Raw genomic sequence first — 72,089 nt, 5'->3', positions numbered from 1 at the left:
TTCCTGGTCAGTGTCTTCGATTCCAAACAACCTCTGCATACATGTCAAAACGACCCATGTGTTGCACACTGATCAGAAAACATCAGTGGTTGCTCCTATCCCCGCAACAGGAAATGTTACACTGAGCACCACACTCAGATCTGCCAAATGTAGAAACTTCGATATCAAACAGGCATAGAAACAGTCATACAATCTGCTCCTGTAACCTCAGTGAGGTCCTGTTCTCTGTCCTTTGTGGCTCCCTGCAAGCATCCTGCATGAAAGATCCACTCTAAAGCAGATGCTATAGGAGTTCTGTCAGCAAGCTGTCTACGGGGGTCGCTGAGTCCTCTGTGAAGGATGGAGTAGGGTGGGGCAGAGGACCAAGCAGAGTTCTCCACTGACAGCTGCACTCCAGGGGTGGGCAACTGAGCATGCTGTGTCTTTACAACACTGTGCAATGGGGCAAGCACTTATACAACCCACATGTCTTGAATCCCACTATATCACCAATGAAAAACTGACATTGGAAGTACTTGCTAGAGCCTCCTGTGAGTGTTAATTCTTGAATGCTTGCTAACTGATCCTAAGCTGTGAAGCTAACTTCACACATAAACATATCACAGGGTTCACAGTGGTCTATTCTGAAATATATGGCAAGCAATGCCATGCAATGATCTGGCCCTAGCCAACTTCTTCCAATTTATCTCCAATTACTTCTTATATATACACCACCAAACTCAAGTGAAACTGTCCATGGTAGTCTCCAAAGAATCCAGAACTATTGAGGAGGAGAAGGCACTAACACATACAGAAAGTTTAATAATGAAACAAATACAGGTGAATCATACAAATAGGGGTCAGATGATGGTGGAAGCGGTATCAGTGCCCCATACAAGTAACTTGAGTCTATCCTAGTTGTCAGGCTGTCTGGGATCATCCTTTCCTTTCTATTAAAAAAAAATTTAAATCACCCCCACCCACATCCCCCACAGGACTGTGGGACATTCCGTGCCTTCCCCAGGACTTCCTGGTAATACCAAGTGACCCCCTCCCAACTCTTACTCCGAATTCCTGCTCTTATCACAACTCTCATCATCTGGAGCTTCTCTCTCTCCCTCTCTCTCTCTGTCTTTCTCCCTCTCATTTGCTTGCTCGCTTTTTCTTTCTTCTTTCTGCAGGGTGGACACAGCCTTCTCCCCTCTGTTCTCTAAGTACAACAAGAAGTGTGCTATTGGGCCCAAAGTCTGTCACTGACGGTTTAGGATTACGAAGATCTGAGACTGAACATTGGATTCAGTATTCCTGTGGTTCACAGGTTATGTCTGCTGCCAGGGACTCACACACTGGCCTCCTCTGTGTGGTGCCAGCCGGCCACCATATTGCTGGGACTCCTTATCTCCACAGGGAGCCTGCTGCCCTTCCACCTCACCAGGTCCCAAGGCCAGACCTTTGGTCTCTCCTGCCACCACAGAGAAAACAGAACATTATGCAAACAACTGTCTGTCTCAACCTCTCCTATACAGACAAGGCCCAGGTTAACCTTTGAATAACCAAAAAGCCATTAAGGGCTGGGCACAGTGCCTCCTGCCTGTAATCCCAGCACTTTGGGAATACGAGGCAGGAGGATTGCTTGAGCCCAGGAGTTTGAGACCAGCCAGGGCAACATAGTGAGACTTCATCTCTACTAGAAATTAAAAAAAAGTTAGCTGGGCATGGTGACATGCATCAGTAGTCCCAGCTGCTCAAGAGACTGGGGTGGGAGGATCACCACTTGAGACCAGGAGATTGAGGCTTCAGTGAGCAATGATGGTACCACTGCACTCCAGCCTGGTTGACAGAGCGAGACACTGTCTCAAAAAAAAAATGCCATTAAGATGTTTCACGAACCCAAGAAAACTTTCCTCCCTAAAAGGAACTTTGCAACTCTCCCAGACCAGAATTTCTTCATTTCCCAAAGTGGGTCCGGGGCCCTGCATATTCCTAAAAGTGTGCTAGCTAATCATAATTTTAAAATTATTTTGTTTTCATTGCAATACTCTAAAAATTCAAAATAAACTTATCCTGATCATCTGGGTGATCCAGGACACTTTAGTAGCCATGTTAATGTTTCTACTTATGACCAGGTTGGCACAAGTGCCTGCCTGAAGCCCTTAACTAATAATGCAGGGTGGCCTCCCTTGATCTGAAGAGCCCTGAAGGTCTGAAAGACTCGTCCCAGGATCTGAAATAATTCATTTTCTTTTCTTTTTTTTTCTTTTTCTTTTTTTATTTTTTTTGAGACAGAATTTCACTCTGTCACCCAGGCTGGAATGCAGAGGCGCAATGTCAGCTCACTGCAACCTCTGCTTCCTGGGTTCAAGCAATTCTCCTGCCTCAGCCTCCCGAGTAGCTGGGATTACAGGCGTGTGCCACCACAACTGGCTAATTTTTTGTATTTTTAGTAGATATGGGGTTTCACTGTGTTAGCCAGGATGGTCTCCATCTCCTGACCTCGTGATCCGCCCACCTTGGCCTCCCAAAGTGCTGAGATTACAGGCGTGGGCCACCGTGCTGGGCCAGAATTCATTTTCTTTACAAGAACTGTACAGAACTTTCAGCAGAGCATTCACTAGAGTGAATATATATAGAAAGTGACTAAATATATATGCTGTATATATATATATATTTTATCTATATATACACAGACACACATAGTGTAGATACTATAGTAATTATATTCCCAGATCCTAAAATGTGTGTGTGGATATATGTACACACACTGTATATATGCTACAGTGAATATATATAGTGACTATATGACTCACACACACACACACACACAGACTATAGCTTTTTTTTTTTTTTTTTTTTTGAGACAGTCTCGCTCTATCACCGAGGCTAGAGTGAGTGCAGTGGCATAATCTCGGCTCACTGCAACCTCCGCCTGCTGGATTCAAGCAATTCTCTGCCTCAGCCTTCCCATAGCTGGGATTACAGGCACCCACTACCACGCCCAGCTAATTTTTGTATTTTTTTTTTTTTTTTCAGTAAGACAGGGTTTCACCATGTTGGCCAGGCTGGTCTTGAACTCCTGACCTCATGATCCACTGCCTCAGCCTCCCAAAGTGCTGGGATTACAGGCGTGAGCCACTGTACCCAGCCAAATACAGCTATTATAGTGAGTATATTCCCAGATTCAGAAGCGGGGCACTATGATGTGTTTGTGTGTGCTTATAGATATATAATATATCCAATATAGCACATATATTGTCACCATATATAAGTGGGCACCTTCAGGATGCAGGAATAGCCCCCTGCCAGATTCACTTTCCTCCCTCTACACCATTGCTATTGCCTTTCTCCCAAGTTATCCCTCTCCATTTTCATCTATCTGCTTATCTACAACTCAACTCATCTTCTACAAGCCACCTCAGCAAGCTTTTCCAGTGTGAAATCTCCCCCTCAGGCTGGGGTGGCCTGTTCATCTTCTGATCATAGGTTACTGTCATTCCCCAAGGCAAGGAAAGGCAATTATACTGCATGGAACACACCTGGGAAGAGAGAGCAAGCTCAGCTCTGGATGCCTTAAATTGCCCCAAATACTTTGGCCTCATTTTTTCCTAGAACTTCTTTTTCTGTATTATTTGCATGTCATTTGGCTTATGCATTCATTAAAGAAACCTTGGATTCCTCTTGCATTTCACAAAAAGCCCATAAAAGGCATATATTTGATTCTTTCTGGGCAGATTTTTTTTTAAATTCCATTTCTACTTACACATTGGGTATTTTTGCACACCCCCAAAGCACTGATGCTTATGCTGGTTTGTAAAGGATGAGTGGAAGTTAGATAGGTGGACAGCAGGCAGAAAGGGTTGGCACTCCAGGCGAAAGGAACCACATGTGGAGAGGCACAGAGGTGTGGAACAGTGCATCTTCATTAGCTCCACGTGACTGGGCAAGAGGCAGCAAGCTGGATGGTCTGAAGAAACGAAGCTGGCGAGGAAAGCAGGGTGTAAATTACAAAAGGCATGTTCCCATGCAAAGGAGCAATTTTGTTATTGATGATGGGACCATCGGAAATATCTAAGCAAGGTAGTGACATGTTCATTATTTCCTTGGTATTAGTAAGAAAGAGGGCTTGGAATTGCACAAGAGTTATGGTATGGGGACATGGTCCAGAGACTCCCGTATTTCAATTTTTATATCACCCCAGAATGCCTGCTCTATTCCACCTTGGACTGGAGCTGGCTGGTTTAACACCTGTGTTGGGGGCTGCCTTTCACCTGGGTTTCTGGCTCATGTCCTCGAGGACAAGGATTGTTCCTCAGGCTTTTATGGATCTCCTCCCCTGCACCAGCTCAGCGCATCTCTGTGTCTCATTTTTTGGTTGGTTGGTTGGTTGGTTTTGTTTTTAATGAATCACTCAGTCTGCTGAAAGTACCTTTGATGACAGGTTTGGATGATTATATTAGATTTCTATTCTCACCCTGGTTATTTGTACCCAAACAGAGCCAAAGGTTAAAATCCCAGTACTACTATGGGTCTCTTAAGAGAGACCTTGGAAAATCATTGATTTCTCTAGACCATCATTTCCCCCCTAAAAGATAAGATGGTGTCCCCATCCCTTCAACGCTATTATGGAATCAGATAGACGGAGTACTGATTAGAAGGACATTACAGTCCAGTGTTGGAAATGGACCATTGATTTCTCACCCAAGAGATACTTTCTCTTCCCCTACTGCCACCCCAATTCCCCCAGGAAAATGCCAGTCTTTCCCCCAGAGCATTGCCTCTCTCCACCCCATCCCAAGCTTCATGATCTCCTTGACAGCCCAAAGAGACAGGTCAGAGGCTGCCATTTATCACCCAGGAATGTATGTCTGTGGTGTATCATATAGGGCCTTCTCCCCGCCCCGCTCACCTTCCTCCAACCCCAGTGCCCTGTATCATCCACCTGGGTCAGCAGCATCTTCGAATACCTGCTGTGTGATGTCAGTTCTTGCAAATTGACCTGAAGTGAGGCTGCAAGTCTTCTTTTCTGGGGTGTTGCCCGTCACAGTTCTCTTCTTACTGTGGGGACCCAGCTCAGGGGCTGACCTGGACTTTCAGAGACCCTCCAGGGACAAGTGCTGAGGGAGAGAGCACAGCACCACCTACAGGATCAGCTCTGGTCCAGCTGCATGTCCACATGAAGCCATAATTTGCACCCACTGCCCATGACCCCTGGATAAAATGGGGCTGGGGGGCGGGGCATTGTATATTCCTACCACACCACCTCCCAGCACCCAGCACACTGCCTGCTACCCAAAAACTGCTCAATTAATGTTTCTTAAACAAATAACTGCTGAACTATTTTTGACCTTGCCAATTTTTTGTGTTGTAATCACCCATTAGACTTGGCTTTGAAAAAAAATGAGTAATTAATAACAAATGTACTCCATGTAAGCAAAGGTACCAAACATGAGTTTCCATTAAAAAAGCTTACTTTCCATAACCACATTAGCATTTTATTAGCAAGAGAGTGTTTCACTTAAAACTGGAATAACTTTGAGATCATTTGTTGTCCAAGGATTTCTCAATTCCAGCTAGCAGGCCTCCTCTGTAAACCTCGGAATTGCTATCTAAGCCTACAGAACTTTATGTCCTGATATTCTTAAGTGAAGAGTCCTTTTAAATGGCCAACTGCTATTTAGAAAACTGTCTAAGCTGATTGGAGAGATAATTATCTATTTTCCCTCAGTTTCACTGGAAGAAATGTGAATTTGTTGACCAATTATTGTTTACTATGGTAATAGGTAGGTATTTTCTGTTATCTTCACTTGTTAAATATCACGTAAAACTTATAGTAAAGCATGGGCTTATGCCTTGAAAATGGAACAGAGAAAGACATTTAGATGGGTTTGTGGTCTAAATATAGTTAATTTGGGAGATCAGTTAATCAGCAAATACCTGTTAAGCATTTGTGCAGAATACAAAAAAGTACAAGGTGAGGGTCCTGCCCTCAAATTTCTTATGGTCTTAGAGATGACACAGGACAATGACACACTTTGCCATGAGCATGATTTCAAGAATCAAGACTAGGTCTTCTGATTCTCAAGCTTCATACACCAGGAGACACTTTTGTTTATTGTTTGTTTGTTTGTTTGTTTTTAAGATGGAGCCTCACCCTGTTGCCCAGGCTGGAGTGTAGTGGTGCGATCTCAGCTCACTGCAACCTCTGCCTCCTGGGTTCAAGTGATTCTCCTGCCTCAGCCTCCTGAATAGCTGGGATTACAGGCACCCACCACCACACCCAGCTAATATTTGTATTTTTAGTAGAGACGGGGTTTCACCATGTTGGCCAGGTTGGTCTTGAACTCCTGACCTCAAGTGATCCACTCGCCTAGGCCTCCCAAAGTGCTGGGATTACAGGTGTGAGCCACCACATCCAGGCCCCAGAAGACACTTTTGGATGATGCTGGTGCAGTGATCAGAGATCTAGTCAAGTAAATGGATAGATATCAATACTACAATAGTTGATGTCATGGACTGAATGTTTGTGTCCCTCTAAAATTCAAACCTTGAAATCTAAACCCCAATGTGATGGTACTAGGAAATGGGGCCTTGGGGAGATGATTAGGTCATGAGGGTGGAGCCTCATGATGGGATTTGTGCCCTTTTAAGAAAAGACATGAGGCTGGGCACAGTGGCTCACTCCTGCAATCCCAACACTTTGGGACACCAAGGCAGGCAGACAGCTTGAGCTCAGGAGTTCAAGATCAGCCTGGGCAACGTGGTGAAACCTCGCCACTACAAAAAGCAAAAATTAGCCAGTGTGGTGGCCCATGACTGTAGTCCCAGCCACTTAGGAGGCTGAGATGGGAAGATGACTTGAGCCAGGGAGGTTGAGACTGCAGTGAGCTGTGATCATGCCATTGTATTCCAGCATGGGTCACAGAGCTGGTATGCCCATGCCAGAGCAAGACCCTATCTCAAAAAAACAAATGAAAAGGCATGAGAGACATGACTTTCTCTTCACCATGTGAGGACACAGCAAGAAGGTGCTGTCTGTGAACTAGGAGGCCAGCCCTCACCAGACACCGGATTTGCCAGTGCCTTGATCTTGGATTTTGCAGCCTCCAGAACGGTGAGAGTAAACATTTGTTATTTAAGCCACCCAGTCTATGGTGTCTGCAGTCAGTTTCCTGACAATGAACACCTCTGCTGGAGAATATATGTAGAAAGAAAAGAGTGAAACTCAAATTCATCAGCTGAGCTGATGTTTTTATTTTTGGTTTTTCCAGTTTTCTTGCCACCATTAGCATCTCATCAGCTTGGAGTTGATCTCAAGGTTTTTTCCAGATGGCTGGGTCTACCTCAATTTATTAATGCAAGTGGAAATGTGGCTGTTGATCGTCAACCCAAACCCACAGAAACAGAAATGTGCAGCCAAATTGAGAGACTCCTGGCCAATCACCATTCAAGGAAAACAAGGCTGACTGTTCGGCAGGACAAAAAAGCCTTGGCCTCACTTGCTAAGACTAAGGCTGTTAGGAGGGCCAAGTTCAACAGCCCAGCTGCAGCCTCCTTTGCTCTGCCTCCTCCCCACCCTCTGGCACAGCAAGAAACCTGGCCAACGGAGGGCGAGGGTCAGGGAGCTGTGAGCCATGTTTAATTTGGCTTTTTGAACACATAGCACCCTAGCATCCTGCCATCTCTGGCCAGATTTAATTTAAAGCAAATCATCTTTTCCATTTCTCCCATCATCTCTGCATATGTCTTCTTTCTAAACATGTGGATTGATTGATTATTTATAATAATGATCATAGTCAACATTTATGGAGCACTTAGCATACAACGGGCCCTACGACAAACGCTAGACTTAGATTATCGTGTTTGACCCTCACAACAGCTCTTAACAAGGAGGTACTGCTATTGTCCTTGTTTTTCACATGATGAAACTGGGGCTCAGAAAACACGTAACATGCTCAAGCTAGAAGTGGCAGATCAAGGAATTGCAGTCAGGTGGTCCAAGTTTAGAATCTGTGGCTTGCCCTCTGCAATTTTTAACACAATTGCTTGATTTGTTCATTTTCTTTTCCCACAAACTCTTATTGTGGAGTATTCAGTGCTGAACATTTTGACTGTCTCCTTGACTATGGAGCATGGTGGTCCCAGCTGAGCCTATGTGACCACCAAGTAGTGGACTGGGGAGCCCGGAAAGATTTATTTGCACAGCTGATTCACTTAGGCATTTCTAGATTTCACCTGAAAGAGAAGCAGGAACAGTTTAGGTGGCTCAGGCCAATGGGAAATGGAGGGGACTTTGTGCCTGTGTCCCAGTGCGGCTCAAGGACAGGAGGTGAAACAAGGAGTATGAAGCCTTCAGTCCAGCCTGTGGGGTTCTTGGGAGGGACTTTGTGAGGTTAGAATTCAAACAATGCTGTTTCTGGGCCCACAAGACCAAATGAACCCACAGTTGGTGGAGGGCCTCTCTCTCATCTTCTACCTCCAGCAGATTGTGGACAGGGGCAGGGTTATATTCAAAATATTTAATGCCCAGCATGACGTTAAAGCCAGCACTAAGCAGCTGTAACTAACGTACCCAGCTGTAAACAGCTGGTACGTCCACACCAGAGTGTGGCTGCCGATCGTCTGCCCTGGACATGGGCACCCAGCAGTTCCTGGGAGGAAAGCAGCAGTGTCTGGATGATGTGAATTTGGGTGAGCACACCTCAGGACAGCGATGGGAGGACACTGAGGAGGGGTCAGAACCCTCCAATTGAGTGTTGATGTGGATGGTTTTTCTGGACCTTCAGGCTGGTGACACCTGGGAATATTTGGATTATAATTAGAAAGCTGAATTAAACAACCATCTCCTGAGGTTATGGGAGAAAAACTGGTTTTCTAACTGGTCACTTTCCAAACTAGTTTTGTGTAGTCCCTCACCCCGAACCACCCCCACTTACACACTCACATCTCTTCCCAGCCCCCACACATGAGTCTATGTCTTACTTTCCCTAGATGTTCACGAATGATGGCAAGTGTAAATAGGCTGCAGTTTCAGCCTCGCTCAGTTTCCTCCATGTGATAAGATGCCTTTGCTTTGTCTACATTTCAGACACTGTTCAACAGCAGAGCACCCAGTGATCTGGAGGCAGTATGATGGCTGGGTGCCTGGGACCAAGCCAGTACCTGGGTGTTGGCTGTTCATCTCTTTCTCACTGTAAAATGAAATTCATTCCATTTTAAATTTGATCTCGGCAGGTTTTTTTTTTTCTTTTACCATCTGGTCTACCATCCAGGACACAGCTGTGAATTGGCTGTTTGATGATTTTTTTTTTAAACTATTCTTTTGAAACTCTTCTTCTTGGCCTCCCAAGGCCAATAGATCTATGCAGACGGGCAGAGATAATGAAATTGTATCATTTGATCACTCTCATTGCCCAATACCCCGAGGTTTTGCCCAAACCTCAGGGTGTTTGCTCTTGAAGAGAACCCTCCTCTCCTTTATCAACATTCTGAAGCCAAACTACAGCTTATCTCTCAGGGATCTGAAAGTCATCTGCTCAGAGGAGAGGGACTGGGGAGTTGGACAAAGCAGCTATTCTACCTTTAGAAAGGAGTCTCCACAGCTCTGGACATCTGAGTCTGTTGCATTGAAGGGAAGTGGCCAGGGCAATGGGTGAAGGTGGTTCCTTTGAGGAGTGCAATGGGATCTCTTATTCCCCACTGGGAACAAGCAAAGGGAATGTTGATTTTGGATTACGTGTCTGCAGGGTGTGGCGTTATTCGATCACCCTTCCTCCTCTCCCCTGCTACAGAATACAGCACAGCTGTGTCTGTTTCTAATCAGACAAGGGCACCCTTTCCCTCTGTGTTGCAGGAATTGACTTGGCAGGTGACCTTCCCAGGCCAGGGGAGATGCAGGACATTCACTGCGAATTTCTGAAGGGCAGCCTGAAAAAGAGGCCCGAACACCACCCAAACCTGGAGTGTCCTGCTTCCAGCACTGCGACAAGGGACTAGAGGACTGCAAGACCCCCTTACTCAGTGGCCTCAAACCTGCTGAGTATGAAGACAACCCAGGAGACTATTAGAATGCAGATTCCTAGGTCCTGCCTCAGGGCTTTCAACTGAGTAGGTTTGAGAAGGAGCCCAGGAATCTGAATTCTTAACAAATCTTACCCAAAGAGTTCTCATAGACAATCAGAAGATTGGAAATAGTAATATAGTCCAATGTTTCTCAGCCATTGTGGCCCCTTTCAAATGCTCTCCAGAGAGAAGGACAACATGAGATTTTTGGAAAAGCTCCCAGTGATGCTGAAACCTTCCCTCACCCACTCCCTTCCTGCTACTGGACTCAAGGATCAAGAAAGAGAGTGTTGGTGGGGCATGGTGGCTCACTACTGTAACCCAGCACTTTGGGAGGCCAAGGGGAAGATGCTTGAGGCCAGAAGTTCAAGACCAGCCTGGGCAACATAGCAAGACCCCATCTCTACTAAAAAGGTAAAAAATTAAAAGAGTCCAGTGGTGCACACCTGTAGTCCCAGATACTAGTGAGGCTGGGGCAGGAGGACTGTGTGAGTCCCCACGTTTGAGGCTGTCCTGAGCTATGATGACACCACTGTACTCCACTCTCTGGGCACCAGAGTAAGACCCTGTCAAAGAAAAGAAAGAAAAGGAAGGAAGAGGAAGAAAGAAAAGAAAGAGACTGTTGGCAGATGTGGCCCTAAGGCCACACAGGCTGGAGACCCACACTCAGTGCTCCCCAAGCCAAAACTGGGACCAGCCTCCGGGGCTGTTCATGGCCTAGCAGTCCGCAGGGCAGACTGAGATTAGAGGCAGGCCCTGGGGCAAGGGGAGGCTGAGGGAAGCACCCAGCCCCACCCAGCACAGACCTGCAGTGGAGATGCACCCTGATCAAACTAGGGGGCGAAGGATGGCAGGCAGGGGGTTGTAAGGACAGTGATGACCAGTCCTGATGCCTGCACAGTGCACACCAGCACCAGCCCTCACCAATAGCAGGAAACAACACTGAGCTCCCCTCCAAACGTGTCCATGATGTGGCTGGTCTGGGAAGCGGAGGTTTCCCAGAGCAATGTCCAGAGCGTGGAGCAGAGACTCGATCTGCAGGAAGCCAGGGGAGCAGCCTCTTCCCTAGAGCTTTGGAAGAGCCTGGGTTAAAGGTTAGCTGGGTGCTCAGAGGGCAAGGAAATGCAAAGAGAAGCCGAGCTACCTGGAAGGGTGGGTCTTGGGAGCTCAGCTGAGCTCATTAACTTTTAAAGCTGTTTTTGTCCCTCATCTCTCACAGCACCTTTCCCCAGGCAGCCTGAATTGCACAGCCCTGCCCGGAAGCTGCTGCTGCTGCTTCAGTGACTCTGGCACCCTGAGAAGCCTGTGTCACCCTTAACCCAGTAATAACTAGGCTATTAGACCTGTCAATCCTTCCCAGAACCCAGCGGTCCCCCAACGCCTGAAAAAGGAAATGCAGCCTCCAAAGGCACCAGGCCCACTACTGGGAAAATGCTTAAGACACTGACATTTTAAGTTAAACCCATGGAAGGGAAAAACTCAAGAGAGCTCATTAAACCTCCCAGGTAAAAATGCTGTGATGGAAAAGGCTGGGAAACTGACAAGCAAAAAAGTGTGACCCTTTCTCGGGTTTGACGCCCAGTCTCTGGCCAGCCTGGCCCTGACCCTCCCACCCGCTGGGGTCCTGTCCACCAAGGAGTCGGAGTCAGCACTGGCCTGGCTGGGCCTTCTAAATGCAAAGGATGCTGTTCCAGGCTCCCTTGGGGTATAAAACATTTACAAGTCGGCAAACTGTGGTTACACAGATTTGTTATTTAAGCCAGTTAGACATGGTTCGGCCCCATGATCAGCCTTTCCAGTTCCTCTTTGTTTCTTTGTTCTGTCAGCCCTTGGCAGTGCGGAGTGACAGAAATAACCCTGACCTCCCAGTTCAGCTGCTAGGAAGCTGTGTGGGACCAGGCACAGTGGCTCACATCTCTAATCCTGGCACTTTTGGGAGGCTGAGGCAGGAGGATCTCTTGAGCCCAGGAGTTGTAGTTTATAGCGAGCTATGATCACGCCACGCATGCCAGCCTGGGTGACAGAGCAAGACCCTGTCTCCAGAAAAAAAAAAAAGAAGCCGTGCAATCTGGGCACCTCAGGCGCTCTCCGTCAAATGCATACATTTCCACTCGGAAACCTGTTATCCCTTCCAGCTTCAAAATTCAGCAGCTGAACACAGGAGAGAAGCAGAGTTGAGGCTGCAGGTAGGTTTTCAGCATAGACAAGTTCTGCTCCTGGAAATCAGCTTTCAGCATCTCAACTGCTTCCCAAGCCACCTTTTCTAAACTTCCGTGGTTACTTCCACAAAACTAGGCATTACTATTGCTTTGAGATTTTTGTGAGAGTCAGACAAAGGTTTGTATTTACCAGAGTTCTTAGCTGCAGGCAATTGGAATCAATACTAGGTAGTTAAAGCAGGAAGAGTAATTTATTAAGAGGTCTAGACTACCCGTAGAATTTTCAGGAAGGCTAAACACAAAACAGACCATAGGCGCAGCTTCTGGAAGATGGCTCCTCTTCCACGGGACAAGTTGCACAAGAACGAAAAACTAAGTTCTTTCCCAAGCCACCATTACTGGAGGCTTCATGTCAATCTAAGCTAAAAATATTCCTAATTAATTAACAGCATATTTGACTTCATCAAGTGTCCCAAACCCTCTAAGAATGCATTTCTTCTCATTTTCCATGGGAATTCAAACTCATCTCTTCATCCATTTAGTATGTATTGATTGAATGTCTTCTGTGTGTTATGCTCTACAAATTTGATCAATAAGACTGAGCCACACTTTCATGCAGCTAAAAGACCCAGTGAAGAATCACAGCCCTCAGAGGTAAGTGCCTCATGGAGATTATCCCAATATGCCACAGGAGCACTTACACTAGAGCACCTTACCCAGCTGGGCAAGGGACGGGTAAGCTTCCCACAGAAGCCGCCTCCCAGCTGAGCCCTAAAGGAAAAAGGGAGTTGCCAACCGGCACACACAATATAAGCCCAGGAGCAGCACATGCAAAAGTTTGGGGATGCAGAGCTGATGCCTTCAGAGAGCTGTAAGAAGCGACTAGTTGAGAAGAGATTGGAGATCAGGCCAAACAAAGGCCTGATCGCTGGAGGCCCTGTACAGCCATGTGAAGAAATTTGGATTTTATCTTCAGGATAGTGAGGAACCATTGTATGATTTATTTAAACAATTGATCAGATTTGCAATTTAGAAAGCCCCATCAGGGCCAGGTGAGGTGGCTCACCTGAGGCTGGGGTAGGAGAATCACTTGAGGCCAGGAGGCCAGGACCAGCCTGGGCAACATAGCATGACTGTCTCTACAAAGAAATTTTTAAAAATTAGCCAGGCATGAGGGTGCGTGCCTGTAGTCCCAGCGACTCAGGAGACTAAGGCAAGAGGATGGCTTGAGCCCAGGAGCTGGAGTCTGCAGTGAGTTATGATAGCACCACTGCACTCCAGCCTGGGTGACAGAGGGAGACCCTGTCTCAAAAACAAAAACAAAGAAAGAAAGCCCTATCAGGCTGCACAGTGCATGGTGGAGGGGAAAGTCACTGTCATGGTGACTTAGTGGAGAGAGGCGTGCTGTAGGGAGTAGACATGGGGCTGATTTCCATGTGAAGGCTGTAATCGACATGACATGGGGAAGGATGAAGGGTGGAGGTGTGGAGAGGATGTCAGTCTCTGAGAGAGGCAGGTCTGGGGAAGATGATTAGGTCAGTCACATGCATTTCTTGGGTTTAATTCCAACAACTCAGTGTGGGATTTTGTTTTTGTTTTTGTTTTGTTTTGTTTCGTTTTGTTTTTTGAGACAGAGTCTTACTCTGTTACCCAGGCTGTAGTACAGTGGTGCAATCTCAGCTCACAGCAGCCTCGACCTCCTGGGCTCAAGGGATCCTCCTACCTCAGCCTCCGCAGTAGCTGGGACTACAGGTGCATGCCACAACACCCAGCTATTTTTTTCTTTTACGGACGGGGTCTTGCTATGTTGCCCAGGCTGGTCTCAAACTCCTGGGCTCAGGTAATCCTCCTGAGATTGAGAGTTAGGCGTGAGCCACCTCACCCAGCTTCCAGTGTGGGATTTTCTGTGAGGAGTAAACACATTCATGAGTGTGGGCTTCATGGCCCCTCTGAGTGGGATGTCTTCATGTCACTGCCTAGAGATAATAATAATTGCTCTGGCTCCTGGAAGCCGTTTTGCTTACTTATTGGTGTCTTAGTTGGTTACCAGATCAGTAGTACCCTGTGGATAAGAGATATGCCACTGTGCAGTATTTTCATGGTTTAAAAAACATTTTGACACATTGTTTAAACAAAGATTACCACAGAAAACAGGGTGAGATTAAAATCCTGGCAACTGGAGTCAGACTCTGGAGTTAGATGGAAAAACCGTACTGCTCATTCCCCAAACATGGATGCAAGATGGGGCTGGCTGAGCAGGCACACCTGCAGCAGGTAGGAGCAGCTCCTGGTGACCCCCACCCCACCTCCCCCAACCACATCTGCAGGGACAGGCATTCTTTTCCAAGAATAATGCCATACTATGCTACTAGAAGAATGAGTGAGTATTCAGGGGACCCCATCTCTACAAAAATACAGAAATTAGCCAGACATGGTGGTATATGACAGTAGTCCCAGCTACTTGGGAGGCTGAGGCAGGAGGATCACTTGAGCCCAGGAGTTTGAGGCTGCAATGAGTCATGATTGTACCACTGCACTCTAGCCTGGGCAACAGAGTGAGATCCTGTCTCTAAAAAAAAAATACAAAAAAGAATGAGTATTCAGTGGTAGAGTTTGGAAGGACAACAGCACAGTTAAAAAAAGACTTAAGTTCTCTGGGCCAAGAGAAAGTAGCAAATGATGGGCACCACTCTCTTTAAAGTACACTTTCCTGACTCAGCTGCCCTCTTTTCCTCCTCCATTCCCACCAATTCTGGGCTAAAGGCTTTTCCTCTACCCTCCCACAGCATCCTCCCTGAGCCCTCAATCAAAGCACCTACAATACTGCCCTCATAGGGAGGTGCTATCTTTCTGTCTTTCCCTGAGGGCTGGGACCCATTGCATTTCACCCATTTATCCCCAAGGCCTAGCACATGTCTAGCACAACACAGCAATTAAATAAACCCTGTGGAATAAATTAATTGTGTAATAGCCTGGTTTCCATGGATGGTTATACAGGTTGTGCACTGCACAACCATGTGCAACATTCCTGGAAAAAGACAGGAATTTATTGATTGGCTGGGGGTTTTGAATAGCCAAGGAAAAGTATTTGACCATTGCATGCCCTCTACCTGGGAAAATCACATATCCTAACAACTTCTTAGGCCTTACCGCCTGGTCACATGGGGTAACATTCATACAGTTTCTCCAGCTCTCCAGTCTGCCCACAAAGGTGATATTGTTTAAAGGGGCAATCTTTCCTTGCCTTCCACCAGTCTTTTCTTAACTTGACCCAGGTAATCTCTTTCACTGCTTACCAAAGATATTTCAGCTCCAGCTATCCTGTTTGCAGAATGGTGACATGTTCCATTAGGCAGGCAGGACCTAACAAATATCCTCTCTGAAGCCATCAGAAATTGTGCCAGTTAAACCTGGGTCTGGCAAGAGCCCCAGGCCCCAGCATGTCTCAGAATGCCCAGCACTTGCTGTCTGCCATGTCTCAGAACACCCGCCATCAGGACCAGCCAGGGAGAAGGAAGAGCTTTCATCACAAGCACACTGCGACGGGGGGCCTACATTGAGTTCCCCTCAAGAACCATCCAGTGGCACAAGCTTCATGGAGACTAAGGGATTTTTCTAGGGTAACTGGTTTTCCAACCTTATTATTCAGGTCATGAGAGAATCACAGGTGTTAGGTCTGGATGCACACTTAGAAACCATCTGGCATCCCCCTCGCTTTACAGATGAGGATGCAGAAGCTCAGGGACACAGCCAAAGCTCAACCATCCATGGAAGTGACAGGCACAGAGAGTCAGAAAGATGAAAGCTCATGAGGGCCTGTCACCACCAACTTTTCCCACCAGACCTGTGCAGAGGAACCTAACTTAGAAGTTAAACCTTTTGGAGAACCCCTCCAACTTACCTCACTCCAACATCACTCCCTACAGCCCCTCCACATCATGCAGGCAGGCTGTGTGCTGTTAGAACACGACATTCTTACTCAGAACTCCAGGCTTTTGCTTCTGCAGTTCCTCCCACCAGGAACGCCTTTTCCTTCCTCTCTAGCCATATCTTATGTTTCCTTCAGGGACCAGCTCTAGTGCCACCTTTGAGAGGGACCTCCCTTCTTTCTATTCTACAGAGTGAATGATTCCCTCCTTCACACTCCTCTGAAGGTGAGAAACTTCCTTTAGGAAGGTGATCGAGTTGTTTTTCTGCCTGGAACACTTTTGTGCTCATCACCCTCAGATTTCAAGCCATTTGTCTCCTCTTAGTCCTTCTGGGACTAACTCAGATGCCACCTCCTTCAAGTAGACTTCCCCGACTGGCTCCCCTCCCATTTTGCCTTCCAGTGATCCTGCTTATTTCCTTCATTGTGTTCATCACCAGCTGTAATTATACATTTGCTCTTACTTATTTGCTTATTAAAAAGTATTTATTGCACTCTTGCTACATTTCAGTCACTTTCAGATGCAATGATAACAAGAAAGATGGGATGCATGCTCTCAGGACATTATATCCTGGTACGGTTGAGATGAAAAACCGGAAACACCACAGACACTATGATAGACAATTGCAGATGGTGCCGGGTGACAGATGAGGCAGTAAATCCAGGCGAGGGGTGAGGGCAGCTTGGCCAAGGTCCACACCACTACTTAGTACCTGGAAAGCATGCTCCATAAGGACGGGGACTCTATACCTGGGCTGCTAGGGCACCTGAGGGGCCACAGGCAGGCAGTGCACACTCACTGAAGATATCAGTGGGCATTCCTTTCTCATCCACCCAGCACCAGACCCTGAGCCCCTCAAGGGAAGAGATTACTTATGATTTATCTCTGTATGTCCTGTACCTGACCCATAGCAATATGAGTGTGTCCCCCCAAAAGACCCATTCTCCATCTCATCTTCAGGGAACATAAAGCAGATCAGAGAAGGTAAGCCGCCTTCCTCCTCTCATTCAATGCAAGAAATGATGCACAGCTGCTTTATCTATGGAATGTGACAAATGACCTTGTATTTATTCTACTTGGCTTAGCTCATCAGTGCTTTGCCAACTGTGTATTGTGGCTCATTTATCCATCTGATACACCTTTATTGGATGTGCACAGATGTCAGTGGCACTGTGGATCACCATAACTCCTCAAGTGGGAGCTGCCCCAACCTCCCTCCAAACCGAGCTCCCCCCCTCCCCCCTCCGCCCCCACCCCGTCCCGCTCCCTGAAATCTGATCCCTCCCTGGAAGCACACGGGAATCTTTCCTGTCTGGGAGACCACAGTATCTCCAGTCCCTAACACAGTGACATGCTTACAGCAGGGGCTTAGTCAATGTTTTGCAAATAAATGGGGCCCTGCTGGGGACTTGGAGGTGGGGTGGGGAGATGCATCAGATTGGTGGTGCAACAGGATTTGTTTGAAAGGCAGGGATAGGCTGGGCGCGGTGGCTCACGCTTGTAATCTCAGCACTTTGGGAGGCCGAGGCGGGCGGATCACCTGAAGCCAGGAATTCGAGACCAGCCTGGCACAGTGAAACCTCGTCTCTACTAAAAATACAAAAATTAGCTGGGTGTGGTAGCGGGTGCCTGTAATCACAGCTACTCGGGAGGCTGAGGCAGGCGAATCGATTGAACCTGCGAGGCAGAGGTTGCAGTGAGCCAAGATCACACCACTGCACTCTAGCCTAGCCTGGGCAACAGAGCTAGACTCCGTCTCAAAACAAAAAAGGCAGGGATTTCTGAGTCTATTTAGACTGGAGCACCAACCACATGCTTTTGGGCAGTCACTTGGAGCCCTTGTCTATCACTATAACAGGATGCTCCTTTCCACGCAGGATCCATGCCCTTTAATCAGAACTGCATATGGGAAAGCTCAGCAAAGCCATATGGCCATGTACACAGAAATGACAGTGATAGTATCCCCATGACTGAGAGCACGGCAAGAAGAAACTGGAGGAGTTTCCACGTTTCTCGGGGATGGGATTCCCACTCATGGTTTAAGGCACAGAATCAACGTTGTCTCTCTAGGAAGCCTCCCCATCTACTGGAGCCCCTGGGGTGCATCACCGACTCACAGCACCCGCTGCTTCACTGCTGTTATCTGCTGCTTGTCTGACTCCCCCACTACCCCGAGGGGTCACTCAGGACCAGAATGGTGTCTTATTTATTTTGAAACCTCAGCTCATAACAGAAGGCCCTGGCATATAGAAATTGTTGTATAAACTTTTGCTGAACTGAATTCTTATTCCAACCTTCTCTCAGATTTATTAAAGACACAAAAGGCATGTCTGTAGACTGAAGACACTTTTGGCTTCGCACTCAGCTCTTGGTCTATCTCAGTGTGCACGGGCCAGGATCCGTAATGATGTGTTATGGAGACGAGTAACGTTGTTGGATACTGAGCAGTGCGTTCAGGCTGCATTCCTGTGGGCACATGCTCAAGTCCATCATCCCTCAGGAGAGGCCGCGTATCACACTGGAACACACACAGCCTCTGGAACCAGACCCCGGGCCAATATGCGGCACCCAAGTGTGAACAGTGGGGTCCTTCAGTGAGGTACTTAAATTCTCTGTGCCTCAGTTTCTCTTCTGTGAAATGGAATGGTAATAATGCCTGGCATCTGGGGTCATTGGGGGGATTAAATGAGCTAATACATGCAAAGAACTGAGAAAGCATTGACACGTGACAAATGCCGTGTGGATGTCAGCTATTGTTCCTACTGAGGCAGGACACACAGTGGCCTGGTGGGAGGGGCGGGGTTTGATGTTGCAGGTGTTACTGAAAGCCTTCTCCTTGCCCAACTTCCCCAGATACTTCTTCCACAGCCTCACCTTGGTGGCTTTTGTGATTAAAAAAAAAAAAAGATGGCAGTAGACATAATGCCTCCCAGGATTCTGTATCCCCATCCCCAACCATCCCCAGTCCTTATCTGGGTGGTCAGGACCACAGCTTCTGGGGTGCATCCCTGTCACTCAGCTGGACTCCAACTCCTTGGTGACCAGCACAGAGCCTAGTGCCAGGTCAATACTTAGAATACGGTATGTGGATGGGCTGCTCCTTGTTGCTAGACTGGCTGGGGCTGTAAGTTCTATATAAAAGAGTTCTCCATGAGGAAAAGAGTAAAATGCATAATTGTGGATCTGAATTCATCCAAGGCAATTATGGTGAAGCCACCCCTCTGGCCAGTGACCTGTATGTGCCCGCGGCTGGTTTAAGGGTAGAAATGTGGCCCAGCTCTGTTGGCTGTGACAGGAAAGGGAGAAGACTCCCAAGAGGCATCTGAGGAAGATCTCTTTGGTCTAAATTTAAAAAGAAAAAAAAATGCTTGGCAGGAAATGATTGTCTTCTTCCACTGAACGTTCTTGTAGAATAAGGGGTCCTGACACTGTGGCATTTACCCTACGACCATGCAGTGGGCCTATGACAAAGATGCAGGATGAAGATGGGGCTCAACAATGTGGTGGAGCCTCGAAGCCAACCAGCCCACAAGCTCTCTCACCACATGTTCCTGGAGATGATGCTTTCACCTCCTCGGCTGAGCTCTTGGGGGTTGCTTTTTCTGTTACAGGACCAGTTAGGATGCATTTGGCTGATAGTCACCAAAAAACCAACTAGCTGATGATTTAAATCAGGAGATGGCAAGTTTTTTCTGCAAAGGGCTAGAACATAAATATTTGAGGCTTTGCGGGCCACACAGCCTCTGTCACAACAACTCATGCCTGTCCCTGAAGCTCAAAAACACCACTGATGAAATGTAAGCACAAGGGTAGCTGTGTGCCAATAAAACACAATTCGCAAAACCAGGCTGGGTTTGGCCCACATGGTTTAAGCCATGAAAACATTCATCGTTTACTTAACAAAAATCCCTGGCAAGATCCCAGGCCTGGCTGGGTAACTGTGACGTGGGCACCTCCGCAGTTTCCCGTCCTTCCTCCCCAGGCTCCAAGGTGGAAGGGACAGGAGGCTGAGAGGGACCATGTCCTCCTCACTGCCCGGCACACTGGCCTTGCATTCCATGTGCCATCCTCAGTGGCAAGGGGAGGTGCTGTCTCGGCCTCTGTCGTGAGAAATGAGCAAGTGGGGAAATGGGTGGGGACAGCTCTGGGGAGTTGACCAAGAGCGTCAGCCACATGACTTGTCAACGAGACCCAGGGAGCAGTGACTGAGAGACGAGGCCAGCCTGGGAAAGGAGCCAGGTGCACTAGCCCCTGCCCTGGGGCCAGGACGGCAGCTTCCATGCACACACAAGAAGCAGAAAACTTTTTTTTTTTGAGACGGACTTTTGCTGTAGTCACCCAGGCTGGAGTACAGTGGTGCGATCTTGGCTCACTGCAACCTCCACCTCCCAGGTTCAAGAGATTCTCCTGCCTCAGCCTCCCGAGTAGCTGGGATTACCAGCAGCTGCCACCATGCCCGGCTAATTTTTTATATTTTTAGTAGAGACGGGGTTTCGCCATGTTGGGCAGGCTGGTCTTGAACTCCTGACCTCAGGTGATCTGCCTGCCTTGGCCTGCCAAAGTGCTGGGATTACAGGTATGAGCCACTGTGCCCAGCCAAACTTATTTTTAAATATTAAATATTAAGATTCAATTAAATTTCAATTAAATTAATATTAATTTTACAACTTAAAATCGCAGAGACAAAAGGAACACTCTGGAAGTAATTTGAAGCACACTGTCAGAAAGGAGTCTTATGATCTAATTGTAAAATAGTTAATCCTTCACAAACTGTATTCACATGCCTTTTAACTGTCCTCTTGAGAAGTTTGTGAGGAGATTTCAGTCCCCAGTTTGCAGGTGAAACTGGCAGAGTTGGGTGTTTAAACTCGGACCTTCTAAACTCCAAGCTCAGGTGTCTCTTCTGCTCAGTGCTGCTGGATTGCACAGTGCGGCCGACGGGTGGCTGAGCCTGTGGCATCAGGTGCCAGGTCTCGGGGAGAGGTTCAGGAGGGACTGGAGAGAGCCACAGGGCTGTCCTGAGAAGACCATCTTCCTGCTCTGCTCGGTGGCCTCAGATCAGAACCAGGAGGAGAGGTGGAGACTTCCTGGGGACCCAGAGCTCAGCTCAAGGCAGCCAGGCCCAACAGTCAAAACGGATGAGCTGTCACCCCAGATGTGCTCAGGCGCAGAAGGAACAGCCCTTGGAAGGGGCTTTGGCACAGGTTCAGTGTCAAGGGCTAAGTTCCTAAGGCCCCTTTCACCCCAGAAATTTCAGGCAAAGGAGAGTCAGGGGGGCTGAGTGGTCCAAGGAGCTGCCCAGGTGGCTGGCAGGACCTGTGAGTCAGAAGGGTCGGGGCTTGGAGGAAGGGCGTGGGTGGAATGAGGAGGAGAAGGCCACGTGGTCAGGGAAGCTGTGCCAGCCGCTCCTCAAGGCTGAGAGACCTGGGGCAGCCAGGACAGGTGGGCAGAGACACCATCTACATTCACACCTTCTGGCTACCTCTGTTCTGGGAGAAGGAGGCAGATGCTCCACATCTGCCCTCAGGATGCCCCAGGAAAGGTAGAACAAGAAAGAGATGCAAAAATGATTCTCACCAGCCCTTGAGCCCCTATGCTCCAGCCCGCTCCCACACTGTGGAGTATACTTTCATTTTCAATAAATCTCTGCTTTTGCTGCTTAAAAAAAGAAAAATGATTCTCACCACACACTGATGCTCCCACAGCCACACACACACCCGCACTCATACACCCTCGTATACACTCTCACCCACACACATGTTGACGCTCTCACACTCACACAGTGCTATGGGGCTGAGTGTCCGCCCAGATTCGTGCATTGAAACTTAATAGCCAATGTGATAGAATGAAGAGATGAGTTCTTCAGGAGGTGATGAAGTTACCAGGACAGAGCCCTCCTGCATGGGGTTGGAGGCCTTATAAAAGGGCTGAAGGAAGTGGGTTCATTCCCCCACAAGAGGACACAGCACCCTCCCTTCCAGGGACTGCAACAACATGGCGCCATCTTGGAATCAGAGACCCCCGACCCTCCCCATACACCAACACTCTCAGCCTCCAGAACTGTGAGAAATAAACTTATGTTGTTTATGAATGACTCAGTTTCAGGCATTTTATTACAGCCGCCTGAATGGACTACGACACACAGCCATACATTCACATTCACACACATACACCCACATGCTCACACTCATGAACACGCTCATATACAGCCACATGTACCAGCAATTTTGAATATTTCACAGATGAAAAAAACAGGCTGAGAGATGAAGAGGAGCCTCTACAGCCACAAGGTACATAAGTCAGAGCTGCACCCAGATCTGGACAATTGACACCTGCCTGCTTCCCTCTCTTGCCCTCGGCTCCCAGTCACTGATAGTTGACCTGAGCAGTGAGTGAAGTGTAGGAGGAGAAGGGTCAGGGTGGCCACCATGGCCTACGACCTGCCACCGACAAGCCGCTGCCCTCACATGGGTCAGAGACACGCTTTCCATTGCTCACTACCTTGTGCTCCGGCGGCACCATGGGGGCATTCTGAGGGGTATAGATGTTGACGTCGACAGCAGTGGAGAAAAGAAGGATGCGGTGGGGGTTCAGGCCATGGGACAAACAGCTTGTGCTGCCTCCAGGGCAGTAGTAATGAGCTGGTCCATGTCCTGTCAATCACACCCTCTAGGAACAACTAATGAGGGCTCTTACAAATGAAACCCAGCAGATAAAACACTCTCCTGAGTGTGGGCCCAGACTCAGTCTGAGGCCTTATGCTAATGGCCGGCTACCTCAGTCAGGTGTCCCAGCTGCCTGGCTCCTCTCAAGAGACAGAGGGTGTGTAATGTGGGTCCTGTTTTTAAGCTCAGTCTCCCCTGCTGAGGACTGGGGCTCGCAGGCACAGTGCCTCTGGGCCCGGAGATTCGTGAATCAGCTGGGATCTGCATCAGGTTCCACTTCCTCCAACCCTTGCCTCTGTCCCTGGCCTTGTCTCCTGGCACAGAGCTTGTCCGGCCTGCCCATGACCCAGACCCTGGGCTGCGTTTCTGCCGGGGAGACAGAGGCCCCTGAGCCACCTACAGCTTCTGTGCCTCGTCTGGGCCAGTCAGACCACTCTGAGAGGAAGAAGGGAAATTGCCCAGATGAGAAAAGTGAAATGTTTCTGAAGTGAGGGCGGAGAAACTGGGGAATCCTAAACAGAAATAGCGGAGGCTTGTTTTCAGATTTGGAAAGAGACGGTCTCTCTGCCTGAGTGGGTTTTCCATTTGAGGTCGGTGTCAGCCAGTGTGTGCAGACCGGGCCGCCTCACAGCCATGCGAGTCTAATTGTAGCCCAAAAGGGTCAGGTGAGCCAATTAAGTCCCTACAAACCCACCCCCTTTTCTTGTACTTTGGAAGGCTGCTGAGGAAAATGGAACCCACTCTAGAGGCGGAGAAATGGCTTGTTTTTAATTCCCACACACTCCAAGCCAAGCCAAACCTCACAGAAGTATTTAGAGAAAGGATTTATAAAGTTGGGCAAAGTCAGTTACAGGGACTTCAAGCACCCTGATAAAACCTTCCCAGTTAATAGAAATCACACGCCGAGCCTTCCCCGAGACCGATGCTGCGCCTCGGAGCCACAGGAGCCCCGCTGTGCTCGTTCTGGGTCGCCACAGAAGAGCCTCCCTGCTTTCTATACGTGTGCTTTTATAAACCCCTCAAATTCCCAAGACTTTGTTCCAAGACATGACGCCTCACCTGAAATGACTGTCCTAGGCCTGGCACCTCAGACCCCAGGGTATCCTCAGCACCTGAGAGAACATTCTGGATGAGCTGGTGAAACTGTGTACCTGGCCCTCGCTGTCAGGTGGCCCCTGCTCTCAGCTGAGCCAGTCCTAGACCATCCAGATCCAATAGGCAGACCCCACAGGTGAAGCCCCCAACGCCACACTTTCTCACTTCACCAATTCCATTCCCACCCCTCAGGCCCTGCTCCACATGAATCGGACCAGTTTATCCCTGGAAGGTACAGCAGCACCCCCCAGTCTGCAGTTGAATGAACCATGGTCCAAAGACAGGTGAGCATGGTGCAGTCAGATATGTCCAGAGAAAGAGAAACCACATTCACATAACTTTTGTTATACTGTCATAAATTGTTCTATTTTATTATTATTGTTAATCTCTTACTGTACCCAATTTATAAACTAAACTTCGTATTAGGTATGTATGTGCAAAGAAAACAGCAACATAGAGGCCTATAGGCGTTATCGTTAGGATGTTTGTCCTGCAAACCGCATGTTGAAATTTGATCCCCAATGTTGGAGGTGGAGCTTAATGGGAGGTGCTTGGGTCATGGAGGCGGATCCCTCGGGAATAGATTAATGCCCTCCCCTGAGAGAGTGGGGAGTTCTTGCTCTGTTAGTTCCCTTGAGAGCTGGCTGTTAAAAAGAGCCTGGCACCTCCCCTCTCTCCCTTGCCTCGTCTCTTGGGCATAACTTCTGCACTCACTGGCTCCCTTCACCTTCTACTGAGAGTGGAAGCAGCCCGTGGTCCTTGCCAGATGCTAATACCCAATCTTGACATTTTCCAGCCATCAGAATCATGAGCCAAAGAAGCCACTTTCCTTTATAAATTGCCAGCCTTCTGTATTCCTTTAGAGCAACACAAACAGACTCAGACAATAGGGTTTGGTACTATCTGAGGTTCCATGCATCCACTGGGGAGTCTTGTAACATATCCCCTGGGAAAGGGAGCTCTACTATATTAAGCCTTCCTTTGTCACCTCCTCAGATAACTCCACGGGGACTTTCTCAATTTTTGCCTAATTTCCACATATATGAATTGAAGCCCACGCTGTGCGAGGCACTGAGAGGTTATCATGATGGATCAACAGAGCTTCTCTCCTGGAAGAGCAGCTGGGGAATTCTGCCTGGTCACATCAGGAAATGTCTGGGGACAGGGAGAGGACGGACAGCTATTAAAGCTCAGGAGAAGCCAGAAAGGAGATTATGTCTGAGCTGGGGGCTGGAGGGAAGGTGTAATGAGAATTCAGAACGGAGCAAAGATGGAGGCATCATTGGAGAGGAGACGGAGCAAATCCTACAATCATAGCAGGAGCCAGGCTGGGAGGAATCCAGAGGGGCTCGTGGGAAGGCAGCATTGGTGCTGGGAGGAGTCAGAGCTGTTCTCCAGCCTCTGCTCCCCAAAAGAGGTCACGGTCCTGCCTCCACAATGCGTTCCTGCCTTGGTGCTGAGTGGCCTGCAGGCTCCTTGACATTCGTCTTTCCACCAGGCACCTAGCGTCATCCCTGGAACTCTATCTGGTGAATAATCAGGAACCAACTTTCCTCTTACAAGCATCCATCAAAGGATCTGAGCAGAGAAATGATGTGGTCAGATGGGAGCTTTAGGGAAGCATCTTCACCATCCGATGAGAGAGAGGCTAGAAGGGACAAGGAAGGCAGGAGGTGAGTTAGGAGCTGATTGTGATAATCCCCTCGGCCTGGCTCCTCCAGCACTGAAGTGCTGCCCACCCCCAATCCCCTCCATCTGAAGACCTGACTGCAAGCCCAGTCTCAGTGGCCCAGCTCTGGCTACCTGCCCTGAGCTCCCCTGAGCTGGCCTGGACCTTCTCATCCTCTCAGCCAGTGATTTGAGTCTGATCCTCAAGCCCGGCCGTCACTGCATCCGTTCAGGTCACAGGTATTACTGCGCACCTGCTCTGTGCCAGGCAGCTCCTCGCCCACTGAGCCCCAGAGGATGTTCCCTTTGTGCTTTTGTTGGCACTTTTGGGGACAGAGGTGGCTGGTCACTTGTCAGGTCCTGGCAGAGTCTCTATGCTCACTCGCTTCGCAACAGAAGTGCCACCTCCTCCTTAGGCAGGCAAACCTGCCCAGGGAAGGGGTACAGGAGCCCTGAGGCAATCTCTTTGGCTTGGTTGTAGAGGCCCATTCTTCCTATCTTGGGAGCTCATAGGTTATAAAAAGGTGAGGGAATGGGCTTGGACAGGACCTATTTGCAGCCCTCCTAAGAAGTCCCTGGTCCTTATCAGGCCCACGCATGGTGGGTGGAGAGGTCTCCTGCCAAGGTACCCTGCTTTGTTCCCAGCTTCCCCTGCCTGGGTTTAAGTAGGGAAATACTTGGTTCCATGAAAGGCAGCTGTAATAAAGGTAGAGCTTCTCATACACATGACCCACCCAGCCTCCAGCCCCTCAGGAAATGCCATGTGTAAGGACACACAGGTGGACCAAGGCAGCCAGAATGGGTTCTTGCCCCTTTGTGTGGAGCTCTTTCAGGCACTGCCGTCTCCTGGGCATCCCCTTTGCTGCTAGAGTCAGACCTCTGTGCAGACCAGAAGCAGCTTCCGCAGGTGGCACTCTGCAAAAGGCTCACTTTCCATTCCTCAGCCCTCCTGTCATCTGGCTGCCGCCACTGCATTCCCTACCTTCTTGCTTGCCCCTTCCTTAATGCCCACCTGTTTGTCTCTGTTTTTCCTGCTCCACTGCTTATACCCCAAGCCCCCAGCATTGCTGGTTCATCCCCTGGTGGTCCGAGTCCAAAGAGATTGCCCACTTCCTAGAAAAGGGAAGCTCCTCTTTGCTTATCCAGACCTGCAGATGAGTGAAAAGCCACAGAGAAGATTATGTGGTTTGCAAACTAAGAAAAGAGGAGGTTGACCCCTGTATTAAATACACTGACTCTTAAAAACTACTCTAATTTGGAAGCAAAAAAGGAACTATTGAAGGATCCTTATTACTCCCTGAGAAATATTGCTGTCTCCCACTATTGCTCTGAAAGAAACAAATAATTGGTAAAGGGTTTCCAAGCAAATGTTATGCAGGACCTGTCAGGAGCTTGGACTTCACCTGTTAAAGAGTGGACCGCCATCAGGAAGCATGGCTTGCAAGCTGGGGAGGCAGGTGATGGCGCTGGAGCCCCACGGTGACATTCATGGGAGCAGCACCCTCCCCACCTGGGGACGGGTTCTCCTGAGCAGGTGGATACTCCACGGCAGCGACTTGCAGTCTGGTTTCCTAACCATGTTCTCAATGGGACAGAGTCCAAGTTTCGGAGCGCAGAATCCTGACTCTGCCAGTTAGGACAGCCTGGAAAGCACTGAGAGAAGCCTCAGGAAAAGCTGATCTTCCTGGAATAAAATTGTTTTCCTGCACGTGGCCCCTGAGTATCCAAGGGCCCCAATGCTCCTGGCAGCTTTCTGAGTGGGAGTGACTACTCTTTAGAAAGAATTGATGCCATGTAGTAACTGGCTCCCCAGCCTGAACACAAGAGCGGGAGGGAAGAGCTGAACAATTACTCCATTGAAATCATCTTCACGTGCACTGCAGTGTGGGAAGGTGGTTTGATAAAGCCTGGCTAATGTTAAATCTCTGTAAGGATTAAAGGGTTGATTCATTAATAATTACCTGCAGTATTATTTGCGATTCTGTTGCCCAAGACACATTTTTTAGGGCAGCTTTCTTTTCACAGTCATCGAGAAATTATTAATAATTGTGATTTAGTGAGAAATTATTAATGACTTCTTAATGGGAGTGGAGAGAAAGCTGACCTAACAAAACCGTCGTCCTGAGCAGCAGAATTGAAAATAGCCCTGTAGTTAATTATTCTTAAAATCAGTTATAGAGATAGAGTACTCATTTTTTCATTAAGTAAAATATGTATTGTAGAATAGATACCCAAGTAATATGATTTTGAATTATACAGCCAGGATTTTTAAATGCTTTATTGTTGCTCCCATAAATTCCTCAACTACCAAAATTTATGCTGGGAAAACTAATCCTTCCTATCTTGCTTTCTTGGGTCTCTAGAATTCTCTTCCTTTCTGCCCTCAAAAGGATGTGATCTGCCACATTTCCAAACACCCACTTCCCCTCTTGGAATCTCTGTCTTGATGGTTATATCCTTTCTGGAATATAATTGTGGGTGAACTTGCTTCATCATCTCACTAAATTATTATTCCCTGAGGGGCACTAGGCCTAGGACATCTATACTTTGTGTTAAACACTGTATGGTTTATCCACAACACACACCTGGTAAATGTGTCTGAAATGACTACTCAAGCCCCAAATCAAAATGTGGTCACTCCCATGGTGTGCAATGGAAAACTGGCCCTCAAAGAGGCCACACTGAGCATCCAAGACCTGGGTACTACTGCCCCCAGTTGAAATCTTAATTTTGTTCTATCCAAACTATAAAGCTAGGAAGCTTTGGCTCCTTCCCTAAAGAAGCCGCATTTCCCACTCATTGCCATGCCCCCTAATTGGAAGGAGAACCCACATTTTTTTTCCTGAATCCAAAGTCTTAGTCTGGAAGTGGTGCTGTTCTCTACACCTTCATCTATGTTCTATCCTCTCAGCCAGCTTCTCCTCCCTAAACCAATGGACATCCTGAGAGCTCATGTTTTCATGTTCCTGTGGGAAGTTTTTAGACAAACAAAATTAGGAGATGTGGGATGTGGAGAACAGACAAAAGTTAGATGGAGGGTCAGTATGACTATAAGATCAAATAAAGAAAGATGCAGTTGGTGTTTTTATTTTTATTTTTTTACACTGGGAATTGTTTGGTGTTTTTATTTTTGAGACAGGATCTCTGTTGCCCAAGCTGGAGTGCAGTAGTGTCACCATAGCTCACTGCAACCTCTGCCTCCCAGGCTCAAGTGATCCTCTTACCTCACACTCCAGAGGATCTGGGACTACAAGGCTCTTGCCACCATGCCCGGCTAATTGTTGTAATTTTTGTAGAGAAGGGGTTTCACCATGTTGCCTAGGCTGGTCTCGAACTCCTGAGCTCAAGCAATCCACCTGCCTTGGCCTCCCCAAGTGCTGGGATTACAGGCATGAGCCACCTCGCCCAGCCGCGGTTAGTGTTTTTAAGCATGAAGAAAAGAAATGTATTTCATCTGCTATCTGGCTCCATGTGCTGTAACTAGAGCCAAAATAATCCTTGAAAGGACCTGAAAACTTACTTTCAAATGTTTTTCTGGGATACATCACTTCACTAGGTGGTAACTCAGGGAAGCATAGAGGGTGTGACCGTACTGGTTTGCTTTATAAATCAGACATAAGATGAGAAGCAAAATGCATAAGGATGCCTCCACTAAAAGAGGTCAGAAGAAAGATGGAGGTGGTGGCACACATAAGACAAGTTAGCAGAGGAGGGGAAGGTGATGTGGAAGGAAATGAGGTTAAAAAATTAACTGAAGAACATACGCGGGCAAAGAAATTTAAAGATAGGCTATATTTTGACTAAGCAGATTTAGTCAGACAACAGAGACAAAAACCCCCTCAAAATTAATTTCAATAAACGTAATTTTTTAATTATAGTTTTTAAATTTATATATAATATTTGTGCATATTTTGGGGATACATGTGAGATTCTGATACCTGTATTCAGTGTGTGATGATCAAGTCAGGGTAATTGAGATATCCCTCAGCTCAGACATTTATCCTTTCTTTGTGATGGGAACATTAGAATTCTTCTCTTCTAGTCATTTTGAAATTTACAATAAACAACTGTTAACTGTAATTTTCCTATTGTACTATCAAATACAATGAACATAATTCTTAATGACAGACATCAGAGCTTGGAAGTTTTCAAAATGGGAGCAGAACAAGTTTTGATCAAATATACACATTCTTAACTTGTGAACTGACCACCCCAATCAAAACAGATTTGAGCAGCACTCTGAGAGAGGACACATTGGAAACCACAAAGGAAGTGGCTGGTGGGAAGGTGCAGGGATGGGGAAGCCCCCGGGAGGCCTGGAGCCAGCCCTCAAACTCAGAGCCACAGCCAAGCGGACTACAGACAGCCATTCCGTTGCTGGAGGCATCAAAGCCTTGTATGGAAGAGGTCCAGTTCTGATGCCCACACTATCCACAGATGTTAATTCTTCTCAGTGAACCCCAAAGCAAACTTGTGAACAATAAGGGAAGCCTTCAATTAAACCTTTAAGCATTCTTGAACCTCCCCTCTGCAAATACTTATTTGTGTTATGGGTAAGTTTTGAGTTACAGATTGTCAACATGGGGGATGGATGGATTCAAATGATTCAGCTAAATTTCAAAAATTCTCAACCTAGAGATCAAGTTTGAAATGAGTGTGGATCTAGAAGAAGCTAAGAAAACAATTCTAGGAGATTTAGAGAAACAAAAATGTATTTCTTCTCCCCAGCCCTAAACTACTCCATGTTTTTGTTCTAAGTGGCCTGCTATACTTTTGTAAAACAAAAAGACCACCCAAATCTCTAGTATTCTGGGGTCTATATAATCAGCGCGCAGAGTGAATTTTCCTTTCTTGCTATGGACCAAGAAGAGCCTCATACACCCAACTCTGGCCTCACCAGATTGTTTTTAGCCTGATGATGAGCCTCTATTAAACCCAGAATTTATTTGTCCCAAAGAAGGGTCATGTGTGTTTAACAGACATAAAATCTGCACTAAATGGGAGTCCTGGGCCAGCCTGCTGCGGTCTGTGCGTTGTAAGAGGGAATCCTGCATAGCCCATCTGCTGCAGAAGAAGTTTCCAGAGAGGAAGAGAGGCCAGCCAGAGAAAGAAGCTCGTCCCCCCACATCTCTCTAAATGAACCTGGTTTCTGCTTTCCTGGGCTGCTCCCAGAACCATTCAGATCTCCTCTTACCCTCTATTTTGCTATTGACTTGTAGAGACAAGGCCCACGTGGGTCTGCCTAATATAGAATTCCCTGCACTAGAGCCAGTTCTATATCAGTGAGTGTGAGTGTATAGTGATTTTCTTTGTCCTCTTTATAAATAAAAAAACTAAAGGTAATTACAATAAGAGCTTTGTTTTTCTAAAATTAAGCTCTTAATAAATATCATGAACTAGTCTCTCTCTCTCTTTTTTTTTTTTTAGACAAAGTCTTGCTCTGTTGCCAGGCTGGAGTGCAGTGGCGTGATCTTGGCTCGCTGCAAACTCCACCTCCTGAGTTCAGCTGATTGTCCTGCCTCAGCCTCTCAAGTAGCTGGAACTACAGGTGCCCGCCACCACACCCAGCTAATTTTTGTATTTTTAGTAGAGACGGGGTTTCACCGTGTTAGCCAGATGGTCTTAATCTCTTGACCTCGTGACCCGCCCGCCTCAGCCTCCCAAAGTGCTGGGATTATAGGCGTGAGCCACCGCACCTGGCCTCTCAGTTTCATAAGCATTGCCTTATTTGAACTTCACAAACAACCTGAGTGGTTATGAGCTGAGTATTGTTGCTATTATTAATCTATAAATGAGGAAACTGAAACTGAGAGAGGCTTATTTACTCCCCCAACGTACTCCCCCAACGCCACACAGCTAGTAAGTGATGGAGCCCAGATTAAAGCTACTCAGTCTGACTCCAAAGTCTCTCCGTCTCCCTCATTCTCTACCCGTCCACCTTAACCACCATGGTAAGTTAGTTATCTAAAGGTACAAACAGGAGTTTTAACATTTGCTTTTGCTCATGTGAAAAATAAACCCCAAGAAATTTGAGCCATAAAAGCATCAGACCCGCCCTTGGATTGTTCTGCAAAATCAATGCAGAGAAAGCAGAAAGGCTTTCATTGAACCATGTAGCTAAAAATAAAAGACCCAACGAGCAAAGATTCCCTAGTGCTGGGCAGGAGAGGGCATCAGGGAAGTAGAAGAGAGAGGCAGCCTCTGAAGGGGCTCCCACACAAGTGCAGGGCGGCAGCACCTTAGCCGCAGAGCCCCAGGTGCTCTTCTTCCTGCGGCGACACCTGAGCCCACGTTCTCCTCTGCTGCTTGCCTCTTAGCACTCAAGCTGAGGTGTCGCGACCGCATCCCAGAGGGCAAATGGCGGACAGTTAAGGAGCTGAGCAGCCAGCTGCGGTTGCTGCTTCGTCCCCAGAAGCCCCGCCAGCAACTTCTGTAGACCTGCCCATGGCCAGGACCTCATCACAAAGCCTCCTCTGGATGGGGGGCCAGCCTCTTACAGCTGCCCACCCAACCAGGGTGCTCGTAGGTGTCAGGCAGGACTCAGCAGCAGAGAGACAAGTCTTTCTGAAAGCAGAAAGGGAGTGCTCATAGGGAATTACATGACTCCCGGAATCATTAGGAGGCAGGTTTCCTTCCCAAAGCCACGCCACAGGGCTGGATGCGGAAGGACCTGCCTTCTACTACAAATAGGGAGGCCCCAGTCACACCGGGAAGCCAGGACTAAAACTGTAGTGCTTTTTCTAGGAGCTCTGCCCCTACATGGGTGCGTCCCTCCCTGCCTCTGTCTCTCAGCTTAACCCAGCCTCAAATTTAGTCTCATGACAGAGAAATGGGACTAATCTGATTGGCAGAACCCACATCACATCCAGAATCCTAGCACAAACGTGCCGGGAAGCGCAGGCTTGCTTTCCAGCTGTTGCAGAACCGAAGGCACAGAGGAGGAAGCTGGAGATGATGCCACATACACCCATCAGCCACAAGTTAGCAAAGGAAGCAGAGTCCTTTTTCCAGGGGACTTTGGCTTCTGAGCTGCTGGTGGTGGGGGAAGGGCAAGGGAAGGGCATTGGGGTAAAAACAACCCTTCTTGCTTTCCTGTGTAGAGGACTCAGGATGTGGTTGGTGAGCCCATCATCTGGGGAGACGCATGAAGGGGAAAGGAGGAAGAAAAGCTTCAAAAGAAACATGGCTGAAGGGTTTCTGTCCTGGAGAAGAAGGGGTGGTGCTGGCCGTGACACTTACCCTATTGCCTCACAGACCTGGAGCGATTGACCTCTCTTGTGCACACCAGGGAGTGGGAGGGACAAGGGGACGAGGACACAGGCCTGCCTTGAAGAGCTTGCATCCTAATGAGAAAGCTAGAGCTGAGGAGCACAAAGACAGGACGGAACAGGCAGGGTCCTTACAGTGCTACAGATGGGTAAGCTGAGGCCTGGGGGGTGACCACCTGCCTGGCATCCCCTGTGCCAACCTCCACCCCCCAGCAGGCTACTTCCACAGGGATCCAGGCTTCAGAGCATCTCAGGTTCCAGAGAGGCTCCAAAACGCACCAACTCAAAGGCTGTTTTACTGGAAATGTTCATGAAAATCTATTCCATTACTATTTAGATTATCAAGGCACACCACAGGGTGAAGTTTAACATGCAGCAAAACTTTTCTCAAGCCTCTTTTTCCAGCTCTCTCACTGATTCTCCAAAACTTCTCTCTTACTCTCTGCTCCCAGCAAAGCCTTGCCTCCTGGCAGCCCATGTGGGTGCCTGATTTTCTTCTCTGCTTCTTTTATTTAACCTCTACTCTTAATTCTTTCCTGCAAGGAAATCTCTGATTCTTCTTCTGTAATTCCCAGCTATCTCTCCACCACCTGCCTTCTTGAATCTCTGTTTCTCTTTCTCTGTCTCCCTTGCCCTGATTATAAATTATAAAAGCCCAGAAATGGAGCTGGCAAAGATAGAATCCACTTTGGTTGGTGAAGGGCAGAGATGTTATGAAGGCTCCTATTGCAAACAATCATGGTCTCTGTTCATTTCCATAGCAAAGAGAGGAAACGTGAATCTCCTTCTCTCGAGCAGGTAGCTTGGCGTTCATAACCCTTCTTAGGAGCTCTCCATAAATGTCTGAATCTCAGTAAATATGGTCCCCCACGTCCTCCCCATCTCTGCCCTTGAACACTTGGAAGATCTTTAGAACATGTCATCACTTGTCCAGGTTCATGGCAAAAGCAGAACTAAGTTAGAAACACCTGGCTCTCAGCCTCTCCACCTTCACCCCGGCTTCTTCTGCTGTCAAACTCCTCTGAGTTTTTAAGTACAAAATGTGACACTTTCTGGTGTTGATCAAGCTGGAAACCAGCAGGTGCCCACATCTTAGACTACCCCTGCCCTCAACAGCAGCTTAAATACTTAGAGTTTATTAAATCTGTTTACCACTACTCTGCATCTTAGCACAAACATTAGCTAATCCCTTGTTTGGAGATCAAACCCAAGAAACTTTTAAATATGATCTCCTGCCCAGTGTGGCAAACAAATCATTTCCATCATGGAAAAAAACCAGGGAGGAAAACAATAGTGCATTGAAACCAATGCAACACAGTCCTCAGTGATCAAAGTCCTCTGGTTTTCAATTAGCGCAGGACATTCAGAGGAAGAGGGCTGCCTGCTTATTGATTAGTTGATTGTTTATGAAATGAAGAAACCTCATCTTTTCTCTATATTCTACTACCGGCTAGGGGCCTGGGAAGTGAAAATTGCCACCAGCACCATCCTGCAAAGAAAAGAACATTCCATTTACTCCTCCTTGCTTCCTGGGTGCCAGCACCCCCATCTTACCCAAGCTAGACCCTAAGGAACCTCTAGTTTCTCCTTCCCCTCACCTCCTCGTGTAATTTCTCCCCAAATAACATCACATTTGCCTGAGCGCTGCCTCTCACATCCCTGCTCTCCTTTACTCCTGTCTCTTCATTACTCCTTTCTCACCAAGACAGTAAGTGCAGCTTCCATCCTTGTCTCTTTCCTGTCAACCTATGTGACCACTAATGCTATTCAACTCTCTACATCTTCGACTGGGTTCTAACTGTCCCTTGACACAAGCCTTCCTTTGAGATGTGATTGAAAGTGATGTCTGTTACTTCTGGCAGAGCCTCAAGGGCCTGTACCTGCTTTGCCATGATCCTTTTTCCCTCTGCCATTGTGACTGACCATGTTCCTGATGAGGCTGCCACATGAGCCTGAGGAACAGAGTGGTACCACTCCACAAGGTCCACATAGCACAAGTGAACTACAATGCTTTATTTCAGTAATGCCACCCATATCTTGGAGCTCTATGCCCTGAGTGATTCAGGAGGTGGAGAACAGCTCTGGTTGCTTCCTTCTTTAAAGAATATCATTACTTTCCCAAGCTAATGCATGAATTAGAATCTAAAATATAGGTCAGGCACAGTGGCTCATGAGTACAATACCAGCACTTTGGGAGGCCAAGGCGGGAGTATTGCTTGAGCCCAGGGGTTCAAGACCAGCCTGGACAACACAGAAAGACATCATTTCTATTACATAAATGAATAGATAATCTGAAAAATAAAACAGGAATGCTAAGAGGCAATGTTGTATAATAATAATTTTTGTTTAGTGACTGGCCTTTGTCCCAGGCTACTGGAAGGGCAACTCTAAATCCTTGGAATTTCCCACGTAGTAGGAGCGTCTTTGTTTTTCAAGAGGCCCTGGATTGGATCACACCTGACTTTATGCTAATGAAGTGGTCCATGGTGGTTCCTAGATAGCCTCAGGATGGGGCTGGTCATGCTAGAAAGACCAACCATGTGATAAGAGGGCTGGGACTTTGAGACATGGAATATCAGTCTGACTTCCCATCCTCCAGGGAGGAGAGTAGGGACTAGAGATTGAGTTCAATCACATGGCCAATCAATCTTGTCTATGTAATGAAACTCCAATAAAAACTCTAAACACAAAAGCTCAGTGGAGCTTTCTCATTGGTGAAGACATTTATGCACTGGGAAGATAAGAGTCCTGATTCCATGGGGAAAGGGCATCAAAGTTTTGCAGGTGGGGCCCTCCCATACCTCACCCTATGTACCCCTTCATTTGGCTGTTTCTGAATTTCAACCTTAATAATAAAGCTGTAATCAAAGGTATAACATTTGCCCAAGTTCTGTGAGTTGTTCTAGTGAGTTATTGAACCTGAGGAAGATCACGGGCACCCCTAGATTTTTGGCTGGTCAGTCAGAAGTAGGGGTATTGTTGTTGTGGATCAAGTTCTTTAATCTTTGGGGTCTGTTCTAACTCCAGGAAGTTAGTGCCAAAATTGAATAGCAATATACCAATTGGGGTCAGAATCACTAGAAAAATAGGTTAAGTGGTGGACTGCACCGGGACATCCAGGCAGAGGTGGTGCCTTGGAATGAGGAAGTGGAGGCAGAATGACATGAATAGGTGAGACCACTTCCACTGGAGTCCAAGCTAAGTCAACTTCTTAAATCGCTCACATTCCCACCTCCTCATAGCCAAATGAGACCATTTCCTGCCCAGAGACTGGTTTCAGCTGGGCATCAATTTCCTGAACAGGGAAACCTACCAAACTTCTCACCTCCCAGAGAACATGGTACCCTCACATGGAAGATGAGGAGAGCTTGCTCCTCTCATTCCAGCTGCTCTCTTCTGCTGGCATTCTTATTCTTTGCACACGTTTTAAAATTCACAGTTACTAGAGGTGGCAGGTCCCTAGAGTCTCTTAATTTGTCTTCTAGAAACTTCTAAAAGCACACTCAAACATCAGGACAAAAGGGAAAAGTGTTCCCCTAGGATAGTTCACTGCTATTACATAAGTTTCAAAAATGGACTACCTAAAAGATAACTCAAACTGAAAATATAATTCACTGATATGGTCTGGCTCTGTGTCCCCCACCAAAATCTCATCTTGAATTGTAATCCCCATGTGTTAGGGGAGGGACCTCGTGGGAGGTGATTAGATCATGGGGGTGGTCCCCCCATGCTGTTCTTGCTATAGTGAGTGAGTTCTCATGAAATCTGGTGGTTTTACAAGGACTTTTCCCCCTTCACTCTGCACTTGTCTCTCCTGCCACCATGTGAAGAAGGACAAGTTTGCTTCCCCTTCTGCCATGATTGTAAGTTTCCTGAGGCTTCCCCAGCCATGAGGAACGTGAGTCAATTAAACATCTTTCCTTTATAAATTATCCAGTCTTGGGCAGTTCCTTATAGCAGCATGAGAATGGACTAATACAGTAAATTGGAACCAGGAGGTAGTGGGGTGCTTCTATAAGGATACCCAAAAATGTGGAAGCAACTTTGGAACTGGGCAATAGGCAGAGGTTGGAAGAGTTTGGAGGGCTTAGAAGAAGCCAGGAAAATGTGGGAAAGTTTGGAACTTCCTAGAGACTTGTTGAATGGCTTTGACCAAAATCCTTATAGTGATATGGACAATGAAGTCCAGGCTGAGGTGGTCTCAGATGGAGATGAGGAACTTGTTGGGAACTGGAATAAAGGTGACTCTTGCTATGCTTTATTTTGCCCCTGCCCTAGAGATCTGTGAAACTTTGAACTTGAGAGAGATGATTTAGGGTATCTAGTGGAAGAAATTTCTAAGCAGCAAAGCATTCAAGAGGAGGAAGAGCACAAAAGTTGGAAAATTTGCAGCCTGATGATGCAACAGAAAAGAAAAACCTGTTTTCTAGGGAAAAAGTCAAGACAGCTGCAGAAATTTGCATAAGTAACAAAGAGCCAAATGTTAATCACCAAGACAATGGGGAAAATGTCTCCAGGGCATGTCAGAGACCTTTGAGGCGGCCCCCTCAAATCACAGGACCAGAGGCCTAGGAGGAAAAAATGGTTTTGTGGGCTGGGCTCGGGGCCCCCCTGCTGTGTGCAGCCTAGGGACTTGGTGCCCTGCCTCCCAGTCAGCTCCAGCTGTGGCTAAAATGGGCCAAGTTACAGCTCAGGATGTGGCTTTAGAGGGTGCAAGCCCTAAGCCTTGGCAGCTTTCATGTGGTGTTGAGCCTGCAGGTGCACAGAAGTCCAGAATTGAGGTTTGGGAACCTCTGCCTAGATTTCAGAGGATGTATGGAAATGCTTGGATGTCCAGGCAGAAGTTTGCTGCAGGGGCAGAGCCCTCATGGAGAACTTCTGCTAGGGCAGTACAGAAGAGAAATGTGGGGTCAGAGCCCCCACACAGAGTCCCCACTGGGGCACTGCCTGGTGGAGCTGTGAGAAGAGGGCCACCGTCTCACTTACTCTTTCTGACCCAAAATATATCCTCATCTGTAAAATGAGGATATTAAGAACCTATGTATATTTCCTGGTATATAATAAGTACTCAGTAAATGGAGCACTGACAATCTTAGCTTCTGATGGCTATTGAGAAGTGTTACAAAATGGTCTAGCCCACCTGATCTGCTTTACTCAAGAAATGCCTCCCCTCTCACCATTGCAGCACTCCAGACTCCAGAATGGTAAATCCATTACAGCATTCCAGACTCCAGAATGGTAGATCCACCTATTGCTTAGGCTGTGCACCTGGAAAAGCCACAGACACTCAACAGCAGCCCATGAAAGCAGCAGGGATAGGGGCTGTAGCCTGCAAAACCACAGGGGTGGAGCTGCACAAGGCCATGGGATCCCACCTCTTGCATCAGCATGACCTGGATGTGAGACATGGAGTCAAAGGAGATTATTTCAGAGCTTTAAGATTTAATTACTGCCTCATTGAATTTCAAACTTGTGTAGGGCCTGTAGTCCCTTTGTTTTGGCCAATTTCTCCCATTTGGAATGGGTGTATTTACCCAATGCCTGTACCGTCATTGTATCTAGGAAGTAACTAACTTGCTTTTGATTTTACAGGCTCCTAGGTGGGAGAGACTTGCCTTGCCTCAGACGAAAGACTTTGGATTTGGACTTTTGGGTTAATGCCAAAATGAGTTAAGACTTTGGGGATCTGGTGGGAAGGCATAATTGTGTTTTGAAAAGTGAGAAGGATGAGATTTGGGAGGGGCCAGGGGCAGAATTATATGGTCTGGCTCTGTGTCCCCACCCAAGTCTCATCTTGAATTGTAATCTGAATTGTAATCCCTGCATGTTGGGGGAGAAACCTTGTGGGAGGTAATTAGATCATGGGGGTGGTCCCCCACCATGCTGTTCTCTTGATAGTGAGTTCTCACAAGAGCTGATGGTTTTATAAGGGGCTTTTCCCCCTTCACTCTGCACTTCTCTCTCCTGCTGTCATGTGAAGAGGGATGTGTTTGCTTTCCCTTCCACCATGACTGCAAGTTTCCTGAGGCCTCCCCAGCCATGTGGAACTGTGAGTCAATTAAACCTCTTTATAAATTACTTAGTCTCAGGTACCCAATCTCAGACATGCTGCTTCATAGCAGCATGAGAACGGACTAATACACTCACTTTAAAAAAAAAATTTAGATGAAAAAACAGTGACATCTATAATCCAGTGTCTAGTGAGCAAGGTTCAAATGAGCCGAGCAAAGTTCTAGGAAAGGATGGCTGGGGTGGGAAAAGCCTAATAAAAAGAAGCAGGACACAGCCCTCAAGGCCTCAATCATCTATTACAGAGACAAAGTTTATAAATGGAAAAAGTACTGCAAGGCAAGCCATGATTCAATTTCCAAGTAGGTCAAACAGATCAAGTCTCAGTTTGGTGAAGAATTAAAGTAATGAAAGAATAGAGCATTACACAGAAGTCACAATTGTCATGGGTCTTGAATTAGCTCTTATCAAAGAAAAAGATCCGTTTGTTTGATTTTTCAATTAGGTATTTTAATTCTGTACTCCTAACCTACTGAAATTGCACCAAAATCCACATCCCTTTGTTCTCAAAAAACATCTGGACCCCATAGTCAGGATGGCTGGGCCACCACACTTCCCCAGCAGGCAAGCTAAGAACTCTTAAGGACAGGTGTTTTCAAAGCCAGCCAAGGCTGTTCCTCTTTGCCTCCTGAGAATCTGTTTTTGTGGCACTTGGAAGCATATACGAGATACTCAAAAACTAGCCCACTGCAAGTCAAGAGTAGAACAATACCAATATGACATCATTGGTGCCAAACGGAGTGGCCAAAATAGTTAAGATATATTACAGAAATCTGTATTACCACGAACGATGTAGAATTCTTTGAGTGTAGTGAGAATGGAGGTGAACCCACCATTTACAAAAGATCCTACCTTCATTTAAATGCACTTGGTTAGGATGATCCCAGCAAGGCTATTAGGGAAGGACCCAGAGCCACAAGCACCTGTGGGCCAGGCCCCCAACTGGCCCTGCTGGTGGCTGTGTCTGGGGTTGCAGCCTAGCCCCAGCAGTCCTAGGCAGGGCACATGCAATGGTGCATCTTAGGTCTATGTGGGCTGTTGATCAAGAGCAAGGCCCAGCCATCTGCAGCAGAAATGGAACAGGAAGCAGCCTCTGGGAAACAGTTATTTTTTTATGTTATTGTTTTAGAGACAGGGTCTCACTCTGTCACCCAGGCTGGAGTGCAGTGGTGTAATCATGGCTCACTGCAGCCTTGACCTCCTACACTCAAGTGATCCTCCCGCCTTAACCTTCCAAGAAGCTGGGACCACAGGTGCATGCCACCATGCCTGGCTAATTTTTAAAATTTTTTGTAGAGATGGAGTCTCACTATGTTGCCCAGGCTGATCTCAAACTCCTAGGCTCAATGATCCTTCCACTATCTCAGCCTCCCAAAGTGCTGGAATTATAGGCGTGAGCCGCTGTGCCCAGCTAATCTGGACAAGATTTAAATCAGGGCTTCTGTGGCAGGAACAGTGTGGGAGGGTTTCACTTCCTCTGGGAACTCCTCTCTGGATTACCACCCTTCCCCCATATCTAGGTTAGGGTCACAATGAAGGCTCCTGCAGTGTCCTGTTCTCACCTCTTCTTCTATTACCCTGCAATGGAATCATCCATGTACCCATCTATCTCCCCAGCAAGAACAGGTGCACCTTGGGGATAGCATCTCTGTCTGATTCATCTCTGTATGGAGCAAACAATGTCTGGCACACAATGGGTGCACGTGAAATGTTTGCTACTGTTATTGAATGTGGATTGCAAATCAGGGAATCAAGACCCCATCGGGAGCATGTAGGACCATTTGCATATAGGGGAGCCTGTGGTCCTGAGACCAAGTGTGAGACTGGAGTCTCAACAAGCAGATGAGACCTCAACTGCTGCGGAGACGTAGCACAGAGCCCACCTGCTAATCAGGGTGTCTTAGAAACTCAGAGGGCTAAGTGCGTGGTTGGACGGTCAATATGGTCCCAGATATCAGAGCCAGTAGTTGGATGGGGGCCGGGAAATGTTACAAGCTGACAATTTTATAAGAATACTCATTTTCAGGTGTTCACTGTCCATTCAGTATGAAGACTTACTCTGAGAAGCAGAGTTGACACCGGCCACCCTCAAGAAATAAAATCCAAAATCTAAGGCTGCCAACATAGTGATAGTTCTGCCTTCCCCTATCCTCCAGAGGGACAGAGAGGAGTTCAAAATGCCTCCCTAGTACTCTGTGTTCTGTGACTCAGAGATGGTGTTTATTGCCTGCACACTCTTCTAAGCCTTCTGAATATCCACACAGCCCTTCCTCCTAGCTCAACCAGAGCAATTGACTGATGCACTGGTACAACCATCTCCGGTTACATGTTTACTATGCCAGGGAGAAAAGGAATTCTTATCGTAAATCACTATTCCTTGCAAATGTATTTGCCAGAATCAAAATAAAGCTAAAGTTAGACACAAAATGGGATGGGACAGAAACTTGACCAAACAAAGTCAGAGAAATAGGGGGAAGAAGGGGTCTCAGCATCACTTTGTGACTCAGGACAAGACTTTTTCCATCCGCCTCTTGTAATTCTGGGTAGCAGTGAGCCCAGTTGGGAATAAACAGCCCCGAGGTCAGTAGTGGCCACTGGGTTTTTTCTTGTAGGCCTGGAGGCAGCGGGACTGCGACAAGGTTATCCAGGCTTGCCTGCTGCCTGCTACCAGCAGGGGTTGCAAAGCAAGTCCATCAGCCCAGGGCATGGCTTCCACGGTGAGAACCGGGAGGAGAGCCCATGCTTGCAAAGCAAGTTCTTGGTCGCAAGCACCAACCTCTTTCAGAGAACCTTGATTGATGGCAGCACCCTACTCATATCCAAGAGATGTTTCTGCCTGTCGGTGCTGATGACCCAAAGCGTGCCCTGCTCCTATGGGCAGGAGGTGGACCCCGGGTCTGCCACCCTCCCCTTCCCTCTCCTCTGGGCACAGGCTGCACTTCCTTGCCCTTCCTGTTGTGGAGAGTCAGTGGAAAATGAGTCCTCTCCCACGTCAGAGCTGAGAAGAATAACAGATCACATAGTTTTCTTTTAGCTGCTCCTGTCTTCCAGGTCATGTTCTAAGTGACTTATGAATCTCATCTCAGTTCATGCCCAGAACCATCTTATGAGGTCCACTGTTGTCTCCATTTCACAGATGAGAAAACTGAGAAGCCCCCTACTCCCAAAAAAAAAAAAAAATCCCACAGTGGTGAGTGGTGGAACCAGGCTGGAACCCTGAAAGCTGACTCTGGGCTCACATCCTGACCCGCTTTCCTCTCCTTGGGGAACCCACAGGGGCGGCGGCTCTGGAGCAGGCAGGATCACAGGCAGAGGCTCTCCATGTTTTTCTTCACCTTGCCTACTTCAGGAGGGAGCTGAAGGAGGGCACCGTGAGATGAACAGAGCCATGCTGCATTGTGAGTGGGCTCAAAGAATCTCACAAATAGTACAACTCCAAGTCAGACAGCATCTCCGAAAATCGAAAGGGCCGAGTTTATACAGGCTTTGATTCATTTTGTTTTACCCACACTTCAAAACATGTCCTGCCCCAGTGGTCGCGTTAGCATCTGTCATTGTTGTGTTTCTTTAAAGTCAGGCAATGTGTTAACTGAGCTGAAGGATTAGTCATCTGTCCCTAAAGTGAGATGGCTCCCTGGATCCTAAAAGCACTTGAAACAGACAATCCCACATGCAACCAAGAATGGGAAATTCTGCATGGCAAGGGTTAGTGGCGCAGAGAGATTGCAAGAGTCAGAGAGCACATGTGTAGAAAACAGGGAAAATGAAAATAAGAGAGAAAAGAGACTAAGAAAATAGGAAGACATAGATATTTACACAGATATGTAAATATCCACTTCCCCATGATATATAAATATCCACTTCTCATAGATATTTAAGATGTGTCTGTATGTGTATTTGTTTGCTCGGGCTGCTGTAACACAGTACCGTAGACCAGGAGGCTTAAACAACAGAAATTTATTGTCTCATACGTTTCATCTGGAGGCTAAAAGTCCAAAATCAAGTCGTCAGCAGAGCTGGTTCCTCCTGAGGCCTGTGAGGGAGAATCTGCTCCACGCCGCACCCCTTGCTCCTTGTGGTTTGCTGGCAGTCTTTGGTGTTCCTTAGCTTGACGATGTATCACTCAATCTCTGGCTTCGTCTTCATGTGGTGTACTCCCTGTGTGTGTGTCTCTGTGTCCAAATTTCCCCTTCTGATGTGGACATCTGTCATATTTGATTAGGGCCCGCTCTGATGACCTCATTTTAACTTGATTACCTCTGTTATGACCCTGCGTCCAAACAAGTTCACAATCTGAGGTTCATTAACATATAATTCTTGAGTAGACACAGTTCAATCCATAGCAGCTTGCATTTTTCTCACATGTGAGAGGGATCTTAGCCTGTGACTTTTAAAAGACATAAAACAAAGAAAAACCTTTGAATAATGCCGCAGTAAACATACGTGTGCATGTGTCTTTACAGCAGCATGATTTATAGTCCTTTGGGTATATACCCAGTAATGGGATGGCTGGGTCAAATGGTATTTCTAGTTCTAGATCCCTGAGGAATCGCCACACTGACTTCCACAAGGGTTGAACTAGTTTACAGTCCCACCAACAGTGTAAAAGTGTTCCTATTTCTCCACATCCTCTCCAGCACCTGTTGTTTCCTGACTTTTTAATGATTGCCATTCTAACTGGTGTGAGATGGTATCTCATTGTGGTTTTTATTTGCATTTCTCTGATGGCCAGTGATGGTGAGCATTTTTTCATGTGTTTTTTGGCTGCATAAATGTCTTCTTTTTGCGGCATTATTCACAATAGCAAAGACTTGGAACCAACCCAAATGTCCAACAATGATAGACTGGATTAAGAAAATGTGGCACATATACACCATGGAATACTATGCAGCCATAAAAAATGATGAGTTCATGTCCTTTGTAGGGACATGGATGAAATTGGAAATCATCATTCTCAGTAAACTATCGCAAGAACAAAAAACCAAACACCGCATATTCTCACTCATAGGTGGGAATTGAACAATGAGAACACATGGACACAGGAAGGGGAACATCACACTCTGGGGACTGTTGTGGGGTGGGGGGAGGGGGGAGGGATAGCATTGGGAGATATACCTAATGCTAGATGACGAGTTAGTGGGTGCAGCGCACCAGCATGGCACATGTATACATATGTAACTAACCTGCACATTGCGCACATGTACCCTAAAACCTAAAGTATAATAATAATAAATAAATAAGAGAAAAAAAAGAAAAAAAAGGAGAACCTTTGAAATGCATCTATCAGGTGATTAAACGCATCTATCAACTGCTAGCTGTGGGACCTAGTGTTCAAGCAAAGAGAGGTGGAAGTATTGATCCTTTCACATTAAACCCAATTTCCTGTGTGCTCCATTTCATGACAGACTTGCTCAGTGGGGCCAGATGCATTGTAGTATTGCCCCTATTTTCTAGGCAAAACCCACGTTATGAAACAACTCTTGTCTCTGTCTCTCTCTCTCTTACCTCTTCCATTAGAAGATGATGATGGCCCTCATTTGCTGAAGACTCGGGGCTAGCAACAACTGAAATAAAATAAAATAAAACTATTTTAATGGGTGATATAATAGGTGGCTGCTTTTGAAGGGGAAGATAGAGTATGGACCCTGGTGCTGAACTTCTTGGGTTCAAATCCCAGCTCTGCCATTGAGTAGCTGTGGAATGTGGAGGAAATTCTCAAACTCTCTGTAGCTCAGTTTCCTCATTTGTCGTAAGGGGTGAAAACAGCATCTCCCTGATGGAGTTGTGAGAAATAAATGATTTAATGTTTGTATATCCCATGAACCACAGCCTGAAGCCTAGTAAGTCCTATGTAAATATACTTAAATTAAAACCATAAGAATTGTAGAGGAAGCTGACTGCTTTTAACTGCATTGGAATCCTTTTAAAAAATAACAAACTCATGCTTACTGGAACACTATGAAAGTCAGAAGACCTCAATGGCAGCGTTTAAGGAGACATTTATCTCCTGCAGCCATGGGGCAGACTGGGGCAAACAGCAGGTCCAGGGTCAAAGGTTTAGCATGGCAGAGCTGTGAGAGCTATAGGGAAGACTAATCTGCATCTTCATAGGTTTTCTATGTCAAAGTCAGGGCCCTGATGAGGAAAAAAAAAAGTGAAACCCTGAGACTGTAACAAGAATATTTGATTGGACAAGCCTAAGAATTTCAAGTCCCTATATTGTACAAAACCCAGTGCGCTGCCAGAAGCAGCCTCATCCTCCTTTGCAAATGAGAAGAGTGCCCATGTGCCTGGAATTGAGCAGCGAGAGGCCTTGCCTGAGGCAGGTGGCTTGCATGATGATGCTGGCCCTCCTCAAGATTCCCTTCTGCCTCCCCTCATTGATTCCAGTACCAAAACTTGGGCAAGGTCTCAACACCACCTGAATGGAAAAATAGAGCCCTTGCTCCAGAGTAAAGTTTACATGCCAAGGGAATTGCAGTCCTAGCTGATAAATACTACCAAGACCTGGGGAAATATGTGAAAATAGATGTTGAGGGGTTTCAAATCAGAGCAAGGAGAACATCAGGCTGGATAGGGGAGGATTGATTGATATGGGAGACCTCCCATGTAACTTGGGATCCAATGTTCTGACAAAAACACCTGGAGCCAGTCCTACAAGTCTGTTGAGACGCCTCCTTGAAGATCTGACATAAAGGGAATGTACATGAAATGAGGCAGAGCTACCACCATCCTTATCATACCATCAAGGAAAGTGCAATCAGCTCAGACAGATAAGTTTGTTAGAGTGGATTTACCAAGTTGGACGTGAGAAAGCACTCTTGTCTATTTCCCCAGGGGAGACTGGAAGACACACCCTTCTCCAAGATTATAAGGAATGCACTGGTGATGGCTGTACTGATATCTCACAAGCCTGAAGACAGTTGTGCCTTTTTAAATATATGAAAAAACAAATTTATTTCTTAAGTTCTGGAGGCAGGGATGATTGTCCATTTTAGAGCAGAGTTGACAGTTAAAGATGATGTCATAGAAATGGACTCCCTAATATCAGTAAGCATAATGGGATCATAGAATTATGAGGCTAGGAGGCACTCAAATCTCAAATGAAAATTGAATGTGATTACCCTAAAGGACAGCAAGACTGGAATAGCCATCAGGGTGCCGTGACTTGTGGACATATATGGTAAAGGCTGTTGGCTCTGCTGGAGCTCAGAAAGCAATACCCCAAAATGAAGGCCTCAGAAGCAAAAGTTTTCCTCTGACATTTTCCTGCCCTCCTGCCTCTCAGTCTCATTCTCCCCCAAGGTTAGACAGAGAAACTGGAATCCTTCTTCCCCAAGGCAGGTCATAGAAACCAGAACCCTTTTCCCCCACAGCCAAAGCCAGCCATAAAACCTAAAAATATGACTCTAACTGCCTCAGCCACTCTGCACCCACCTGCCAGTCTGTGTAAAACCTAGCCTTAAAGAAATTATCTGACCTACCTTGTTTGAATGTAGGTCACGAGACGCCCCCATTCCAGAGACAGCCCTGCCCCACCCCAAGAAGGAAGGAATGCTGCGCAGAGACAGCAGGAAGAATCTAGACAGACAGGCCTTGCTGGGTGTCCCACTGGGTCTGTTAGCATCGGATCATATCCTTTTTGTCCAATCATATTTCTACACAGCTGTCCGTAGTTTGCTAAACCTAAGCTTAAAGATGGATAATTTCCCCTGTGTCTTTGGGTCTTCATTCTGAAGGCTTCGTGTCATGTAAGACTATGATGAAATAAATTTGTATGCTTTTTCTCCTATTAACCTGCCCATTGCCAGTGCTTTTCAGTGGACCCTCAGTGGGCACAGGGGAAGTTTCCCCTTGGCCCCAACAGCTACCAGATAGTGGTGTTCTCCTAACATGGATAGTCGACTAAGGTGGTATTCAACTTCGCATAAAAAAGATTGAGCGTTGGTCCTTTATTCAATTTTCAGATTAAAATGCTTAACACACCTAGAGTCGACTGAATGAAGAAGAGTCTGGATTTCTTTGAGGAAAGACTTGGCAACACCAACACAAATAATCTATAGTAAACATTCCCCCAATTCTTTCCCATGTGATCCGAGAACATTTGCCAAAATCACAAGCCCTGGGAAGAGAGTCTGGCCAGATCCTTCCAGGACTATTAGACATGGGTCAGAGCTGATATTGATACCAGAACTGAAACACCATCATCATCCTCCAAGTAGAGTAAGGACTAATGAAGATCAGGTGACCAATATAATTTTCCCCAAGTTTACCTGTCTTCAGGAAATACTGCCCAAGGTAAAGGACAAGTTATTGCAACTTGTACTTCCCACCACTAAGAAATAAGCACAGTGCTTGGTAGGATTCTTCAGGGTTTATAGGCAGCATACACGGCACCTGAAAATACTTCTCTGACCCATTATTAGGTGACACAGAAGGCACTCAGTCTTGAGTAGGTCAGTGAGTAAGACAGAGCCCTGCAGCGGGTCCAGGCTGCTTGGGCCATATAACCCACCGAAACCTAGAAGATCCTATCGTACTGAAGGTATCTTTGATGGACAGTAATGCCATGTCGAGTCTCAGGAAATCTCCAATAGGACACTCACAGCACAGACCCCTAGAGTACTGGAATGGGGCCTCTGCCTGCTTTTTGTCAAAAATTAGGCCTTCGAGTTAGCTTCAATGGGCAGTCCCTGGACAGACTCAGAACAGCTCAAAGGCCATCAAAGGTTAGAAACTGGAAGAGCCTTGAGAAATAGGCCGAATATGTTCAAAGAATTATTCACCATTCAAAAGACTGTCCCTAGCATGCTATTGGACCTGGGTAGAGACAGAGCATCTAATCATGGGACATCAGGTGACTGTGTGAATGGAGTTGCCCATCATTAGCTGGGTACTGTGAGATCCACCAAGCCATAAGGTAGGGTGGAACAGCAGCCCATCATCCCGTGAGAGTGCTACATCTAAATACTGGCCCCAAGCAGGTGCAGAGGTATAAGTAAGCTTCACAGACAGGTGGTTCTGGCTCCCAGGTCATTGTCCCTGGTGCACCAATGCTTCCTCCTTAGCTTATACCTATGGACTTGAATAGCATGTCCTATGACCAGCTGGCAGAAGAGGGGGAAAAATTAGGCCTGGTTCAAAAACAGATTGACGTTACATGTCAGTGAGAGCCTAAAATGGATTATTGCTTTACCACAGCCACACTGAGGGATGATATCAAAAGCCTGCAGTGAGAGGAGATTCTCCCAATGGCCAGTGCCATGGGTCAGCCACTCTGGGTGGAAAAAGAGATGGCCTGGGACAAGGATATGCCTGAACTCCTGGGAAATGGTAAATGGTTTGGTTGGGTGGTCAGGGACCTGGAAGAAGCAATATTGGAAGACTGGCACAAGGGGATCTGGGTAAGGAGCTGTAGATGGACCTCTGGGACTGTGCACAAGGTGTAAGGATCTTGGTGTTTCATGTTAGCGTCCACTGAAAAGCATCCAGTATACAAGAGGCACTAGGCAACCAAATGGACCAGCACATTCAGCCCATGGGTATCAGACAAGTTTGGTCTTCAACCACCCTTGTGCTTATACAATGGGCCCATAAATGGAGTTGCTGTGGTGGCAAGGATGGAGGCTATGCAGGGCCCAACACCATGGGCTCTCCCACCTCACAAAGCTGATCTAATGACTGCCACTGAATGTTCAGTCTGTCAACATCAGCATCCAGCAGAGTCCTCCAGATGATACCACCTCTGAAGAGACCAACCAACCACTTGGTGGCAAATGGATTACATAAGACACCTTCTATCTGGGAAAGGGTGGTGATTCATTTTGTCCTAAATTGGCATGCATTCCAGGTGTGAATTCGCCTTTCCTGCCCTCAGTGCCTCGGTAGCACCACTATTCAGAGACCCACAGAGTGTCTGATTTACCAACTTGAGATCCCATATAACATCGTCTTAGGCCAAGAAATCCACTTTATGGCAAAGAAGGTATAGGAAAGGGCATAAAACCACAATATTCACTGATCCTGACACATCCTGCTTTCTCCAGAAGGTGCCAGCCTGAGAGGGCCTTGGATCAACCTCTTGCAGGAGCTGCTGAGGCACTAACATTGTGAAGCTGGTGTGTGGTCTTTCAGGATGTGGTATATATTTTAAGCCAATGGCCATTGTCCGATGCTGTTACTATTTTCCAATAAGTAAAGGGACAGGCATTATCATATTTACACTTTAGATAGATTATTTCAGCAGCACTGTGGAATATAGATTTGAAAGTGGGAAAAGAATGGAGGCTTCTTTAGCATCCAAGAACCAAGGGGTGGAGGGAGAAGTGGTCCCACTCATCATCATCCCCAGTAGTCCATTTGGGGAGTTGTGCTTCTCATCCGTGTAACTTAGGTTCTATGATTCTAGAGATCATGAGTCCCAGAGCAGGGACACAGTAAGAGTCCCACTAAACCTAAAGATATGGTGTCTACCTTAGATTGTACCTATGGACTTGATAGCATGTCCTATGATAAGCTGACAGAAGAGCATCTTTGTACAGAAGATCAGCAGGCAAATAAAACAGTTACCATCTCCTGGTAATCATTGGCCCACATTGTGGGACTGCAGCCACACTAAGAAGGAACTCACAGGATCCACGGGTGTTACTGTTGCTTGCTACACAGAAAGCTAATCACTGAGACAAGCCAGGGAAGAAGGCTTTATTATTTTACAGGTGACATCAGTTGGAGAGATGAGAGCCAAACCTCAAATCTATCCTGCCATGCCCCCTCCCCCCAACTAAAGTGAGAGATTTATATATCAGGAGCGGCAAGGAAGAAGAGTTGGTCAACCAGCAGCAGAAGCCTTTCATTGTACAAATGCAAGTTTCTCAAGCTTCAGTTCTGTGGGCAGCTGGCTTGTTGGAAAACTGGGCTGATTTCAGAGGGACGTGTCTAGGCGTTCTCTCACCTAGTTTTGACTGGGAATAGGCAAGCACAACACCACAGCCAGATGAGAGCATGGCAAGTAGGGGCACAGACCCCTCAGGGTTAAAGGTCTGTCACCAGGCAAGCCACGGAGAGCAGCAGAAGTGCAGGACAAGGAGGCAGGGAATCTAGAGCGATGGCAGAGGCGGGGCACGATAAATATCAGTTACGGTGTCAGGAGCCATTTCAGCAGCAGAGGCCATAACTTGTCCTACTAATCTTCCTCCTTTAAGTATTTCCTTAGGATTTGTGACAAGCTGCCATCTTGAAGAAGCCCCGACCGGGAGGACTGAGCTTGGTGTGAGATGCAAGCATAGCTGAGCAGTTGCAGGGGGTGGCTTGTAGCTGACCCGACTGGTCCTCTGCCCAGGTCCCCTAGGACCCCTCTGACTGTTTGTGAGCCCATTGCACAGCTTTTGCATGCTCTTGCCTGCAGTGGCCCATACTTGCAGCTTGTGAGCTATTGGAGAGTTTACCTGCATCCCACCTACACCTGCCATGAGGCGACCCTTAGCCGATGCCTGACGGGTGCCAAAGTATACACCCAGCTCTCTTGCTTGAATGGAAACAAAACTGAGACGTGGTTTGCACTCCAAAGTTGCTCTGTGGGCTCGCTGCAGCTGGAACTTTGGATGCAAACCCTTGCTTGGCTTCCTCCTTCCCTTCCCACTTCCAACATCCGTTCCTGGTTCCTCTTGGGCCCTGCGCCTTCATCAATCACTCACCCCTGAGTCCTCCTCTCAGAGGCTGCTTCTGATCTCAGACAGCCTCTGCTGTGTGCTGGGCCATGCTCCTAAACATGGCTTTCCCCAGCCACACCAGCACCAGCTCCTGGGGTCAGCCCAGCATTGCTGCACACTCCTGGCCCAAACCCTCTTATTCTCACGCCCCAATCATAGGCCCCCTTGGGGCCCTTGCTCAAGATGACACCCCGCCGGGAAGGCTTGCTCTCTTCTCTCCTCAACTCAGTCCTCATCATCCTGCTCTCTAACGCCTCCTCCCACGCTTCTGATCCCAAGTGGCTTCCACACCTCTGAATTCCTGTCACACTCACATCCAAGGCCACCCCCAAACAGTGTAACGTCAGCATCTGTGGCAGAGGGGATAGAAGCCCCAGGAGGTGTCGTCTGCCTGCCTTTTGGTGCAAGCTGGTGTATGAGTTGATCCAGCTGAACCGAGCACCACTGACTGGGCAGCTTAAGCACAGCTTATTTCCTCGCGGCTCTGGAGGCAGGAAGTCTGAGACGCAGGTGCCGGCAGGGTCAGTTCCTGCAGAGGCCTGTCCATGGCTTGCAGACGGCCATCTTCGGTGTCCTCACAGGGTCTTCCCCATGTGTATCTGTGTCCTCATTTCCTGGTCAGATTGGATGAGGGCCCACTTTAATTACCTCTTTGAAGACACTATCTCCAAATACATTCTGAGGTGCTTGGGGTTAGGACATGTAAATTCTGTGGGATACAACTGAGCCCGCACACCAGGCCCTGACTTGAGCCTCAGGGAGAGTCCCTGTGTGACTCAGAACTGCTCAAGAGCGTGGGGGTCAGGAACAGGGGGAGCGCTCAGGAGTGGACCTGATCACTCGCTCAGGGGTCCCTCTCCCCTGCTTGCCCACCTTCCTTCGCACAGGTGCTGACTTCAGACAGACAGGACTTGACTCCTTGCTCTGTCTCCCGGATTGGACGCATGAGAGGCTACTTCATCTCCCTGGGCCTCGATTTCCTCGTCCATGAAATGAGGGTGATGCCATCTATTTTAGTGAGCCCCAGAGAAAGACACTGGTGTGAAGACGCCGGCCCAGGGCAAGTGTGCACCAGGGCCCCGCTGTTTCTTCCCTCAGGGCGACTTCCAAGCCTGCGAATGCCGGCTCTTGTTTGGGGACTCCCACAAATGTTTACACGGGATTTGGATAACCTACAATTCTTGACTTAAGCTTCATTAGGATTTTAAACTCCGAGGGGAGAGCTCATGTCTGACCTTCTTTGTATTCCACCGAGCAGGGCCAGGGCAGAGAGGCCCCTCTGCTTGTGGACTCTGGTCCCTGCACTTCGGTCCCGTTGTCACCAGACATTATCTCAGCAACCACAGACACCTCAGGGAAATCCGCCCTTCACCCCGAGCCAGGAGTGTCCTGCCCCAGACTTTCCCACAGGGCCATGACCACCCTGGAAGCACAGCGCTGCTCAGTGGGCTGCGGTCCTGGGCCCTTATCTCATCAGCACACAAGCCCGTTATTCAGCCGTATTTACATAACCCTTGCCTCCCGCCTGCCTCCCACCTCCAGCTGCTTCCTGGGCACAAAGCTCCGGTTTCACTTAATCAACCATGCAGTCTGGTGTCCCAGGTAACAAGCCATCCATTTGTGTTGGCAGCATTTGAAGGTGAGGGGCAGATAACCCTGAGCCCTGCCAGTGGCTCCGCTGACAGCACTGGGAGTCCTGGGCCACTTCCTCAAGCAATACATCCAGAGCAAGGGCTCCTCTGGGAACACAAAATCACTCCCTCTGTGTCCAGACTCACATGATAAGACTTCTTGCAGCAGCTCACTTTCCTCTGAGGACAGAACGCAGGACAACCAGGGCACCTGTCCCTCTTGATGGCATCTTCCCCCACACGCTTTCCAGGGAGCAGCAGCAGATGACAGGCTTCACCATGCACAAACGCCATGCCGAGCCCTTCACACATGGTACACATTGGCTCACACATTGTGGTGCATCAAGGAGCATCTCACACAGGGTATTGCACAGAGTACCACAGAGTAGCTCACACACAGCATCACAGAGTATCACAAAGAGAGTATCACACACAGTATCACAGAGCATCTCACACAGGGTATCACACAGAGTATCACAGAATATCTCACACAGCATCACACAGAGTATCACCCAGAGAGTATCACACACAGCATCACACACAGTATCACGGAGCATCTCACACACAGCATCACACAGAGTATCACAGAATATCTCACACACAGCATCACACAGAGTATCACAGAATATCTCACACATCATCACACACAGTATCACGGAGCATCTCACACAGGGTATCACACAGAGTATCACAGAATATCTCACACACAGCATCACACAGACTATCACAGAATATCTCACACATCATCACACACAGTATCACGGAGTATCTCACACACAGCATCACACACAGTGTCACAGAGTATCTCACACAGAATATCACACACAGTATCCCAGAGTATCTCACACACAGTATCACACAGAGTATCACAGAGTATCTCACACACAGTATCACGCAGAGTATCACAGAGTAACTCAAACACAGCATCACACACAGTATCCCAGAGTATCTCATACACCACATCACACACAGTATTACAGAGTATCTCACACACAGTATCACACAGAGTATCACAGGGTAACTCACACACAGCATCACACACAGTATCCCAGAGTATCTCACACACAGCTATCTCACACACAGCATCACACAGTATCCCAGAGTATCTCACACACAGCATCACACAGTATCACAGAGTATTTCACACACAGTATCACAGAGTAACTCACATACAGCATCACACAAAGTATCTCACACACAGCATCTCACAGAGTTATCACAGAGTCCCTTACATACAGCATCACACACAGCACCACACACAGTATTACACAGAGTATCTCATACACAGCATCACACATAATATCTCACACACTCTATCATACATATAGTATCACGCAGACTATTTCACATAGTATCTCACTTAGTATCTATCTCACATATGGTATCACACAGAGTATCTCACAGTGTTACACATATTCTCTCACACCTAATATCCCACACATAGTATCATGCATAGTATCTCAAGTAGTATCACACAAAGTATCATGCACACAGCATCTTCATAGCCCTGTGAAGTGTTAAGTGCTGTTCTCCCTATTTCACAGTTGAGGACATTGAGGCTAAGTGTCTTGTCTTAGGTTCTAGCTGGCAAGTGGTAAATCCACTCTGGCTGTAAAACTCGTGCCCTTGAGCACCTCACTCCCGTGGTGCCCAAGTGGCTCAGTTGGCCCAGGGCCACCCTGGCTCAGCCCTCATAACCAGGCTCTAACGCTGGAACTCTGCTTCCTCAGAAATCCCCCTTTGTAAATCCCACAGGTGATGATTCTGGCACATTACTAAGTTTTGGAGCCACTAGACTAGATAGTCCCTAAGGTTCCTGCCATCCTTAGAAGTTCTCTGGCTCTGAGAGATTTTAAGGAGAAAAGACAAGTCATATTAAGTGAAATAAGCAAGGCACAGAAAGACAAATTTTGTATTTTCTCACTTACGCGGAGATAAAAATTTTAAAACGAACTCACAGAGATAGAGGAGAATGACGGTTACCAGGGGCTAGGAAGCATAGTAGTGGGGGCCAGGGTGAGTTAAGTGGGGATGGTTAACGAGTACAAAACTATAGTCAGATAGAATTCATAAGATCTAGTATTCAGTACCACAGTAGAGCGACTATAGGTAACAATAATTTATTGTATATTTTAAAATAACTAAAAGAGTGAAATTAGAATGTCCTAACACACAGAAATGATGAATGCTTCAGGTGATGGATACTCCAATTACCCTGATTTGACCACTATACATTGCATGCCTGTATCAAAGCATCACAGGTACCCCATGAATACAAGCAACTGTTATGTACCCATAATAATTAAAAATAAAAAGTTAATTTGAAAAAGAAAGGACAAGTCAACACCCGCAGCCTTCCCCTTATGTTGAGACGGCAGGTGACCACCCCCCGTGCCGCTTGTATCCTCTCAGCCACTCTCCCCATCACGTGAACCATCTGGCTTCGCAGGAGGACAATGAGCCCCTCCGAGGAAGGCAGGCTCTGGATCCCTGGTGCTCAACTTCCTTCCAAAGCTCTCAGCCTTCAGAGCCAGAGATGGCCTGAGGGGAAGGAGCCTCAGCAGCCATGTCATTCCTCCCCAGAAAGACTGAGGAGCACAGAGGTGAAAGGCCTGGGTACGGCACCTCCGAATGGTTAGGGTATCGCTTCACTTAATAGCGCACATCCTCTGGGCCTAAAAGTGGGAAGGAGGCATTTCAGCTCAGGGTCAACAACACACCTGTCTTCATTCTGACAGGTCAAGTTGATCTCTGACACGTCTGAAGCATGATCCCAATATAAAAATAGGAGCTTTGGGAGATGCCTTTAAACAGGAGATCAGTCCTGTCTTGCAAGATATCCCCACCCAGGCCTACCTCGGAGATCATGCATGTTCAGTTCCAGACCACTGCAATAAAGAGAATATCACAATAAAGTGAGTCACCAATTGTTTTTTAGTTTCCCAGTGCATATAAAAGTTATGTTTACACTATGCTGTAGTCTCTTAAGTGTACAGTAGCACTGCATCTAAAAAAAATGTAAATATCTTAATTAGAAAATGCTTGCTGGGTGTGGTGGCTCACATCTGTAATCCTAGCAATTTGGAAGCTGAAGTGAGAGAATTGCTTGAGGCCAGGAGTCGGAGACAGACTGGGCAACACAGTGAGATGCTGTTTCTAAAAAAAAAAAAAAAAAAAAAAATCAGCCAGGCGTGGTGGTGCACATCTACAGTCCTAGCTTCTCAGGAAGCTGAGGCAGGAGCCCAGAAGTTCAAGGCTGCAGTGAGCTATGATCATGCCACTGCACTCCAGCCTGGGTGACAGAGCAAGACTTAGACTCTTAAGAAAACAAATAACAACAACAAAAAACTTTACTGCTAAAAAATGCTAATGATCACCCAGGTGCGGTTGCTCCCTCCTGTAATCCCAGCATTTTGGGAGGCTGAGGTGGGTGGATCACGAGGTCAGGAGCTCAAGACCAGCCTGGTCAAGATGGTGAAACTTTGTCTCTACTAAGAATACAAAAAAATTAGCCAGGTGTGATGGTAGGTGCCTGTAATCCCAGCTACTCGGGAGGCTGAGGCAGAGAATTGCTTAAACCCAGGAGGCAGAGGTTGCAGTGAGCCGAGATCATGCCACTGCACTCCAGCCTGGGTGACAGAGCGAGACTTTGTCTCAAAAAAAAAAAAAAGCTAATGGTCATCTGAGCCTTCAGCGAGTCATAATCTTTTTTTTGCTCGTGGGGGGTCTTGCCTGGATGTTGATGAAGTCATAATTATTTGCTGGTGGAGGGTCTTGCCTGGATGTTGATGGCTGCTGACTGATTAGAGTGGTGGTTAGTGAAGGCTGGGGTGGCTGTGGCAATTTCTCAAAATAAGACAAAAATGAAGGTTGCCACTTTGATTGACTCTTCTTTTCGCCAAAGAGTTCTCTGTGGCATGTGATGCTGTTGGATACCATTTTACTCACAGTAGAACTTCTTCCAAAATTGTAGCCAATCCTTTCAAACCCTGCTGCTGCCTTATCAATTAAGTTTACATAATATTCTAATTCCTTTGTTGTAATTGCAACAATGTTCACAGAATCTTCACTGGGAGTAGATTTCATCTCAAGAAACCACTTTCTTTGCTCCTGCATAAGAAGCAACTCCTCACCCACTGAACGTTTATCATGAGATTGCAGGAATACAATCACATCTTTGGTCTCTACTTCTAACTCTAGTTCTCTTGCTATTTCCACATCTGCAGTTACTTCCTTCATGAAAGTCTTGAAGCCTCAAAGTCATCCATGAGGATTGGTATCAACTTCTTCCAAACTCCTGTTAATGCTGATATTTTAACTTCCTTCTATGAATTCACAAATGTTCTTTTTTTTCCTCTCTCATATGTCTTAACTGTGAAAACAAATGTTCATAATGGCATCTACAATGCTGAATCCCTTCCGGAAGGTTTTCAGTTTACTTTGCCTATATCAATCAATCAGTCATTATCTATGTCAGCTTTTGCCTTACAAAATATATTTCTTAAATAATAAGACTTGAAGTTCAAAATGACTCCTTGATCCATGGGCTGCAGAATGAATATTATGTTAGTTGGCATGAAAACAACATCTCCATCAGAGCTCTTGGGTGACTAGGCATATTGCCAATGAACAGTAATATTTTGAAAGGAATCTTTTTTTCTGAGCAGTAGGTCTCACCAGTAGACTTAAAATATTCAGTAAACCACGCTGTAAACAGATGTGCTATCATCCAGGCTTTGTTTTTCCATTGATAGAGCATAGGCAGAGTCAATTTTGCATAATGTTTAAGGGCCCTAGGATTTTCAGAATGGTAAATGAGCATTGGCTTCAACTTAAAGTCACAAGTTGCAATAGCCCCTAACAAGAGAATCAGCCAGTCCTTTGAAGCTCTGAAGCCAGACATTGACTTCTCTACAGCAATGAACACTTTAGATGGCATTTTATTCTAATACAATTAGGGTGCTTAATATATGTTGAAAATATGCTGTTTAGTGTAGCCACCTTCATCAAATATCAGCTAGTTCTTCTGAGTAACTGCTGCAGCTTCCACATCAGCACTTGCTGCTTCACCCTGTACTTTCATGTTATGAAGATGTCTTCTTTCCTTAAACCTCATGAGCCAACCTCTGCTAGCTTCCATCTTTTCTTCTTCAGCTTCCTCACCTCTTTCAGCTTCATAGATTTGAAGAGAGTTGGGACCTTGCTCTGGGTTAGGCTTTGGCTTAAGGGAATGTAGTGGCTGATTTGCTCTTCTATCAAACCACTCAAACTTCTTTGTATCAGCAAGAAAGCTGTTTTGCTTTCTTATCATTTGTATGTTCACTGGAGTAGCACTTTTAATTTCCTTGAAGAACTTTTTCTTTTCATTCACAGCCTTACTGTTTGGCACAAGAGGCCTAGCTTTTGGCCTCTCTAGGCTTTCAACATGCTAAGCTTCATTATTTCTAGCTTTTAATTTAAAGTCAGAGATGTGCAACTTCCATTCACTTGAACACTTGGAAGCCATTAATAGAATTATTAATTGCCCTAATTTCAATTGTGTTGTATCTCAGGGAATAGGGAAGCCCAAGGAAAGAAGAGAGATGATGGAATGGCCAGTGAGTGGAGCAGTCAGAACAAACATACATGTTGATTAAGTTCCCTGTCTTATATGGACATGGTTTGCGGTGCCATGAAACAATTACAATAGTAACATCAAAGACCACTGATCACAGAGCACCATAACAGACATAATAATAATGACAAAATTTGAAATATTGGTAGAGTCACCAAAATGTGACACGGAGATGTGAAGTGAGCACATGCTGTTAGAAAAAATAGCATCAATAGACTTGCTCAACTCAGGGTTGCCACAAACCTTCAGTTTGTAAAAAACACAGTATCTACCAACCACAATAAAGCAAAGCACAATAAAACAAGACGTGCCTGTAAATGGTACCTTCTGCACTCACTCTGTTTGAGCAAGTGTACGAAAGCTCCAGGGCCAGCAGATCCTGTGGATTCTGCAGTTTCTAAGGAGAGCTTTTGGGAGCCCTTGGGCATTAGAAGAACCTATGAAGACAGCTACTAAGTCATTGAAATCCTTCTCTCCCATAGCCCTCTGTGGGCACAAATAGGTGTGGCATGTCCAAGCAGCAATAGTCCCCAGTTTGGGCCATTCCACAGGGACATGTTCAACCAAACCACACCACTGAGACAAAGATGAGAAATCTCAGGTGAGTCCACCCAGGCCAGGGACTTCCCCTCCATAACACAACATCAACCAAAAAAAGCACATGGTGCTCCCCTGGGACGAACCCTACCTCCAAGAAGGAACAGTGTTGCTGTAAAATGCTTGGCCTTAGAACCGTGCCCAGTGCTGCAGCGCCCACCACAGTAGACACAGAAGCTGGAACATCAGTCTCTGTGGACATCCTTTTACCCATGAGGAAGGAGAGTTGAAGGAAGCTGAGAAAGGGCAGCCTCTGGTACACACTGTCTCCTTATTCCCTCCCTTGGTGTTGGCCCCTCCTCCTGTCTCTAGTCTTTATAGGTTGGGGATCTAAGCCCCTTCCCCTCCACTCATTGTGGGAAGCCCAAAAGAAATCTGCCAGTGATGCAGGGAGAAGGAAGCTGTTGGGACTGGCAGAGCCTATGCTGAAGAAGGGCCTCCTGTTCCACGTGATTTAGCAAAGTTCCAGAGAATGGCACAAGAGACCAGCACCAAAGTCTTGCCATGTAATAAAGTCCTCTTGTCCTTGGAACTGCTCCCTGGGTTCATCTCTCCCAGGAGGCCCAAGGAGTTGTCCATTGAACACATGAGGTGGGGATCCATGCTCTTAGAAGTCAGTTGCTCTCATTTCCCAACGCACCTGAGGAATTTCTCTTAACTTATGACTTTGCAAAGTAACACTGTGATAAGATGAACAGAATTGAGTTCACATTATGGCATAAAATTTCAGCAAGTTATTGAACAACCAGGCAAAACATAAATATAGAGAACTATAGTTGCACTTCAATTTCAGCCCCTGCACATAGAAAACTGCATTGCGAGCCTATTACTGTTATCCCCCTTGGCCTTCAGCCACTGACCCAGCCCTGGTTTGTCCAGGCATGTCACTTTTTCATCTGGCTCTGTCCTCTATCTAGTCGGGATCATCTCCTATGTCCAGGGTCAAGCTGGCTGAAGAAACTGTTAAGTTCTCCATTGTTTTAGCTCAGAATTCAGCTGTGGAAGTACAGAACTTTCCTTCATAACCACACTACATCATCAAAGCAGGAGCATAGTCTGACTGCTGGTGGTCCTGCACCTGCGCAAATGACGACAGTCCTGGAAGCTAAATGCTCTCTGCTCCTCTGAGTATGCATTTCTGTGAATCCCCAATGACACAGTCACTGCTGGAGAAAAGGCTGTGGCTGACACACAGCATAGTAGAAAGAGATTTACAGACCTTGTTGGCGCCGAGAAGGGGGAAGTACATCCTACTGCCGATGGCTCCCTGAAGGACCCGCCTGCGCCAATCAGAAGTCTCCTATCCGCGATGGTTTCCTGTCTCCTCCTCAATATCAGTCTCTTCCTCTCCACCTTTCACCCCCCAGCTCTAAACACCAGAGCCAAATAGCAACTGCCCTGGAAAAAGTGCTGTCTTCCCAAGGTTGTAGGTTTACCATTTCATGCTCAGTTAAAAGTGCCTGAGAAGTACAGGAGGAAAAGTCTGTTAACCAGACTACATGAAGAAAAATACTGAGGAACCATAGGTACACATTAACTGGTTTAACAAGAAAAGCTTTCTGGCTGGGCACGATGGCTCATGCCTGTAATCCTAACACTTTGGAAGGCCGAGGTGGGAGGATTGCTTGAGGCCAGGAGTTTGAGACCAGTCTGGGCAACATAGCAAGAATCCATCTCTATAAAAATAAAAGAAAAGTTGGAGGGAGGGAGGCCAATGGGCAGGGTTGGGCATTGGGTCTCCAGCCGAGCTCCTGGGTCAGCTGCCTGCTAGAGGGGCTGGCGGTAAGGGAGAAGGACTGAGGCCAAGGATGGGTCTCTGGATCCTACCCTCGCTCCGCCAGAGCAACCCCACACACATTGTTTTCTATGTTAGGATACAATATCAGATCTCACTTAACCAAGAAGTTTCACTCCTAAAAACAGTATAGAATGGGCATTCGTGTTAGAGGTGATCTTGAATCAGCTGAGACCTGGAAGTCATCTTCCTTTCTTCGTTTGCTAAATGCCTAATATGAGCTGTTTTTCTTATCAGTTTCCCTTCTCTGCAAAAACAGTCTTGCATAGAAAAGATTTGAACCAATTGGGGGCATGTGCTCAGTAGCAATTCCAGCATCTATGGCCCTGACTATGCCGAGGAATGGTCTGACTGCTTCCCCCGTGGCCTCCCACTACCCCAGCAGCCACCTTCCTACTGTTGGTTTTATTGATAAACTGGGATAGACAGCCAGGAGGAAATAACTTCTGCTTCTGCGAGAAGCCCTGATAGGCCTTTACCCACCCTCAATAATCACTCACTTGCAACACTCCCCAGCATCTTATTACAACTGGAATTCCAGGGAAAACAAGAAATGTTCACTGAACTCATGGATAAAGATTTTCCTGATGAACTGAGGACTTCTCTGCTACCCCTGTTTATTTCTCTCCTTCTCCTCCTTCCAGCCTCCCACCAGCTCCTACTGACTTCATCCCATGCGGCACATGGACCTGCTACCGGGTCCCAGGTCTTTCTAAAATTCAGGAAGGGCTCTGGCTGAACCCTTCTGAGTTCATGGGGACAGTGACACCTGCTGCTTTTCTGCTGCAGGACAATGGTTTGTTCCCTCATTCTATCAGGGAACATATTTTGGCTCCCTACCAGATGCCAGGTTCTGTTTTAAACACCACGGACACAGAGATAAACACACACACACGTTTCCTGCACTAAAGCCAGTTATCACGTGGTAAGGGAGACAGACAACCATAACACAGAGTGACGGATGCAGAAGGCAGGCAGGGTGAGGGGTGGGGGCAGGACCCAGAGATGGGGCATGCCACCCAGATAAAGAGACAGGCGTAACCTTCCCGACAAGCCATTCTGTAGCTGCATCCTGGATGCCCAGTGGCTCTGGCAAGGGATCACAGATGGTTTAAGACATTTCACTAACTTAGATTGGAGGTTAGTGGTCTGCAGACCTGTACACTTGGCCCAGGTAACTCAGGTAATGCAGGAGTCACTCTGCCCCACACCACCCCCTCCAACCATCTACCTGGGTTCTGGGTAGATGCTGTTCTGCAAATCTGGGAGCAAACCAGTTCCAACAACTGGTTTGGCATTGGAATAAAGAATGTTGCTTTTTTTTTTTTTTTTAATACTCTTGTATTCCAAAATTCGTATGGCTACCAGAAAGTCATGTGCCTCCTCCCATGCCCTGGAATCTATTTGCCCAGGCTAGCAGTGAGACCACTTCTTCTTTTACGGCCCGAGCTCCAGAAGCAGAGTGGGCTGATGGCATTCTGGTTGTCTCCCATCCAACCATTCCTGAGTTTCATGGGAAGCTGCTTTCAGTGGTGAGGCATCAGTGGGCCACAGTAAGCCAGGGAAGAGTCTTTTAGATTAATTTACTTAAACTCTTGCTTCCAGGCCTCAGGGGTTTCATCCTTTACTCAGGAAAAATATACTAAGTATCTCCAAGAGACAATCAAGGGGAAAATCATGGCACAGCACTTTAGGAAAATGTATCAACAAGTGAAAATATCAGCAGATTTACTAGAGGAGGGTGAGGGCAGCCCTCTAGTTGGGAAGTCAGATCTTTGACAAAAGAGTTTAAAACTCCCTGACAAGCATTTTGTTGACAAGGTCAGTCTTCATTCTTTCTGCCAAAATTAGAAACCACCCTTTTTTCCTTGTCATAACAACACTGGTGTTTATCACCAATTGTGTGGAGGGAGAAGACTGATGTCCTTTAGGTCTGAAGATTGACAATATAGAGGAGGGAGCTCTTAACTTCCAAAACCACCCAGTCCAGGAACTATTTTCCCTCTTCCCTCTTACCAGACACCCAGATGGAAATCTGCTCTTCAGAGAAGGAAGGAAATGACACAAGGAAAAAGACATCTGCAAATGAGTAAGCTTTGCCCAGGAGGCCACATTAAGTGAGGTGGATGGAAACGTAAATCATCTGAGAGAGAGAGAGAGAAAGAGACTCTAACCCTGCCTGCCTGGCTCTGCTTTGCAAAGATGCTCACTCACCACCACCTCACGTGTTCAGTGATGACCGCAATAATGTAGTTGTATTTCCTTCCCCATTCTAGCGTGGGGTAATTTGCAATACTAAGCAGTTTATGGGCCTTCCCCTATGCACTCTGCAAGTTCCTGGAAAAACAAGGAGTTGGCATGCCACGTTTCCAGCCCCTCGGCCCAACTGCTTCAGGACCCCTGCCTGCCAGCCTCCATACGTCAGCGCCACAGTTTCAGATGCTCATTCAATGACCTCACACTTGCTCTAGGACAGGGGCAGCAGGCACATGGCTGATCCAAGTTTAGAGCAGAAATATGCAAGACAATTGCAGTTATAAAGGGTGCATGTAGATGGTGGGAAGGTCACTGCTAAAGTGAAGCAGGAAAGACATGATTTCTTGGGATGAGGGTAAGAGCACTTCAGAGAAGTTTGATTACTCAGAAGGCTGCAGTTCTGCCCAAGGAGGGGATGCACACAGACAGGCCTGTGATCAAAGCAATGTTCCAGGGTAGAAGGGCAATACTCAACCTAACTCAATGTGAAAATGCCAGTCCTTTTTGTCTCATTTTTCCTGCCTTAGATTTAACCCATTCTGGGATGGACAGGGAGAAAGAAAGACCTTCCCCAAGAAGTGCTGACCAGGCAGTTGTGTTTGTGGGGAGAGCCTTCCTGACAGCGAAGAAGGAAGAACTAACTTCCTTTGCCATGAACGACTCAGAATCCTGCGGGGGTTTTGCTACTGTTTTCTGGCTGTTTTTTTAGAGACAGGGCCTTGCTCTGTTGTTCACTGCAACCTCGACTCCTGGGCTCAAGGAATTCTCCTGCCTCAGCCTCCCAAGCAGCTGGGACTACAGGTGTGCACATCACATCCAGCTAACTTTGAAGTATTTTGTAGCAATGGGGATCTCACTATGTTGCCCAGATAGTCTCAAACTCCTGGCCTCAATCAATCCTTCTGCCTCAATCTCCCAAAGTGCTGAGATTACAGGTATGTGCCACCACACCAGGCTTTAGAATCCTGTTCTAAAAGTTCTTTCTTATTTGACCACCATAGCTTCTTATGAAAAAACAAAAAAAAAAAAAGCCAGGAAGACAGCTTTCATATGAAGGAGAAATGGTGGACCCAGGCGCAAAGTGGCTGAAGGCGAGAAAGAAACCAAGAAGTGGAGAGAAGCTCCAACTCTAGAGTACTCAGTGACCATGAGGGAGAGAGTGGTCCAGGGTGGACACTAACGCAGCCCTGCAGTGAGGAAAGAGCCCCCTGGAGGGTGCAGTTTAAGTGCTCAGGAGCTCCTTGCCCTCAGGCTGTGCCCCCAGAGCTCTCATCCCTCGCCAGCCTGCACCGTGCACTCCACACACCCCACACATGCACACACACACACCATGATACAAAGGAGTCTCCTGATACCATGCAGGGCAGTAGACAGTGGCTCACCCCAAACTACAGGTTGAATTGAGCAACCTGGGCTGGAACAGTGGAAGTCAACACATACCAGGAATATGCATTAATTGGAAAACAAAGGGATTTTGTGACAATCTAAGGTAAAGTGAGTTTGGGGAAAATTACATCATAACCTCTACTTAAGGTTGAACGATGTCATGATAGCCAGCCTCCAGGTGGCCCCCAAAGATCTTGCCTCTGTGTCTTCACACCCTTGTAGGGTCCCCTTCTCACATCAATTCAGGGCTGGTAAGTGTGACTAACAGATTAGGTGATACTGTTTGAATATCTGTCCCCTCCAAATCTCATGTTGAAATTTGACTCCCCAGTGTTGGAGGTGGGCCCTGGTGGGAGGTGTTTGGGTTACCGGGATGGATCCCTCATGGCTTGGTGCCATTTTCACAGAGTGAGTGAACTCTCACTCTTGTTCCCATGGAAACTGGTTCTTCCTCCTCTCTCTTGCTTCCTCTGTCACCATACGAAGCCTGTTCCCCTTCACCTTCTCCATGAATGGAAACATCTGAGGCCCTCACCAGAAGCAGATGCTGGCACCATCCTGTGGAGCCTGCAGAACCATAAGCCAAATAAACCTCCTTTTGTTATAAATTTCCCAGCCTCAGGTATTCCTTAATAGCAACACAAATGGACTAAGACCATATGGCCAGGCGATGATGTCTGACTTCCAAGTCTCCCTCCTGTGGGGCATTGCAGCTTCTGCCTTGTTCTCTGGGAGAGGCTGGCGTGCACACCATGAGGATCCTCAAGCAGCCCTGTCAAGAGAGGCCCATAGAGAAGAGCTGAGGGCTCCCACCAAAAACCTTGGCATCTTGAAAGTGGATCCTCCAGCCCCAGTCCAGCCTTCAGATAATACAGTGCTAGCCAACATCTCAACTGCAACCTCAGGAAAGACCATGAGCCTGAACAACCCAACCAAGCTGCTCACACACTCCTGACACACAGAAATTGTGAGTGGTATCAATATTTATTGTTGTTTTTAGCCACTGAGTTTTGGGATAATTTGTTACATAACAATAGATACCAAATACAAATATATATTAGCACATATGAATCTTAGAGGGAGCCCGGCAGTACAAAAAAAAAATTAAGTATTTAACTTTTTTTGACTCATTGTTTCACAAATGCTCTGGTTATATTACATTTTTTTTTAAGAATGCCTCAATAACATCTCAGGGTGCTGATACTGCACACAACATAGTTTAGAAAGATCTGGGCTGGCTATGCTGGTATTTATACAAGAGTTTGATGCCAGATAAAATACAGCTAATAAAATGCATTTGAATAAAAACTTAATTCCACTTTTTTTTTTTTTTTTTTGAGATCACCCAGGCTGGGGTGCAATGACATGATCTCGGCTCACTGCAACCTCCACCTCCCGGGTTCAAGCAATTCTCCCTGCCTCAGCCTCCCAAGTAGCTAGGATTATAGGCGCCCACCATTATGCCCAGCCAATTTTTGTATTTTTAGTAAGATGGAGTTTCGCCACCTTGGCCAGGCTGGTCTTGAACTCCTGACCTCAGGTGATCTGCCCACCTCAGCCTCCCAAAGTGCTGGGATTACAGATGTGAGCCACCACACCCGGCCTAATTCCAATACACTGCAAACATTTAGGTAGTTAAACAAATCTAAAGGAAATTTTTTGTTAAGTTAGTATTTTGAACATGGAACTATAACTCCCATCCCATCAGATTTACTATCTTGGTTTTTGTAAATTTGAAGCTTATTTTTTATGACTGTATTTAAAGCATTTGTAAAATGCGAGATATATATATATATATATTTCCTAGTCGTTAAGAACTTTAACCCGAGCTGCTGCTTAAAATGGGTCAAGGTGACTTGCCACAGGCCCCAGGCATCAAAGAGGGCAGGAGAGAAACCCTGAGCCACAGTCCCGCATGCCACAGTGGAACTACCCCAGCACACTCATCCAGAGAAAACCCATCTCCTTTCTTTATCTTTCTTTTTTTTTTTTTTTTTTGAGTTGAGTCTTACTCTGTCATCTAGGCAGGAGTGCAACAGTAGTGCAGTCACGGCTCATGGCAGCCTTGAACTCCTGGGTTCCAGGGATCCTCCTGCCTAAGCCTGCCAAATAGCTGGGACTATAGGCATGTGCCACCATGCCCAGCTACGTTTTTTAATTTTCTTAGAGATGACGTCTTGCTATGTTCCCAGGCTGGCCTCCAACTCCTGGACTCAAGTGATCTTCCTGCCTCCGCCTCCCAAGTCACTGGGATGACAGGGCTGAGCTACTGTACCCAGCTCTATCTACCTGTTTTGAAGGATAAGAGGACTTAACGCTGAAAAGGGCTTCAAGGAGCTAAAAGTGAGTGTGGCCTAGAAATCCAGACACAAAGTTTTCCTTTAAGGTGGTTTCTCATGGAAAGACCTGGGCACCAGGAGAAGGGCTTTGAGCTCTTGGGGCCTCCTTCCAGTCTGCGTGGCACAGTGACCTCAGACTGACTCCTGGCACAGCCCTGACCTGCTGTGCGACCTCAGACACGTACTTAACCTCTTCTGAGCTGCACTTTTTTCACCTGCAAAATGGGGATAATAATACCTACTCCCCAGGACTCCCAAGCAGATTATGTGAGAGCAGGAAGAACTGGCACTTCCCCAGTGCCCTGCTTTGCCCGCAGGTGTCTGCCTCCTCAGGAACCAGGTAGACAAGGCATGAATTCCATGGCATTAAGGATTGCAGGTCGGGCACGGTGGCTCACACCTGTAATCCCAGCACTTTGGGAGGCCGAGGCAGGTGGATCAGGGGGTCAGGAGATCGAGACCATCCTGGCCAACATGATGAAACCCCGTCTCTACTAAAAATACAAAAATTAGCTGGGCATGGTGGCACGCGCCTGTAGTCCCAGTTACTCAGGAGGCTGAGGCAGAAGAACTGCTTGAACCCGGGAGACGGAGGTTGCAGTAGGTTCAGATGACGCCACTGCACTCCAGCCTGGCGACAGAGCGAGATTTTGTCCTAAGGAAAAAAAAAAAAAAAAGATTATAGACATCAAGGGAAACCCCATTTACCACAGGGATCAATTAGGGGAGATTTTCTTCACTACAAAAGGAGTTTTTGCTTTGCAAAAGGATTCACTTAAAATAGATTATTGCCTCAACTAGGAAGCCTTGTTCTTTTACAGTTTACAATTAACTGCTTAGGAAATTAATATATGTGCTGCCAAAGCAAGCACAACTGCTTAGGAAATTAAAAGAGGCAGCACTCAGGGGCACTCCGAGATCAGTCAGAAATGCAGCGGTTCTGATAGGATAATGTCAACCAAATGTAAATATTTATAAAAACCAATTGTATGCCATTTCTGAGGAATATTCTTAATGCATGCAGGCTCTCCAACACCAGCGTGCCCCCCTGGTGCTCCAGCATCAAAGACAGCCTCATATCCACTGCTGGCAGGCAGAGGCAGGCTGCTGCTCCCCTACGCTCACCAAAACTGGGCCAGTGCCTGGCTAAGTGATTTCAATTTAGTAGTGAAAAATGAGTTATAATTACATTGTCAAGAAGTCAGTTCACGTACTCTCCCCAGCTTGAGTCTCAAATTCTCCTCATTAAACAGAACACATGCTTGTTTCATGAAAAAAAAATCCCTCTTTTCCTGTTCCAATTTGTTGCCTCTGAAGATTCCACAGGATGTGCAAAGCAGGAGGCTGTCTGGCCCCCGGGGACCACAGTTGTGTAGCCCCCGTCACCCAGCAAGCTGATATGATGCCAGGTGCCTACAGGTAAGTGGCTGGGTACCCAGGACACAGCGTCTCCTCCATTGGACACCAGTCTGCTCGGTGCTCTGGGTGTCTGCTCTCCAGGTGGGTGGCCCCAGTCCTAAATCTTATAGGAGCCACAGGGCTTTGAGGAGCCTAAATTCAGAGGACCTGAACTCACTGTGGATGAAGAAAATTCCCCATGTTCCCCTTACCTCCAACCACAAGAATTTGTAAGTGCTATAGGTGTACGAAAGGAACAAGAAGAAACCAGCCAGATGTGGTGGCTCATGCCTGTAATCCCAGCACGAGGCGGGTGGATCAAGACCAGCCTGGGGAACACAGAAAGACCCCATCTCTACAAAATAAATAAAAATAAATACAAAATAAAATAAATACAAAAAGTTAGCCAGTGTGGTGACATGTGCCTGTAGTCCCAGCAACTCAGGAGGCTGAGGTTAGAGGATCACTTGAACCCAGGAAGTGGAGGTTGCAGTGAGCTGAGATGGCACCACTGCACTCCAGCCTGGGTGACAGAGTAAGATTCTGTCTGAAAAAAATAAGAAAAAAGAAAAACCACAGTCTATGCCTGTAAGTGTACAATCTAGTTTGAGAGATACGTCTCACCCATTCACCACATGGAAAATAATTCAGGACCAAATTTAGTGTCCTCAATGCAGTTGAACGGGACTGCTGCTAGAAAAGTTGAAAAAGCCTCAGAAGAAGGCAGGTCTGGAGCTGGACCTTAAGGAACAGAGGATAACAATGACCCTGACTTGGGTCTTCCCAATGGCCAGCACCTGTGCTTGTGCTTTGCAGGGGACTCTTTATATGTCACTCCTCTGCCAACACTATGCAATTGCTATTACCATTTTCCTTTTACATGAGGAAACTCTGACTCCAAAGGTCATATACAGCCAGCCAAGTGATACTAACATATTTTAACACAGATCTCTTTAACCTCAAAGCCCATAGTCCTAACAACATTTAGATGGGTAGGAGGAGGAAGAGCAGTGCTTTTAAAAAAGATGAATGGAAAGGCAGGGGTTTGAATGAGCCTAGGATCTGTGTTGGAGAGAGGGAAGGGCATCCTTGTTAGCCAGCAGGGGTCAACTTGCAGAGGAAGGGAGATGAGGCCAAATGTGTTGGGAATGACAAGATCGTGGATGGTCTTGCAGCCCTACCAGGTGAGTCTAGACTTGGAAAATGTGGTCGGGAACTAAAGATAGGACCTAGGGCAGAGACTGGACTGGGGCCAGAGAGAATAGGGCCGGGGCCAACCAAGAAGTCGTTGCAGAGGTCTGAACTCCAGATTGTTAACAGATAGAAAGGAAAAAGCAGAGACGCAAGGGCAAGAGAGGAGCAGAGGGAAAATGAAAGCGTCAAGATCGAACTTCTGTGGACCCATCGAGCACCCAGGGCCCAGGGCCGGGGCCACCCAAGGGCCAGATCTGCCTTGTGGTGCCTGTCTCCGACCAGAGCGAAACTCCCATCAGAGCCGGTGTGTTTTGTTTACCAATATCCCCAAGGAGCATTCTGTTCCTCTCACACCCTTACTGCATTCCCTCTGTGTCTCTAGATCGAAGGAGGAAGAAAAAGGGACAGAGGGAAGGAAGTCCCCTTAGCTGCTGTAAGAGATTGGTATATTTTATGACTTCTCTGAGCCTGTTTTCACATCAGCAAATGCAAACAGTGACCTCCTGCAGTTGTTAGGGGAATTAAATTAGACAATGAAGGTGTCCAGAACACAGCACCTCAAAATACACCACGTTGGCATGTTGACGGTTTTAAGTCAAAGACACAAAAAATAACGACAGCAGCAGCAGGCACAGGAAGGGCAATCTGACCTTCTCTAAAGCAGGATGTGAAACTCCCATGTGGAAGGTGTCTCTGCTTACTCATAGCTCAAACAATGGGCCATTTTTCACAGTGCTAAGACCTGAAATGTAACTTGTTCTACATTAAGTTTGAGGTCTCTAGGCCCTTTATCTTCTGGCAATGTTTTGTGCCACTGTGACCTCATAATGTTAATGTTGGGAGAGACTGAGTGGCCCGTCAGTGCAGCCTGATGCTTGCCCATTCTCCATTCACTCAGCTCATGCTCGTGGAGCCTTTACTGCTTGCTAGGTGCTGTGGTCTCCACGGGAAACGCAAACGTGAAAATGACCAGATTCTGCCTGAAGTTGCTCGTAGACCAATAAATCTATGTCTACCATTCTGTTGGGTTAAAAAAGGGAAAAAGCCCACTCTTGTCTCCAAGCTCCTTCTTCAACTGTGAAACGAAGAGGAATAAGTCCTGTGCATGAATCTGTGGTTTGATCCAATGAGCCCTAGAAACTCAAGTCTGCTTTGAGGAGGGCTAGGACATCAGATGAAATGCAGAAAGGAAGTCCTCAGAGAAAAGTAATTGTATGTGTGGATGGGGTGCATGGGCGTGTGAGTGTGCAAGAGAGAAAGTGCACACACTCAATCCTCCAACACCAACCACAGAACAAAATGGGCACACCTCTCTCTTGTCCCCTCTGCCTAGTGCAGGGCTTCTCACTGTCTGTGACCTAGTGTAAGTAGAAAGAGCATCAGGTGGGAGTCAGGCCACTACCACGCTGTTTTATGTTTTTTTGTTGTTTTTTTTTTTTTTTGGAAACAGAGTCTTACTCTGTTGCCCAGGCTGGGGTGCAATGGCGCAATCTCGGCTCACTGCAACCTCCACCTCCTGGGTTCAAGAGATTCTCCTGCCTCAGCCTCTCAAGTAGCTGGGACTACAGACATGCACCACTATGCCAGGCTTATCTTTGTATTTTCAGTAGAGATGGGGTTTCACCATGTTGGCCAGGCTGGTCTTGAACTCCTGACCTCAGTTGAACTGCCTTCCTTGGCCTCCCAAAGTGCTGGGATTATAGGCGTGAGCCACCGAGCCCGGCCCAAGCTTTCGTTCTCGGACCAGCCACTTCAATTCTTTCAACCCCAGGGTCCTTGTCTAAAAGGTGAGATGTATATAGAGTTTATGGAAATGAGCAGAAACATTTTCACGGAAAGGAGCCCTCTAGCCTGTGGGGTCAATGGGTCCAGGATGCCAAGCGCCATGCCATGCGTATGTCAGCCCCACATACAAGGAATTATGGCAGGCAGTAGTGTCCATAGTAAAACACTAGGCAAGCAGGAGGCCTGTATGGCATTAGATGATTCTGGGAACATTTACATGGTGCATCTTAATAAAATTAACACACGATACTCACCACTCTAGACTTACAGATTAGTATTTTGAAACTGTGGTAGCTTTGGATGTATATAAACTGCCATCTGTAAAAGCAGTTTCCTTCTTCTCTACCCTAAACCATGTCCTTCAAGCCTCAAGGGTACCCACTGCCTCCACTGTGAAGAATCTGCACACTCAGTGCATAATGGGCAATGCTAGCCTCAGCCAGGCGTGACACCACCAGCGACAACGTCCAAGGACAAGGAAGGGACTTCTCGCCCACAGATGACTAAAGCAGTTGCTTTATTTCAGAGTCAGCCCTGATATGCCTACCCAGAGGAAGAAAAGAAAATGAACAACCACTTTCAACAAAGAGCCAAGGACTTGCCCTATGGATGAAATGGCAGCTCATTTACTAATTAAGGAAGATGCCCAGAAATCCAATTAGGAAGTAATTGGATTTGAAGGTTTAAAGCTTCGTATTGGACATGGGCAGAGAAAATCCCTCAAATGTTATAAATCAAGAAAAATACAGCCAGCAGCTGAAAAGAGAAAGATGCCTTAAAATAATATGATAACAAACAAGCAGAAATACCAAAGACAATTCACTTTGCTTTGCACTTAGTGGACTTTTTACTAGCCTGCTGCATTTAACTTGTTGGCTGGCTTAGCACTTAGGCAAAGTCAATGATCAAAACATCTGTTCACACATGAATCCAGCTGGCAAACCAAGAAATTAAGTACATCTGCAGGGTAGGAGGGATGGAGAAAGACAGGCAGAGAGAGGAAGAGGGAGGGAAAGAGAAGGAAGAAGGGGGAGGGAGAGGGGAGAGGGAAGGGCGGGTAATGGTAGCAAGCAATTCAGAGGATCAGGGTTTCATATACAGCTCACCCTCCGACAACAGCAGGGCTAGGGGTGCCAACCCCCCATGCAGCCAAAAATCCCCATATAACTTGTGACTCCCCCAAAGCTTAACTAACAGTTAGCCTACTGTTGACTGGAAGCTTCACTGATAATATAAACAGTAGGTTAACATCTATTTTGTAGGTTATATGTATGAGTTTACTGGATTCTTACAATAAAGTAAGCTAGAGAAAGGAAAATGTTATTAAGAAAATTGTAAGGAAGAGAACATACATTCCCTGTTCATTAAGTGGAAGTGGATCATCATCAAGATCTTCATCATCGTCTTTGAGTTGAGTAGCTGGGAAGGAGGAAGAAGAGGAGGGGTTGGTCTTGCTGTCTCAGAGGTGGCAGAGGCAAAAGAAGTGGAGGAGGTGGAA

The 72,089-nt window shown here is 46.9% G+C and overlaps 1 long non-coding RNA gene across 1 annotated transcript; it reads right to left on the bottom strand.

Moving 5' to 3' along the window:
- Window positions 1-42,828: 42,828 nt before the first annotated feature.
- LOC129047481 (uncharacterized) lies at window positions 42,829-69,582 on the bottom strand. Its single transcript, XR_008509193.1, has 3 exons — window positions 69,457-69,582; window positions 44,394-44,452; window positions 42,829-43,275 (listed from the first exon to the last, which is right to left on the bottom strand). It is a non-coding gene; the product is annotated as an uncharacterized LOC129047481 (long non-coding RNA).
- Window positions 69,583-72,089: the final 2,507 nt, after the last annotated feature.

This window comes from Pongo abelii, chromosome 1, assembly GCF_028885655.2.
Source record: "Pongo abelii isolate AG06213 chromosome 1, NHGRI_mPonAbe1-v2.0_pri, whole genome shotgun sequence".
Taxonomy (NCBI): domain Eukaryota; kingdom Metazoa; phylum Chordata; class Mammalia; order Primates; family Hominidae; genus Pongo; species Pongo abelii.
Note: the sequence above shows the minus strand (reverse complement) of the source record. Positions and strands in the feature narration are given on the sequence as shown.